This window comes from Lemur catta, chromosome 15 (genome assembly GCF_020740605.2).
Source record: "Lemur catta isolate mLemCat1 chromosome 15, mLemCat1.pri, whole genome shotgun sequence".
Lineage (NCBI taxonomy): Eukaryota > Metazoa > Chordata > Mammalia > Primates > Lemuridae > Lemur > Lemur catta.
Window position 1 is genome coordinate 38876049 of NC_059142.1, and position 66770 is coordinate 38942818.

The 66770-nt window shown below is 55.6% G+C and overlaps 6 protein-coding genes and 1 non-coding gene across 8 annotated transcripts; 1 reads left to right on the forward strand and 6 right to left on the reverse strand.

Moving 5' to 3' along the window:
• Positions 1-1557: 1557 nt before the first annotated feature.
• KRT32 (keratin 32) lies at positions 1558-8232 on the reverse strand. The gene is made up of 7 exons (XM_045526505.1): positions 7759-8232; positions 7001-7083; positions 6691-6847; positions 5190-5351; positions 4985-5110; positions 4041-4261; positions 1558-1977 (listed from the first exon to the last, which is right to left on the reverse strand). The coding sequence occupies exons 1-7, from the start codon at positions 8230-8232 to the stop codon at positions 1848-1850; spliced, it is 1353 nt and encodes a 450-aa protein (XP_045382461.1). The 3' UTR covers positions 1558-1847.
• A 598-nt stretch (positions 8233-8830) lies between these two features.
• On the forward strand, positions 8831-9021 carry LOC123621288. Its single transcript, XR_006729034.1, has one exon. It is a non-coding gene; the product is annotated as a U2 spliceosomal RNA (small nuclear RNA).
• Positions 9022-12504: 3483 nt separating this feature from the next.
• On the reverse strand, positions 12505-16595 carry KRT35 (keratin 35). The gene is made up of 7 exons (XM_045526506.1): positions 16069-16595; positions 15166-15248; positions 14815-14971; positions 14440-14601; positions 14019-14144; positions 13311-13531; positions 12505-12994 (listed from the first exon to the last, which is right to left on the reverse strand). The coding sequence occupies exons 1-7, from the start codon at positions 16537-16539 to the stop codon at positions 12847-12849; spliced, it is 1368 nt and encodes a 455-aa protein (XP_045382462.1). The 5' UTR covers positions 16540-16595; the 3' UTR covers positions 12505-12846.
• A 6249-nt stretch (positions 16596-22844) lies between these two features.
• On the reverse strand, positions 22845-26577 carry KRT36 (keratin 36). Its single transcript, XM_045526507.1, has 7 exons — positions 26076-26577; positions 25353-25435; positions 24946-25102; positions 24275-24436; positions 24049-24174; positions 23654-23874; positions 22845-23280 (listed from the first exon to the last, which is right to left on the reverse strand). The coding sequence occupies exons 1-7, from the start codon at positions 26529-26531 to the stop codon at positions 23085-23087; spliced, it is 1401 nt and encodes a 466-aa protein (XP_045382463.1). The 5' UTR covers positions 26532-26577; the 3' UTR covers positions 22845-23084.
• Positions 26578-35113: 8536 nt separating this feature from the next.
• On the reverse strand, positions 35114-39229 carry KRT13 (keratin 13). The gene is made up of 8 exons (XM_045526514.1): positions 38681-39229; positions 37557-37639; positions 37197-37353; positions 36850-37011; positions 36614-36739; positions 36302-36522; positions 35737-35762; positions 35114-35417 (listed from the first exon to the last, which is right to left on the reverse strand). The coding sequence occupies exons 1-8, from the start codon at positions 39164-39166 to the stop codon at positions 35359-35361; spliced, it is 1320 nt and encodes a 439-aa protein (XP_045382470.1). The 5' UTR covers positions 39167-39229; the 3' UTR covers positions 35114-35358.
• An 8043-nt stretch (positions 39230-47272) lies between these two features.
• On the reverse strand, positions 47273-54526 carry KRT15 (keratin 15). 2 transcript variants are annotated; one of them, XM_045526511.1, is made up of 9 exons: positions 54454-54526; positions 51172-51722; positions 50154-50236; positions 49876-50032; positions 49267-49428; positions 49052-49177; positions 48643-48863; positions 48113-48138; positions 47273-47654 (listed from the first exon to the last, which is right to left on the reverse strand). In XM_045526511.1, the coding sequence occupies exons 2-9, from the start codon at positions 51652-51654 to the stop codon at positions 47560-47562; spliced, it is 1353 nt and encodes a 450-aa protein (XP_045382467.1). In that variant the 5' UTR covers positions 51655-51722; positions 54454-54526; the 3' UTR covers positions 47273-47559. The 2 variants fall into 2 exon arrangements, with proteins under 2 accessions (XP_045382467.1, XP_045382469.1); XM_045526513.1 differs by lacking the exon at positions 54454-54526 and adding an exon at positions 54314-54329.
• Positions 54527-56067: 1541 nt separating this feature from the next.
• Positions 56068-60231, reverse strand: KRT19 (keratin 19). Its single transcript, XM_045526516.1, has 6 exons — positions 59663-60231; positions 57693-57775; positions 57299-57455; positions 56830-56991; positions 56594-56719; positions 56068-56450 (listed from the first exon to the last, which is right to left on the reverse strand). Exons 1-6 carry the CDS (start codon positions 60101-60103, stop codon positions 56196-56198), a joined length of 1224 nt encoding a protein of 407 aa, XP_045382472.1. The 5' UTR covers positions 60104-60231; the 3' UTR covers positions 56068-56195.
• Between the last annotated feature and the right edge of the window lie 6539 nt (positions 60232-66770).

Genomic DNA, 66770 nt, shown 5'->3' on the forward strand with positions numbered 1-66770 from the left:
GTTCCCATCTTCCTCCTCTTTACCTGCCACAGCCCATCCATTGCCAAGTCAGGTCCATCACCACGTCCCTCTGACTGATCTTTATTTGTCCATGCCCCCCGACGTGGTCTTAGCTGAGACCCTGTTAGCTTCTCCATTCCCCTCAGCCATCCTGTCTATGCTCCATGGTGAAACTTTCTAAACTAGGACTCCAATCATGTCATCCTTGGACTCAAACCTGCAGCACCCCCACCCACTGCCTTCAGGATAGAGACCAGGCTCTTTGTGGGGTACCCAAGGCTCCCCCATAGTCTGATGCCTTCCTGCCATTTGAGGTTTACTCCCACTGTCTCTCACAGGCAGTGAGAGAGAGGCCCTTGAGTTCTGCCAACCATGCCCCGGTCTCCTGCAGACCCACACGCTTACCTGCCTGGCCCATGCTCCCTGGACAGCCATTCCAACTTTCAAGGCCCATCTCAAATGCCACCAGCTACAAAAAGCCTTTGCAGATCTCCTCAAGCTAAAATTTTTCCCAATCTTTGTTAATACATACTCTTTCTGGGTAGGAATTAGACAGGGTAGGAGAATGGTTAAAATAATATCACTGTGCACCCAGACGTGGGTTTAAATCTTTGTCCTTGCATGTGACCTTGGACAACTTACTTAACCACTCTGTGCCTCAGTTTCCCATGTCTAGAATGGTTGCAATGCCTACCTTACAAGGGGTTCATGAAAACTGGGTAAGTTAATTTATGTAATATGCTCAACATAGTACATGGCACATTGTAAGTGCTAAATAAGTGGTAGCAATTGCCGTCGCTGTTATTGTTACTATTAATATTTATATTATATGGCCCTTATTGAGGAAGAAGTGGGGCCTCACTGGTCTTAGCTCCCCCTCTAATTATAAATGTCTGGATGGTGGTGACCACGTGCATATCTTGGTGTCTCGTGCACCCAGCTATAGTTTACAAACAGTGAGGACACTGAATATGAATTGGTTGAGCGTCTCTAGAGCCTGAAAGCCTCGATTTGAGTCCTGGGTCCACCACTTACTAGCTGTGTGACTTTGGGCAAGTTTCTTAACCTCTCTGGGCCTCAGTTTCCTCATTTATAAAGTGGATAAACCAATGTTTGTTTGTTTGTTTTTCATAGATTGTTGCAACGTGTCTGGGTGCTCTCCCCTGGGTTAGCCAACCTCTGATGCAGAACCTGCACCAAGTAAATGCTCAGTGAAGATTTTCTGAATGAATGAATGGTCCCATTGTACCGGCTGTAATGATATTTAGGGGTGGGTGTATTACAATATTACTCTCAGTTACAGTAGCTTGGTCTTGGTTTCTGGCATAATTATCTCCCTCTTCTCTTTACTCTTTTACCATAACACTTGGCTCTGGCCCCGTTGCTTGGTTTTAGCTGGTTTATGGCATATGGGCCTTTTTAGTGAACACCTCTCAAGCCTCTCTGGAAGCAGAAGGGGCATAAAAATAAGTATAGGACTTGGCCACATTCCTCCTGAGCCCAAGTGAGGAGAATTGGCTTGTGGATACAGCAGCATGAATGACAGAGACAGAGTTGTTTGCAGGGCCATTGCACGAGGTTTATTTGCCAGTTAATTGAGAACACATGCTCTTTGAGGCGGCACAGACGACCAGAAACATCACCAAAGAGAACAGTTTGCCCTTGGAAATGAAGAGGCAGTTTGGAAGCGACGAGGGCTAGGGCGCCCCTGTAGTGCCAGAACTGGCTGCGGATGCTCCGCCGCCTGGTCCTGCTCAGGGTTTCCTCGCTGGCCGGGGCTGGCCCTGCTCGGTTGGTGGCCACGGAACAGCTCCGGTCCCTCCAGGATCCACTGGCGCTGAGGGACTTCAGTAGCGGCCCGGGGTGCAAGGCGAGCAAGGAACGCAGACGGTGCGGGGCACGCAGACGGCGCGCGGCAGGCAGGGGGCGGGGGCGCAGGGGGCGCAGGAAGGAGTGGCGCAGGGGTTCGCGGGCAGCCTGCGGGAGAAAGCCCGGTGGGGCGGGGTTAGTAGAAGAGGCCGCCTCAGCCACAGGTCCTGCCAATTCCACCCGTCAGACAGCTCTCGAACCCTTCCACCCTGCGCCTTTTCCACCAGCCTCCCTGGTCTCAACCTCTGCCACCTGTCCCTGTGTCACCTCATGGCCTCCTAACTGATCTCCCCGGCCCTGCGAGGGCCCCTCCTAACCAAAGTCCACTTAGTGCCCAGAGTGATCATCTGCAGACACAAATCGAATCATGTCCCTCCCCTGCCTAAAACCTTCAGTGGCTCCCACTTGTGCTGCAGATGGAGAGCAGCTTCCTTAGTAGGACCTGCACCCACCTCTCACCCTGGCCTCACCTCCTGGCCCCTTGCCCTCTGAGCCCCAGGGACTCTGACCTTCTTCCAGCTCCTCCACGGACCACGCTGCTCCAGCCACAGGGCTATTTCCTACTTCTAGAACACTCTTCTCTCTCCACTCACATAATCAATTTCTTCTCTTCCTTAAGAGCTCAACTTGACTGTCACATCCTCCTTGAAGCCTCCCCTGATTTCTCCGTGCCATCCCCCTGTGGTACCCTGTACCTCGTTCCACAGTGATTAATAATGACTCTATTATGGTCTGTCTCCCCTACTAGGCAGTGACATCAGCAGCCCTCCCTGCATACGTGGCATAGGATAGAATTGGCACTTAATCAGAATGCGCTGAGTAAGATGAAATAATGAATGAAGGTAGGATGAGAACATGGTGAAAGGAAGGAGAATGATCTCAGAGACTGACAGGCATGGGCTCAAAACCAAACAACACACTGGACCTTGGATGGAGACCAAAGAGCTCAGAGACCCAAAAGGCAGCCTGAGGACCACATACAGCTTGAAATGTGTTTAATTTGCCTGGCACTATATTTTCTTTAATTTGTTGGAAATATTTTAAAATCAGAAGAATTGAGTAGTTTTTTAAAACTCCAGACTCCCAGCTTCCCTTGAACCATTGGAGGCTCCAGCGGTGCTGGAACCTGCACCTCACACAGCAGCTGTGGCCCCACGGGCACAGCCCTGCCTGCCTGGGACACGGCACCAGCTCCCTGCAGTTCCACAGTCTCCATGTAACCTTGTCACTCGTGCGTGTCCATGGCCTGGGCCTTGCAAACGTTTGACTTTGCAATACTTGCGCTAAAGGATAAGACTCTGAATGACAGAGAAAGCTAAACGTAGAATGAGAAACCACTGTAACAGTAATGAGTCCAGACGGCCACCTCCTGCTGATTCTACCTGCCCTGACTCAGATCCGCCCCTGCTCACCTGGACCATGGCCAGGCCTCCTGGGTGGTTTCCCAACCTGGTCCCCCTCCCTCTGCTCAGTTCTTCCTGCTGCTACCAGGGCCGTCTCCCCAAAGAGCAGCTTTGAGCTTTCATTGACTTGGCCAAGAAACATTTACTAAGGATCTACTACGTGCCAAGTGCAGGGAATAAAAACGTATTACATTGTCTCTGCATTCTAGATGTTTACCATCTAGCGGGAAAGACAGGCAGTTAAGGGAACTCTATTCTTTCCTCCTCAAAAAAGAAATAAGACCTCCAACTTGCCGATGCAATACAGCCCGCCCTCGCCATGTGATCTCTGGGGTTCTGCACGGATGGGCCCCAGCTGACCGTTCCTGTCCCGCTTCTACCGCAGCTCAGTCACATGACGCTACCCACTGTCCTCCCACTATGCCAAAAACTTCTCCCCGCATGGCGATCTCCAGTCGCCTGTCTGCCTATCTTCCTAAACCGTCGTCACCATCTATGTCAGCACCCTCCATAGCACCTGTCCCACCGCAGGCTCTCAGAGTTTGTCGACTGGGAATGGAGCAGAGTGGTCTCCAAAAGGCCAGGCTTGGGACAGCAGCACGAACACCACAGGCCTGACTTTCTCCCAAGCACACCAGCTTCCTAATGCCTTCCTATCACGCAGGGTTCTAAGCTGATGGGCCCTCAAGGGTAGATCCAGCTGCTTCCTACAGCCTTCCCCAACCCTCGCCCACATCTCTGCGTGGACCCACGGCTGGGCCTGCGTACTTGCAGTCCTCGCTCTCCAGCAGCCCCCGGTACGTGTTGATCTCGCACTCCAGCCGGGCCTTCACGTCCAGCAGCACCTTGTACTCCTGGTTCTGCCGCTCCAGGTCGCAGCGGATGTCGGCCAGCTGGGACTCCACGTTGCCGATCATGCCCTGCATCTGGGCCAGCTGGGAGCTGTAGCGGGCCTCCGTCTCCGCCAGCGTGTTTTCCAGAGAGCCCCTCTAAGGCAAAGGAGAGACACACCCATGAGGAGGGGGGCTGTCTTCCATGGCGTGGTTCAGAGCCAAGTCTCTCCTTGGTCTTGGGAATGAACTCGAGAGGGTTCTGAAGCCCAGAAAGGTCGAGTGACTTGTGCAAGGTTAAACAGCTGGTATCTGATGGAACCATGGTTTGAACCCAAACCATGTCCTAAATCTCATCCTAAATCCCCTCTTCCTTCTACAAACATTGTCTGGCTTTACACTTTGGATCTGAGCTTCCCCAGGGTCCTCCCTCTGGCATTGTTTAGAACCGTGGTTTGCAGCCCCAGCTGCCCATTAGGGTCACATGGGAGCCCTTAAAAAATACCCATGGCGAGGCCCCTCCTCCAGAGACTCCGGTTCAGTTGCTCCAGAGAAGAACCTTGACACCAGGACTTTAAACATCTCTACAGGTGATATTGAGAACCACAGGTCTGGAAGGGCAGGCTAAGCAGAGAACAAGCCTTCTTGGGCAGTCATGTTTGACAGCGTCTACCTAACCCACATCTGATTTGAAACATGCCCCTTTTCTCTCTGAGCTGGATCTTAGGAAAAAGCCCCCTGCAGGGAAGGTCAGCTGGGCAGGCATCCACGGTGGCTGAAGTCTGGGCCTCCTCTTCCTCCCCCTGGATGCCTGCCCCTGCGCTTGGTGCAGATCCAGAGGGCGAGGCGCCCGCCCACCAGTGCCCGCCCACCAGCGCTCACCAGGCTGTGCTGGGCCTGCAGCTCGATCTCCAGCGTGTTGACCGTCCGTCTCAGATCGATCATGTCCGACTGGTAGCTCTGAAGCTGCTCAGAGCTTGTGGCCACCTGCTGGTTAAGCTCCTCCATCTGCAGTGGGGGAAGAGAGAAGGCTGGGTGTCCTTTCCTGGGGACACTGAGGAGCCCAGCCCACCCGCGAGAGGCCCACCTGCGCGTTGAACCATTCCTCCACGTCCCTGCGGTTGGTCTCCACCATGGTCTCGTACTGACACCGCATGTCCTCCAGCACCCTGGTCAGGTCCACCGGGGGCGCAGCATCCACCTCGATGTTGAGGCGGTCCCCAAGCTGGCATCGGAGAGCACTGACTTCCTGAAAAGGCAAAAGAATCCCAGGCAAGTGTGAAAAAGAATCACAGGATCCCAGCTCTCCTCCCCGGGGAGACACGAAAGATGCGACACAAGATGCTAAAGATCGCAGCGTTAGAGGCCCCTTTGAGGATTGCAGTCCGCTCTGCAGCATCTCTACCGTCTTGCGGCTCCAGCTGGACACCCCCGTGCTGGGAAGCTCACGCCAGCACCGCACCCCCTGTCACTTTGGCAGAAGCCAAGAGCAGCCTCAGGCTTTGTTTGATCCATCTGGGCTAAAATGGGAAACCCACATCCCCAGTATCCCCAGTCACCCTCCGGACCCGTGTTCATCCCAGAAGGAGGGCAGCGGGAGCCTGGCTTGGCTAGTTCAAGGCCCGAGCTGGGGTGGGCGCCTCCCAGGCTTGGCTGCCAAAGACAGAAAGTTGTCACTGGGGCTGCCAGAGTGTGCGATAACTCCTCATTAGTGGCTTTTTGGTGCAGTTCCCAGTTCTCTGACTTAAGCGGGGTGAGTCAGGAGCCCTGGGGTGCTCAGTGAGTACGTGGTGACTAATTGTTACTTCACACTTAAGCCCAAGGAAAGCCAGCCAGGATTCGGAGGCACTTGTTCATTCAAATCCCAAGTCAAGAGGCTGAGAGTCAACCAGGGAAGGAGGGAAAAACCCCATGGCTCGGGTGGGCTTTGTGGCACACAGGTGCCCAGGATGGAGGCCTTTCCCTCCCAGGACCTGCAGGAGATGAGGAAAAGTCAGAAAGTAAAGGGTTTGCCTGTGGCTTCAGCTTAAGTATATTATATGCAAGCAGAAGAGAAGGCGTGGAAGGAGGATGAAGACAGAAAGAAGGAAACCTCTGCAGTTCGACTGTCCCTCGGGGAGACAGGGCCGCCCCTAGCGGTGTAGCCTGCAGAGATGGACAGGCCATTGGATGAAAGTTCTGGAATGTAACCCACCCGGCCCTGCTGCCCCCGCTCCACCTCCAGTATGTGTCTCTCATGAGAAAGCAAAAGCAGTGACCACGAGTGAGCCCCTGGCTGTCACACTAGTCCGGGAAGGGTAGAAGGGAAGGGAGCTACATTTCTGAACACCCACCAAGTGTGGTGTTTCTTATCCACAACCTGGATCATGTCTGTGATCCATATCGTATCCATGAAGTTCCACAATAGCCCTGCATATGTTTTCCCCGCTTGACAGAGGAAGAGGCTCAGGAAGCTTCCACAAAGGGGGCCAAGTCACAGAGACAGTATGTGGCAGGCTTGGGAATTTCACCCACGTCTGTCCAACCCCAAACCCACATCCTTCCCCCTGTGCTGGCCAGGGCCACCTCGGCGTGGCTTCTTCTCTCACCTGCTCGTGGTTCTTCTTGAGGCAGAGCAGCTCCTCCTTCAGGGACTCCACCTGGGCCTCCAGGTCGGCCTTGCACAGGGTCAGGTCGTCCAGGATCCTGCGCAGGCCGCTGATGTCGGCTTCCACCAGCTGCCGCATGGCCAGCTCCGCCTCATACCTGCACGAGGACAGGGCCGGCAGTCGAGGAGGGTCGCTGAACACAGAGCTCCGGGAAGGCCTTGGACGGCGCTTTGAAACCGATGGAAAGCTGCCCCAAGAGTGTGCAGGGACAGGGCCCTCCCCTCCCAGTCCCCTCCCTGGCCAAGCTCACTTGGTCCTGAAGTCGTCGGCAGCCAGCTTGGCATTATCGATGTGCACGACCATCCTGGCGTTCTCGGCCTTGGTGCACAGAACCTGTGGGCCCAGGCGCAGGGAAGGGGTTAGTCCAGGATGAAAAGAAGGAAAAGGGATCCAAGTGAGAAGAAGACAGCGGCAAGGCAGGGCTCAGGAGCCGGCACCACCCCTGCAGAAGCCCTTCTCCCCTGGAAGTCTGGGGGGTATTTAATGAACCGCTAGTCCTCGGAGAACTTGAGATATAAGCACCTGGGGCCTCATAAATCCAAATTCCCCACTTTGAATTCGCTTCCACACTAGTGGAAGCAAAGAATGTCTTATGTCTGATGTCATTCATGTCACAGTTAGAAGGGTCCTCGGCATTTACTGAAAACTCATCATGTACCGGGGCTGTCCCAAGCACTTTACCTGCATCTGATTGTATCCTCTTGACAAGCCCATTAGATAAGGACCATTATTATCCCCACTTTACAGATGAGGAAACTGAGGCCTGGGAAAGGAAGGGGACCTCCCAAAGGCATGCAATAAGGCAATGGTAGGCCAGAGGCTAGATGCCGGGGCTCTTCCCACCTTAAGGGATCTGGCTGAGTGTTCAAATTATGAGATAACCTTCTACCCTAAGGGGGTCTCTTTTCCCTGAATATAGCTTAATAAGCTAACGAGAGCCACATCTAAAACACCAGCTAGTCTGGGTGCTTTCCCGGGGAGTCCGTTCACCCCACTGCTCACCCTCACCTTCTGCTGAAGCTCCTCGATAGTCCTGAAATAAGACTGGTAGTCAGGACACAGGGTGACCACCTGGGACTGGCAGACCTCCTGGATCTTGCTCTCCAGGCTGGCGTTGTCCTGCTCCAGCTGGCGCACCTTCTCCAGGTAGCTGGCCAGGCGGTCGTTCAGGGACTGCATGATCTCCTTTTCGTTGCCATTGAAGGCCCCTTCGTAGTACCAGCCGCAGGTGCCCAGGGAGGTGGAGACGCCACTGGCTGGCCAGCAGCTGCTGGGCCGGCAGGAGCTGGTTAGGTAGGTCTTGGAGAGGCAGCTGGCCGGCCGAAAGGTGGTGGGCACACAGACGGAGGGCAGGCATGCCACGGGCTGGCAGACATAGCCCAGGCACAGCTCCGGCCGGCAGCTCACGCCGCTGGAGCAGGCAGAGGAAGGCTGGGGACAGCTCTTGACTGAGCTATTGGTGACACAGCAGGTGGAAGTCATGTTGGGAGGCCCTCTCTCCTCAGCTGCAGCTACCTGGATGTCTACAGACCTCTTCCTGCCTGGGCCGTTTTATACCCTTGGAGTGAGGGGCTCATACTGGAAAGCCATCGTGGGCTGGTGTCGACGTTAACAGCCCCAGAGGAAGCTGCTAATTAATTTGTAATTGGGTTTCCAATAAGGAGTTCCTCTCCTCATAAAAGAGGCCAAACTTGTCATTTGGCTAAAGCAGGACTCTGGGCTTCCTGTCATTGATCACCAGGGGAGAGCTTCCAGACACATCTTCAAAGCGTCAGCCCCAGCCCTGAGCCCTCATTACCAGGGCGGGGCTGCAGGCAACCACGGCCCATCTGTGCCCACTGCGCCCTGCCCGCTCTGGCCCTAAAGAAATCACAGGTCTGGGGGCAGCTGCTGCCGTAATGGGAGCATTCCCCATGGGAAGAGGCCTGGCCTCTTAATGAGGAAATGTGTGGGTGACAGAAGCTGATCATAAACCCAGGGAGAAAGGAAAAGCAACCTCAGAGGCTTCCTGACATACGTTGCCACCTACCAAGAGGAAGAAAATCATTATCAGGGAGGAGAGAATGAACTCAAGACACAGATCGCTTCTCGGCCTTTTGGCTAAGATCAAGTGTAGTATCTGTTCTTATCAGTTTCATATCTGATACGTCCTCTATCCGAGGACAACGTATTAAATGGATTTTTGGAACAGGGAGATGGAATAGGAGCTTGCTCCGTCCACTCCACGCATCGACCTGGTATTGCAGTACTTCCAGGAATGGTGCACTCTCCAAAAGAAAATTTGGAAGACAGACAGAAAGCCTAAGAATCAGGAATATCTTTCCAGCTGGACCTTCATCTCGGAAAAGCAGATCTATACCGTGAACATTTCCAGGAGGCAGATGCTCTGTCTTGACCTCCTCTGGATCCTCCACTGATTTTCGCTGCACCATGCACAGGGTTGCTGAGTGCTCCATTATTGTTTGTGGAACAGACGGACATAGAACAGGTTGGAACAGACTCCACTTTTACTCTCTGCAGTGGCAGATGGGGGGGCTCACTTCAGGACCTCAGAGCATGGAAGCCATGTGAATCCACTCCCTTGAGAAGGGACACTCTGCAGCCCTGAGATGAGCTAAGCCAGGAGATGGGGGCAGGTGTCCCCAGTTATAGAAGCCTTGGGCAGTGACCTAAGAAAGCAACGCTCAAGAGCAGTGGTTTTCAGTCCTGGCTGCAAACGCTGTGGCTCACACCCTTTGTGCGTAATGTGTGTGTATTATATAGACACTATTCACTAATCTTCTCAATATAATGTTGGCATATAAGTACTTATCTCATATTTCATATAATTCCCAGAAGTGTTGGTAAAGGAGCAGGAAATGGAAAATGCTGCCCAGCCCTTTCATTGCTTAAGAAAAGTCAGGATATAGATGCTGCCTGTGAATGGCCATGTGGCCTTGGGAAAGTCACTTTGCCTCCCTGGGCCTCAGTTTCCTCGTGCACATTGAAAGGGTTGGATGGAATAATCTTGCAACTTGATCCTCTGCAACAACTGTAGATTCTTGTACCTTTTCTGGATTGCCCGTTTAGGGAAGACAGCAGCTCAGATGGAAGGAGGGTGACGGCAATACCAGCGGCATGGAATGAGACTCTTTAGGCCACCCTCAAAATCATAGCCAGCGCTTACTGAATGTATAGACATGCCAGGTGTGGTGCTGGCTGCTTGACATTTTTGCCCATTTAATTCTCTCCCCCCAAAAACTATAAGATAACTACTATTGTATTAATAATAAGGTGTATCAGTGGTTTTCACAGTGTGTTTCCCAAACGAGCAGTATCAACATCTCTCAAGAACATGTTAGAAATACAACTTTTCAGACTCATCCCAGACCTGCTTGAGCAGAAACTCTGAGGGTGTTGCCCGGCAATCTGTGTTTAGCACATCCTCCACGTGACTTCGAGAACCTACAGGAGTGGAGGAGGATATAGGGTTCAGTTCCAGACCACCGCGATAAAGTGAATATTGCAATAAAGCAAATCACACAAAGTTTTTCGTTGCCTAGTGCATATAAAAGTGATGTGTACACCATACTGTAGTCTTTTAAGCGTGCAATAGCACTATGTCTAAAGAAACAATGACATACCTTAATTTAAAAATACTTTATTGCTAAAAAATGCTAACGATCATCTGAGTCTTCAACAAGTTGTAATCTTTTACTGGTGGAGGGTCTTGACTCAGTGTTGATGGCTGTTGACTGGTCAGGGTGGTGGTTGTTGAAGGTTGGGGTGGCCACAGCAATTTCCTAAATAAGAAAACACTGAAGTTTGCCACATCAATTGATTCTTCCTTTCACAAAAGATTTCTCTGTAGCACATGATGCCCTTTGATAGCCTTTTACCCATAGTAGAACTTCTTTCAAAATTGGAGTCAATCCTCTCAAACCCTGCTGCTGCTTTTTCAACTAAGTTTATGTAATATTTAAGTCCTTTGTTGTCATTTCAACAATGCTCACAGCATCTTCACCAGGAGTAGTTTCCAACTGAAGAAACCACTTTCTTTGCTTCCATAAGAAGCAACTCCTCATCCATTCAAGTTTTATCATGAGATTGCAGCAATTCAGTCACATCTTTAGACTCCACTTCTAATTCTAGCCCTCATACTGTTTCTATCATATCTGAAGTTACTTCCTCCACTGAAGTTTTGAACCTCTCAGAGTCATCCATAAGGATTGGAATCAACTTTTTCCAGACTCCTATTAATGTTGATATTTTGACCTCCTCCCATGAATCATGAATATTGTTAATGGCATCTACCATTTTAGATGCCATTCAAAGTATTTACTTTGAGCCATTCAGTAAATAGTTTTTCTATTTACTTTGCCCAGATCCATCAGCAGAATCACTGTCTGTGTCATCTATAGCCTTACAAAATTTATTTCTTAAATAATAAGGCTTGAAATCAAAATTCCTTCTTGATCCATGGGCTACAGAATGGATGTTGTGTTAGCAGACATGAAAACAATATTAATCTGCTTGTACGTCTCCATCAGAGCTCTTGGGTGACCAGGTGCATTGTCACTCAATGAGCAGTAATGTTTTGAAAGGAATCTTTTTTTCTGAGCAGTAGGTCTCAACACTAGGCTTAAAATATTCATTAAACCATGCTGTAAGCAGATGTGCTGTCATCCAGGCTTTTTTGTCCCATTTATAGAGCACAGGTACAGTAGATTTAGCATAATTCTTAAGGGCCCTAGGATATTTGGAATGGTAAGTGAGCACTGGCTTCAACTTTAAGTCCCCAGCTGCATTAGCCCCTAACAAGGGAGTCAGCCTGTCCTTTGAAGCTTTGAAGCCAGCCATTGACTTCTTTCTAGCTATGAAAGTCATAGATGGCATCTTTTTCTAACAGAAGGCTATTTCATCTGCATTGAAAATCTGTTGTTTAGTGTAGCCACCTTTATTGATGATCTTAGTTAAAACTTTGGGATAACTTGCTATAGCTTCTCCAACAGCATTTCCTGTTTCACTTTGCACTTTTATGTCAAGGAGATGTCTTCTTTTCTTAAACCTCGTGAACCAACCTCTGCCAGCTCCAAACATTTCTTCTGCAGCTTTCTCACCTCTCTTGAAGAGAGTTAGGGTCTTGCTCTGAATTCAGCTTTTGCTTAAGGGAATGTTGTTGCTGGTTTGATCTTCTATCCAGCCACTAAAACTTTCTCCATATTAGCAATAAGGTCATGTATTGCTTTGTTATCATTCCTGTATTCACTGGAGTAGCACTTTTAATTTCCTTAAGAACTTTTCCTTTGCATTAACAATTTGGCTACCTGTTTGGCACAAGAGGCCTAGCTCTCAGCATATCTTAGCTTTCACTGTGCTTTCCTCATTAAGCTTGATCATGTATAGCTTTTGATTTAAAGGGAGAGATGTGAGATTCCTTTCACTCAAATATTAATATTTAGAGGCCATTATAGGCTTATTAACTGGCCCAGTTTCAATATTGTGTCTCAGGGAATAGGGAAATCCAAGAAGAGGGAGAGAGACAGAGGAATAGCTGATCAGTGGAACAGTCGGGACAACATTTATCGATTAAGTTCACCATCTTTTACGGGCACTGTTCAACAATTACAATAGTAACATTAAAGATGTTGACCGTGTCATCCCAACGGTCACACTTGGCCAAGCATCCCCCATTCATCCACCCAAGAGTCACCCTCTGAACTCAGCAGAGACAAAAACCAGTAACACCAGAACAGGTTAAGGGAAGGGTCAGGAGCCAGAGCAAACGCGTTTTATTGTTCCACAAACAGGAGCCTTTATTGCATTTCAGAACCCACTGGAACAGCACCCAGAAGGAATACCTGGCCCAGGAGGCAGCCTGAACACAGAGACCCTGGCACCCATTGAAATGATGAGGAGTGGAGGCCTTCGGGGCAGCCAGCCTTAGTGACGGGCTCTGGGAAACGTAAGGTGTGTGTGCAGTGAGCTCTCCCAGGGCCAGACTCCGGGCCTGGGCTCTGTGCCAAGAGAGGGGATTAGGCTGTAAGGGTTAGGGTTGAGTAGAGGCCAGGTCCGCATCCTGGAGATGATGGCCATGGCCTTCTGGGTCAGCCATTCTCAGAACCGGCCCCCAGGGCAGGGCACACAGATAGGGCGGGGGCTGCAGGTTGTGCGGACTGCGCTGGGACCACAGGAGGCCACAGGAAGACAGGGGAGGCACGACTTGGAGGGCGAGCTGTCAGGGGCACACGGGTTACAGGGGAGCCTAGGAGAAAAAAAGAGGCAGATTGCTATGGTTTTCCAGTTGCTGTTTTCAACAACTCAGAGCAGATCCCAGAATATGCAAACAGGAAGTCACCTTAAAAGTCACCCAGTTCTGTCCCTTGTTTTACCAAAGGCGAAACAGAGACCCAGAGAGGAAAGGGGACTTGCTGGAGTTACGTGATGAGTTTGTAACAAGACCAGAACTAAAACCCAGGGCTCCTGACTCCAAATGCTGGGCTCTTCCTAGGCACCCTGCTGTCTGTCCCCAGAACTCTGTAGATTGCGTTCAGAAGGAGAGAACACGCCATGATACTCACTTGCTGTCCTCACTCTCCAGCAGCCCCCGGTAGGTGTTGATCTCGCACTCCAGCCGGGCCCGGACATCCAGCAGCACCTGGTACTCCTGGTTCTGCCGCTCCAGGTCAGCCCGGATCTCGGCCAGCTGGGGCTCCACACTGGTGATCAGGCCCTGCACCTGGGACAGCTGGGCACCGTAGCGGGCCTCGGTCTCCGCCAGGGTGGATTCCAAAGCGTCTCTCTGTGAGGGCACGGGTGATGTAGGAGGAAATAGGTTAGAGGTCAGAGAAGGAGCAAGGAAGATCCATCTGGCTCTCAGTGAGGCCTCAAAATCCAGGAAGGGAAGCTCAGAGAATCACTTCGAGCTAGGATGAGCCACAATCAGACATCTCATTTGAGATGAGCCAATTAGCCCCTGTAGCTTCCCCAATCTAGAGGTGTCTCCCTATTAATGTCATCTCTGAGTAACTGATAATTACTCAGAAGACACATCTGCTTACACATATACAGGAGCTACTGTCAAGGCATGCCAGTTGCTGCAGGCCTCTTGTCTTTCACCGCTGGAGCATCTGTGATTGGGGCTGGGCCCTCATTCCCTCTTCTCTGCCCTAATGCTCAAGAACTTGAACCCTGGAGCCTGCCTGCGCGGTCAGAGCACGGAATCTGGGGGCTCGTGTGCTTCTAGACTTAGTCCGGCAGAAGCTGCCCCACCCCACCTCCAGGCTCACCATGCTGTGCTGGGCCTGCAGCTCGATCTCCAGGGCGTTGACCGTGCGTCTCAGCTCGACGATCTCCGCCTGGCAGGACTGCAGCTGCTCCGAGCTCGACACCACCTGCTTGCTCAGCTCCTCGGTCTGAAACACACACACACAGGACCTGCTCAGGAGCACTAGGGACTCAGACTCAGAAATCCACAGAGGCCAGTGAGAACCCTGAGCTCAGAAGGACCTTCCAGGTCACCCAGTCCAACCCACTCATTTCACACCAGAGGACATTGTTGCTTCGAGGACAGCCACCTGCCCAAGGTTGCACTGCAAAGTTGAAACAAGACTGGGACTCAAACCCAGGTTTCTCAGTTCAGAGCCCCAGGGTCACTTCCGTGTGACCCACAGTGTTGCACTGTTGCTCCGACTGTTTCCAGGTGCCTACCTGGGTGTCAAACCAGTCTTCAGCATCCCGGCGGTTATTCTCCACCAGGGTCTCGTACTGGCACCTCATCTCATCCAGGACTCGGTTCAGGTCAACAGGGGGGGCAGCGTCCACCTCGACGTTGAGCCGGTCACCAAGCTGGCAGCGCAGTGAGTTCACTTCCTGTGATACAGACCAGGGTCAGCACTCACTTTCCCAGCTGCTGCCTCTTCCTCCTCACCTCCTCCCTGTGCTCACCTCCTCCCTGTGCTCACCTGCTCCCCATGCTCACCTCCTCCCCCTGCTCACCTTCTCCCTGTGCTCACCTCCTCCCCGTGCTCACCTGCTCCCCATGCTCACCTGCTCCCCCAGGTACACCTGCTCCCCCAGGCTCACCTCCTCGTGGTTCTTTTTGAGGCAGAGCAGCTCCTCCTTCAGGGACTCCACCTGGGCCTCCAGGTCAGACTTGCACAGGGTCAGGTCATCCAGGATCCTGCGCAGGCCATTGATGTCCGACTCCACCAGCTGCCGCAGGGACACCTCCATCTCATACCTGCAGGCACAGAACGGGGCACTTACATCTGCATTTGCTTTTTGTGTCTAAGTCAGCTCTGTGCCCAGAGTGGCCAGGTGCTGTGAGTCCTGCCTTCACGCCTCAGTCACAGAGTGCACGAGTCACAGAGTACAGCCAAAACCCAGTGTCCAGTTCTACCAGCCCCCAACCATAGGGCAAGCAAGACCACTCACTTGGTCCTGAAGTCATCTGCGGCCAGCTTGGCATTGTCAATCTGCACCACCAGCCTGGCATTCTCTGCCTTGCTGCATAGGGTCTGGGGACACAACGAAGTGATTTCAGTGCAAGAAAGGACATCTGCTGGTTGGAGCTCCCCAAAGCTGGCAGGAGCTGCCTCTGGAGGGAGGGAGTTGCCTACCCTGGACACCCAGGGCTGCAGGAGGGCTTGTGGGCATACCGTAGGGATCAACTATGGAACCTCCAGAGTCCCTGCCAATGCAGTGCGTCTGTGACCTGAGACCCAGGGTCAGAGAGAAAGGCACGGACATGCAGCAAGAACAGCTCGGTGTGGCAAAATGAGGCTTCTTCCTGCCTTCCTGTCTCCCTGTTTCATAAGCCTACTATGGGCTCCGGGCGTGTCATTGCCAGCAGTATCCTCTGTGATTCTCTGGTCTTTAAAGTTCCCTATGAAGAACCAGCTGTGACTTTCAGGGGAGTCGGTTGGGCAGGGAGGAAACTTCTCTGACAGGTGTTTTTTTTCCTAAGTTACTCAGGGAAACCTGATCTACACCAAATACATCAAATCCAAATCCCCTCACCTTAAAAAAATGGGGAAATCAAAGCTCAGAGAGGTGGGCAAGGAATGGTACCAAAGGTCACACAACCAGTTAGTTCATAGAGCCTATGTTCAAGCTCTGGCTCCACTAACCGCCATCTGGGTCAATTAACCAGCCTGAGCCTCAGTGTTCTCATCTGTACAATGGGCTGATGATCCCTTCTTCATAAGGTTTTTGGGAGGAACAAATGAGGCCACAGATGTGAACATGGTTTGTGACCTCCAAAGTGTCCCATGGGAGCAGAACTGCCAATGCTGGTGAGCCCAAGGTCCTGAGCAGCCAAAGCTCTGAACCTCTTACCTTCTTCTGGAGCTCCTCGATGGTCCGGAAGTAGGACTGGTAGTCAGGGCACATGTAGGGGACATGCTTGTCACACCACTCCCGGATGCGGCTCTCCAGGCTGGCGTTCTCCTGCTCCAGCTGGCGCACCTTCTCCAGGTAGCTGGCCAGGCGGTCGTTCAGGGACTGCATGGTCTCCTTCTCGTGGCCGGTGAGGAGGCCCTCCCCAAACCAGCCCCCACCCACGCTGTAGCTGGTGGCGAAGCCTCCGACGGGGAGGCAGAGCGCAGGGAGGCAGCTGGCGTCCCTGAAGCTGCTTCGGCCCAGCCCGGCCGAGCACGCAGAGAAACTTCGGGACCCACGGGAGAGACTCGGGAGCTGGCAAGAGCTGCTGGAGTACATCGTGGGCACGCGAGAGCAGGCCCCACCGGCCCTGCCTGGGCTCTTGAGAGACCCAGAAGAGAAGCCGGCCTTGAGGCATTTGGAAGCCATCAGCTCAGCAGCCCAGACACAACGAATGGATCTCCACGGCGAGACACCCCCGAAAGCAGAGAAGCAGCTCCATGCTCCAGTTTATATCTCTGCCCCAGTGGGCGTTGGTCGGCCTTTACAAACTGTTTTCTCCTCATTAAAGTTAATACCACTTTCTACCAAAACCCTTCATTAACCTGTTATTTAGCTTCCCGTGAACATTTCCCGGCCTCGTAAAACAGCAGCCCCATTGGACTGGTAGCTCTGTCGAGACCTCCGGCACCCACGTCGCCGGGAAGACCAAGTCTCCCTCAGTTCTTCAAAGCGGCCTGTCATCTGGCCCAGACCTCGGCCCCCTCGTTAAACAGGCCTGAGAGTCCAGTCTTGACTTTCCCCAGCTTTCTCTCCTTTTATGGGCCCAAGGGAGCAGAGCAGGCCTCTGGGCTGGCTCCCGGGAGATGGAAAAGTGAGGCTGGTGGGCGCAGGAAGGCAGGGGTCTTTTCTGGTTTTAGTTCTGAAAGTCCCATATGCCAGGGAACCCTCAGTCCTGGGCAGGATGGGACAGCTGGTCACCCTAGATAGAGCAGAGCCTCGATGGACGCATCCCTCCTCCCTCCCTTGCCAGGAAATCTGTTCTGGCTGTGTAGCCTCAGCTCTGGCCACCGTGAATAGAGGTCAGTTAATTGGGCACCTGCCCATGATGACGCCTAGAGCCAAGGGCGGGAGGGCAGGTCTGCCCCAGCACTTGCCCATGGGGAAGCCCTTCCTTCTGGTTGCCTGAATGGGGCGTGGGGGATCTTGATCCACAGACCTTCTCTGGAGGCACAAGGAGCCTGACCCTCACGGTTTCATCCCTGCTGCAGGAGTTGGCTGAGCTGATGCCTGGAGAGCCCGACACGGCATCTCACAAATCCCACCTGCCAAGCAAGGGAGGCCGGGAAGAGGGGCTGGGGGCTGGGGGCTGGGCAGGAGGGAGGGCGGAGCTGGGGCTGGGGCCGCATCAAGTGGAACCTGTGCTACTTACCATGTGTCCTGCCCTGTGGCATGGGGTCCTGCTCACTCTTTTAGTGACACCGATTATCTACCCGTAAAGAGAACAACCGTGAGCAGAGCACCAGCAGGGACCCAGTCACAGCGCTGAGCAGTCCCCACGTGTGGGCTCACTTACTCCGCAGAACTGCTCTGCGAGCCTGAGCTAATTACCCGCACCTTGAAGCTGGAGAAATCAAGACTCAGAGATGACAGGAGCTCGCCAGAGGGCCGCTGGCTGGTAACTGGCAGAACCAAGGTGCCACCCTCACCTGGCCCGCTCCACTAGCCCCACCCCTGCTTCTACCCTTGCTCCACAATCCCTTCCTGTGCTGCTGGGTATGACTGGGGTCTCTGGGAGACGGAAAGAGAACCGGGGTGGGCTCCACAGGGGCACGGCCAACGCCCTCTGGCGTCCCAGGAGAAGCAGCACAGCGTCGTGGTTACATGTGAATTTGTGGGTCCAAATCCCAGCCCCACCAGAAGCCAACTGTGTACCTTAACCTCTCTGGCTGTCTCTCTCTGTTTCCTCTTCTGTAAAATGAAAAGGTAATAATAGTACCTACTCGCCTGGGTTGCTGTAAGGATTAAAGGGGCCTGAAGCATCGAGGACAGCACCTGCCCATGGCGAGTGCCCATGACAGCAGCTGCTGTGATTGCCGGTCCCAGGGCAAGTGGAATCTTGTTTAACTGAGACTGGGGATGCTACGCAGCTGTCACGAGGGCGTGTGGACAGGCTCTGAGCACACAGGCCACCATCCCCCGGGCCAGGTGCATATGTTTGGGGCCCTCAGATATAGAGCTGCCCTGAGTCACTGTGCCCTTCCCATACCTGGGGGCCTGGGGTGACTGGCACCTGCCCACACAATCCCAGGATTCTGTTGGTGGCTGCCTCAGCCTCTCCTCCCTGAAAATCCATGCCCCAGTGCAAAGGATGCAGCTGAGCTGAGAGCCCGCTGAGCCTCTCTGTATTTCCTACCCATGTGGGTACAGGGCTCTGCCCAGCCCTGCTGGGTCACCTCTTGGAGACACCTCTGGGGTCAGCAAGGGCCACCCTGGAGCCACGGGCCCACAGCAGCCCCTGCAAGAGGCCTGGGAAGCCCCAGCTGTTTGTATAGCCCCAGGGGCCACATGGGTTCCCAGGAGGGGGATTGGAGGGCTGTTCAGCTTTGCTCTCTCCACGCAGCCCTGTTAATAACGAGGTTGACAGTACCAACACCATTCTCGGAGCGCTCATTACCCACTAGGCCCCACGCGGAGCTCTCTCCGTGCATTCTCTCATTCAGTCCTCACACAACCCCAGGACACTGCCTCCCCAACAGCCCCACTTAATAGATGAGTAAACTGAGGCTTGGAACATTTCAGGAGCCTTCCTGAGGTTGCAGCAGACTAGCATTTGTACTACGGTTCAAGGTGCACTGCCTTCTTTAAGCCCCCCCCCACACACCCTGCAAAACACATGTGGATAGAAAGGTACTGACTCCCACTGGAGGACCCAAAGGTCAGGGTGGAGAACGGCTCAGCCAAGTCCACAGCTGAAGCCCAGGACTTCCGGCTCCAACCCTCACGCCTGCCCCACCGCCTGGGGGACCGGTCCCGGCCAGGCCTCCTCCCTGCAGCCTGGGCCCTGCTCCAGCCCTGCCGTGCCCTCCCAACTCAATGAGCCTGGCAGTGACTGCAGTGGATCCACTGGCCCCGCATTAACAGATGCCCCCAATGGTCTCGTATTCCAGCCCTGTCTGCCCAGGTCGACTGTACGCTTGGGGGCTTGACCATGAGGACCGACCTCATACTTTTCTTGAAGTCTCTGTAGCGTCAGGCACAGTGCCGGCCTTCTGATATCTCTGGATGAATGAATGAAGGATTTGCCCGTGGTGAATGATGTTCAGTAAGGAAACAAAGAAACGATTTTAAGAGGAAGGCAGCAAAGAAAGAGAGGAGAAGATGAATGGAAAGAAAGAAAGAGTGAGTGTGGGTGGGGGAGAAACACTGACAAAGTCGGTCTTACTGATCCTACTCTTAGAGATGAGGAACGTGAGGCCCGGCGATGGACGAGGGCAGGCGTCTCGGCACAGGTGAGCACCTGCCCAGACTAGGCAGCCCCTTTGGCAGGGGACGAGGTGTTTTCTGGACCCTAAGCCATTCTGCCCAAGGGAGACAGATCCTATAAGCCAATTCAGGGCTAAAGGTGTGGCTCAGAAATTCTTGATAAGATTTTTAGATAACTTTATAAAGCATGTAAGTAATGTTTTGAAAGCTATGAAGTATACATTCAATTGCTGTGGTATATTTCCATTCTTTTTTTAGCATTCCTTTGAAAAGAATGAAATAATTACCTAGAACCCCATATCAGCAACAGCTATCGTTATTTAGAGAGTATCATAATAACTTTCTTTTCTTTTTTTTTTTTTTTTTTTATTGAGACAGAGTCTCACTCTGTCGCCCAGGTTAGAGTGCCGTGGCGTCAGCCTAGCTCACAGCAACCTCAAATTCCTGGGCTCAAGATCCTTCTGCCTCAGCCTCCTGAGTAGCTGGGACTACAGGCATGTACCACTATGCCCGGCTAATTTTTTCTATATATTTTTAGCTGTCCAGATAATTTCTTTCTATCTTTTAGTAAAGACAGGATCTCGCTCTTGCTCAGGCTGGTCTCAAACTCCTGACCTCAAGTGATCCTCCCGCCTCAGCCTCCCAGAGTGCTAGGATTACAGGCGTGAGCCACCATACCAGGCCTGTAATAACTTTCTTTACAGCATCTTAGCACTGTGCTCATATGGGGTCCTTACTGTCCCCAGAACATACCACAGATACCCTTAGCCATGCCCCAAAATACCCTTTGCCCTCCTTTGTCCCTTTTCTGCCCATCCTTGCAGGTTTCCATCAAATCCGAATCTGCCCTACAGCTTTCCTGGTCACCTCAGCTCCTGATCTCTCCCCCTCCTCAGAACCCAAAACCCTGCCCCACACCCGCTCTCGCCATCCCCGGTGCTGTTGCTGGGCGTGTGGGGGTGGAGGAGTGTCTCCGCCGCTGGACACCGGCCCCTTGGGAACTGTGCCTGTCCTGTTATCCAAGCTTTGTTCCAGCCACCCCTGCTTTTGCTTCCGCCACCCCTGCCTCTCCCTCTGTGAGCCCTGGCATCAGGACTGCATCTGCTACCTATGTGGTGTTCAGCCCATTATCTCTTAACTGACTAATTGATGTGTGAGTATGTGTGAACGAGAAAGACAGCTAGATATCATATCTGGGAAGTACAAAAAGATCAGACCACCTTGACATAAAGTGTCATGTTCACTCTGGGGCAATTTTATAAAATGTAATGTTTTATATCATCTCTTTCTTGATATCAATGAACTAGGAGTGCAAAGACCTGAGAAGGTGTCCTAAGTCTGCCACTTGCTGTGTGAGTTTGCACGGTCGGTTCCTACTCGGCGACAGTGCTGCATCCTGGTTTGCACGTGGGTCAGTGACTTCAACTGCAACTCAGCTAAGGGTGTGAGAGGTTGAGGGTAGAAGGGGCCCTTAACTAACGCAGGTGCTCTGGACAATCATTAACAGCCAGGCAAAGATGCATAAATAAAGTGCCCACGACCACACAGGGCTGTTTTTGCGCATGAGATGAGGCTGCTGAGTGTCTTCTGTAGACTGTAGAGTGAACATAAAAAGGGAACGTGTTGTACAGTGGGAGACATCACCATCACAGCCCCATGTGGTCCCTCTGCTCTAATGCAGTGACAAGGCTGCTTCCCGATCAGAAGGCTCGGTCCATTCCCTGAGCCCTGGCTGTTTCCACGCAGCGATGCGATGCTCTCTGCACACCCAGACACCCAGCTCTCGTCTCCTGGACCTCAGGCCAGAGCCAGGAGTGCAGAGCTCAGATCCCAGAGGAGAAGTGGAGCAAAGAGGGGGACGTGGCAGGGCAGGGTGACAACCATGTAGACTGGCCCTCCTCCCAAAGCCGAGCAGGTCCTCTGAGAACAAGGCCTTGAGCTCACTCTCCAGCTCCGAGAACACTGCCAACAGCACAGCCCACCCCACCCCAGCATCCCGCTGGGTCCAAAGCAAAGAGCTTGGCCCACCCAGTGACATTTCCCATTCCCCACTCCGAGCCCAGGGACTCTTCATTTCTATTAACACCAACACTGATAGCTACCACTTTTTGGATGCTGTCCATACATTGTCCCATTGGAGCCTCCCTGTGTCCCCATTTCACAGATGAACCTGCTTGGACCAGAGAGGTCACATGACCTGGACGGGGCACGCACCACCAAGCAATGGCATTCCGTGGGGCACGCTCCCATTCTGCCCGAGCACACCTTCTCCTGAGGTCTGAGATGTGTGCGCTGCACCTCTGGCTGGTCCAGCTGGTGGTTGAAGGGATTCATGTTCAGCACCTGGTGACATAGATCAGGGCCAAGTCTCTCTCTTAATGAGGGTCTCGGCCTCAGTAAGAGCCAAAGGGGGGCAAGGTGGGGACTGCGTGCTGGGAAGAGCCACAGTGGGGGTCAGAGCAGCTGAGTAACGGCCAAGGCTCTGCCACTCACCACTCTGAGGCTGGCGCAAATCACTGCCCTCTCTGGGCCCGTGTCAACTGACGACTGAGGCAGGGGGACAGAGCCGCCAGCGTGGGCCCTCAGACTTCTCCCAGGCCACGCTTCTCTGATCAGAGGGGTGGCTGGGGCCTGGCACGCTCAGGCCACCCAAGCAGGCCTGTGTGACTCAGCCAATGGAATTCGGGGCTCTCTGGACTCTGCTCCACAGTGTGTCTGTGTCCCCCACCCCCAGGTGTCTGTGGCACCCTTCACTTCAGCCCTATGTCCCTGGCTGGGGACGTGGATTCGCTGGCCTCTATTTTCATCTTCCTGGCTCCCCTGCCTGCTGTGGTTGACTCAGGCTGGCTGCCCAGAGCTCAGCCCTCCCTGGACAGTCCCCCTCTCCTGAACTTTCCCCAGGGTCAGGCAGCAGTTTGACAGGCGCTGGGCAAGGGAGAAGGAGCTGAAAGGAAAAGAGAGGTAACCACCCGACCCACCAGGCAGGGCTACCGAAGAGGACAGCGCCCACCAGCAGGGCTGAGCTGGGAGCCACGGCCAGCACCCATCCAGATTGGGACAGTGCCTGTCCTCGCTGGCCAGGGCTGAAGCATCCCCGTTCTTAACCATTCTGAGTCACCCTGCCACTTCTACCACTCAGACCCCGAGAAGACAGACCTGAAACCAAAACCCTCAACTTTACTGCAACCCCTGATCAAACACCTTCACGAACTAACCACATGACAATCAACAGAAGCAGCCAGGGTTGCGTTTGCTATGCCGAGAGGACACACTTTATTGGGTAAATTTCCAGGAAACCTGGTTTTGCATGGCGTAAAAGCATAGTTAAGTTCAGAAACACAATACAAGAAGTATTTTGGTAGAAAAACCTGCTAAGCGGGAGGGTAGGAGGGCCCCTCTAGGGAAGGGTGTGGTCGTGTATCAGCCAGGAACCACAGGGGTGTCCTCCTCCCCGTGGCACAGGCCCTGCCCTGGTGGCCGGCAGGTGCTCACAGCGGCCGGGGCTGCAGGTGCTCCCTGGAGGAGACGACCTTCCCGTCCCTGATCTCCTCCGTGATGGTGCGGATCTGAGTGCTGACCTGGGGAGCCGGAGCGCAGGGAATGGCCGGAGCGCAGGGCGCAGAGGGGACATAAGGGACTCTAACGGCAGGCTTGCACTCCATGGCACTGGGGTGGGCAGGAAGCCTGTGGAAATGAAACCATGCAGGGTGCGCTTGGCATCGGGGTGCTGGACTAAGATTCGTGATAAACAGATTTAGGGGATCAATGAGACGGGCGGCCTCAGACCTTTTCTGTGCCTTTGAACTCCCCAAAGGTGGGAGGATCGGGCTGCAGGAATGAAGACCAGAAACTAACAATCAAAAAAGGTGGTTGGAGAAGTGTTGTGTGTGTTGGGTTGGCTCGTACCCCTGCACGTTACCAGAGCCCAGGGCCAGAAGGAATCTTGAGGGGCTTTGGCTCGACCGTCTCCATCCGTGCGAAAACCACTTCTGGGACTGGCACCCTCCAGGCAGCGTCCCTCCCCCGGCCTGGCTCTCAGGGCCCGGGGGCCACTCACTTGCAGTCCTCGCCCTCCAGCAGGCGGCGGTACGTGTTGATCTCGCACTCCAGCCGGGCCTTGACGTCCAGCAGCACCTGGTACTCCTGGTTCTGCCGCTCCAGGTCAGCCCGGATCTCGGCCAGCTGGGCCTCCACGTTGCTGATCAGGCCCTGCATCTGGGCCAGCTGGGAGCCGTAGCGGGCCTCCGTCTCCGCCAGCGTGTTTTCCAGGGAATTCCGCTGCAATGAGAAAGAGGAAAAGCTGCCAATGGGAAGGAATCGCACCCCAGGAACATCAGCCCTGAGTGTCCGTGTATGGCCTGTAATCACGCCCCGTGACAGCCCGCACGCTGAGGCCGGTGGGGCGGGGCCTGCCCCGAGCTGTGGCCAGCCACCAAGGCAGAGGCCACTCACCAGGCTGTGCTGGGCCTGCAGCTCGATCTCCAGGGCATTGACCGTGCGTCGCAGCTCGATGATCTCCGTCTGGCAGCACTGCAGCTGCTCCGAGCTCGACACCACCTGCTGGTTCAGCTCCTCAGTCTGAAACACAAGGGGGCACAGAGCATGGTCAGACCAGGGCAGCTATGTAAAGGGTCACCCCACCCCAGGAGCTTGTGGTCCCGGGCCGCCCCAGCCCCACCTGGGTGTTGAACCAGGCCTCCACGTCTCTGCGGTTGTTCTCCACCAGGGCCTCGTACTGGCATCTCATCTCATCCAGGACCTTGTTGAGATCCACAGGTGGGGCGGCGTCTACCTCCACATTCAGTCGGTCCCCAAGTTGGCAACGCAGTGCACTGACTTCCTGCAGAGAAGAGGCAAGATGGCATGAGGTTATGGAATGGATGCCGGATTGGGGATTCAACCGACCTGGATGCAAACCTTCCTCCCTCCATTGCCAGCTGTGTAACATTAGACAGAACATTTAACCTCTCTGAGCCTCGGTTTCCTCATAGACAAATACCTACCTCCACCTGGGGATCTGGGAGAGGCAAGTGAAATGACACAAGCACCAGGCAAATAGAATTGCTGTGACCTGGCACTATAGCCCAGATGGAGATTTAGTGTCATGGGCAGGTGTATGAGCTCTGTGTGACCTTAGGCAAGTGACAACCTCTTTGTGCCTCAGTTTTTTCATCTGTGAAATGGAGCGAGTAATAGTTTATACCTCCTGGGGTTATTGTAAGGATGAAACAAAACAAGAATGACATGCAAAGGGCTTTATGTAATTCCTGGCACACAGGAAACCCAGGGCCAGCAGTGGCTCCCTAAGCTGGATGGGAATCGTCGGGAGGTCACGTGCACCAGCCTCACCTCCTCGTGGTTCGTCTTCAGGCACATCAGCTCCTCCTTCAGGGACTCCACCTGGGTCTCCAGGTCGGCCTTGCACAGGGTCAGCTCGTCCAGGATTCTGCGCAGGCCGTTGATGTCGGCCTCCACCAGCTGCCGCAGAGACAGCTCGGTCTCGTACCTGCACACACAGAGCAAGGGAAGCTGCCCACAGGCAGGGCCCCTGGACTACTGTCCAGCTCCAGGGCTGACTCAGGGTCAGGAACATGGTGGACCTTGCCCTTGACCTGAGAGGGATCCAGAGCCTCTCCAGAGCCTATTTTCCCATTTACAGCTCTGTCTGGCCTCATTCCCACCTCCCCAGCTCCCAAAGGCAGGGGACAGAGGCAAGGGAGCGGCCCAGCAAACCTCCCCTGATCAGGCCCACTCACTTGGTTCGGAAGTCGTCGGCCGCCAGCTTGGCGTTATCAATCTGCAGGACCAGCCTGGCGTTCTCAGCCTTGGTCAGCAGGATCTGGGGAACAAGGGGCTTCCCATGAGCTGGAGAAGGCTGGGCAGTGTGGGGGCCATGCTCCTAGGTACCACCAGCACCTTCAGCCCGGACCCCAGGTGTGGTGGGAGCATCGACCTCAGGATGGTCATTGCAAGGATGTCAGTGGTCATGGTCCTGGCTCGTGTAGTCCCAGAGAGGCACAGCAGGATAGACCAAGGTGAGGCAGACCTGGATTCAGGGTCTGCATCTAACATTCAGGCTGTGTGATCTTGGGCAAGTTGCTGAACCTCTCAAAAGTCAACTTCCACATCTGCTAAATGGGTCCAGTAATACTCATCTCTCCAAGGTGAGGAATAAGTCAGCCAGTGGATGGGAAAGTGCCAGGCACAGTGCTGTATCCACTAGGGGCTTGGGACACGTCCCTTCCCTCTCTACAGCTGAGACAGCGAGGGGAGGGGAGGAATGGCTGGCAACAAGGTACAGGCAAGAGTCCAGCAGAAAAGCCTGCATCCCCCAGGAAATCAAAGCCCTAGAGAGAAAAGCTTGCCCTGCCAGGAGGATTCCCTAAAAGCTACAGTCCCATCTGGGAAGGCCTTGGAATGAGAAGGACCCCTCGCAGGAGTTGGGCTGCTCAGCTGGAGAGGGGCCAGGTCCCCACTACCTTCTGCTGGAAGTCCTCGATGGTCTTGAAGTAGGACTGGTAGTCGGGGCAGACGTATGGCATCTGAGACTCGTACCACTCCCGGATGCGGCACTCCAGGTCCGCGTTGTCCCGCTCCAGCTGACGCACCTTTTCCAGGTAGTTGGCCAGGCGGTCGTTCAGGAACTGCATGGTCTCCTTCTCATTGCTGTTGAAGGAGCCCTCAGAGAACCAGCCCCCACTCCCAAAAAAGCCAGAGGGGTGGCACCCAGAGGACAGGTAGGAGCCAGGTAAGCAGCTCCCGAGGCCAGAGAGGCCCAGCCTAGCAGAAGAGACAGACCCCGCAGCACCTCCAAAACTGGGGACCCTGCAGGAGCCCACAGAGCGGATGGAGGACACCCGAGAGATGCCACCTGCCGTCCCACAGAGGCCCTTGACAGACCCAGCGGAGGTCGGGGTGCAGATCTGGGTGGCCATGATGCTAGCAGAGGGAGGTCGCAGCTTAGCAAGGAGCTCGGGTTCTGGACTCTCGAGGCCTCTCTGGAGCATTTATATACCCTCTCCACGGGGTGTTGGCGCGTTACACACCTGTTACTCTTGGGAAAGCCTAGTCCTAGCCCAGAAAGCTAATCTCATTAGAATGTGACTTTTGCTACCCATCCAGAATTCCTTGCCTTGTAAAAAAAAAAAAAAAATTGCTGAATTTGGTTTGCTAAGTCAGGACTCTCAGCTTTTGTCATTTCCTAGCAGAATATGAATTTTATTGCCTCTTCCAAGAGTCTTCGCACCAGATCCCATAAATCGGGAGTGGCCTTGCAGATGACATTTGATTCCTCCCTTCCCTGCCTACCTTTCCCTGAGGAGCCCAGTCTGTCCACTGTCACCTCCATCCACTGCACCACCCCTCACAGCTGCTGGCCTGTGCCCGGCCACCCGCGTGGTGAAAGGGAACGAAGAGAACTCAAAGTCATGGAGCACCTGCTATATCCAAGGCACATAGTGGTTTCATTTACACCCTGTAACGATCCTGGGGGGGAGGCTGATGCGATCTTCATTTTACCCATGTGGAAACCGGGGCTTAGAATGTTTCAGAAACTTGCTCAAGGTGAACAGGAAGTGAGTAGCAGAGCTCAGATCTGAAGCCAGGGCTCTCAGACACCAAATCCTATGCCCCTGTCCCCACCACTTACCCACACAGCTGAGGTCAAGCCTGGGTACCCAGACTTTAGGGACAGGTAAGAGAATTCGGTTCAAGTCCTGGCTCTGCTGATAATGTGCCCTGTGATGGTGAGCATGTCACTTCCTCCCTGCGATCCTCAGCGTCCTCCTCGCAACAGTAGAGATGTCACCCTGCCCTGCCTGCTTCCCACCAATATGACAAGGACCAAACAAGAACGAACAATTTCAAAAGTATTTTGAAGCCACTGGGTACTGCAGAAGTTCCGGTTAGGCTCAGGGGACAGTCTTTGATGATGGTTTATGGCTGTGGGTCACAGGCAGTGGCCCCCAAATGGGGCAGTGAGGGTGAGGCCTGCCTGCCCACCTCATGGTGGCCATGGGGTGAGGGGGGTGCCCTGTCACCAACCCCTCAAACAGTCGATGGCCGTATCGTCCTGGAGGGTCTCCTGCCACTATGGAATCTGCGTCCTTGGCTCCATGGGTGGGGCCGGGGGCAGTCCCCTTTGAGGGCCTCAGCTTGTTGAACCCGTGAGAGTAGAATCAGGACCCCAGGGCAGCCCGTTCTGACCCTCCTGGTCCCAGAGCAGGTCACAGGGATGGCCAATGGCAGAGTCTTTGAACAAGAAGGAATAAGAAGAACAAAGCTAAATATCACCAGATAGTTACACAAGTCGAGAGAGGAGAACCAGAGAATTAAAGACCAAAAATAAACCTGGTCCTTCTGCCTGGAAACGGGGGCTTTGCCAAGGCTTGGGCAGCCTGCTCTGGCTGCTCCCACATGGACTTGCTTTGCAAGGCTGGCATTTATGGAAGCGTTTATATGCTTCTAAAGTTGTAATTTGCCAACCTCTTAAAACTCTTTATAAGCTTCTCTCTGAAATTATTCAAGGATTGGCAGTGGTGAACACGCCTCGCCCAGTGCAGTGGGCACCTCGGCAAGATGCCTGAGAGCAGCTGGTGACGGTTTCCCTGGGGGCCCGCTGGGTGTGAACGCAGGGCCTTCGCCCTCCAGAGCAGCCTCTGCCCCAGCAACGGTTTCCCCACGGCCTCTCCACCTCCCCTGCTCTCCCGGCAGGGCCCAGGGTTGGACTGTCACAGGGTTTCCCCGATCTCAGCACTGTCGACACCATGGCCGGGTCATTCTCTGTTGTTTGGGGCTCTCCTGTGCTTTGCAAAATGTCTGACAGCATCCCTGGACTCTACCACCCAGTGCCAGTGGCAAACCCCTGCCCCAGCTGTGACAACCAAAAATTTCTACAGATATTCCCAAATGTCCCAGGGTGCCAAAGAACCAGTCCCAGTTGAGAACCACTGGCCTGTCAGGACAGAGACAATGTCTCTGACCCAATCTCTCCCCACTTTGTTTTCTATGACAACTAATACAGAGTCGGGCTGTCTCTGTTGGGCCCACGCAGGCACATCCTCAACACACCTGTGCCTCAACTTACCTCATTTGGGACATGGAGTACTTGCTCTGCAACATGGGTCCACTTTTTCCTTGTAACAAAAAATTTGTTCAAGTGAAAAAACACTTGGGACCCCCCGGCCCCTCCCCTGGAAAGCATGGTTCTATATATTCTGTGTCAAATAACCACATCTATAGCTGGTGACGAAGCTGTTGCCCGCTTAGGTTGGATTCTAGTATAGACATGCTGTAACAGGTACACAAAGCTGAAGAAGGCATTGCAGAAGGTAAAAGAACTTACAATTAAGACATTTCTAACGACCAATGTAATTTTTCCAAAGAGTCCAGGAAAGGTCTTGCTCATTCAGTTTTGATGGTGGAAGACTGAGGGCCATTCGCAGACCTGGTAAGGGTAGGGTTGCCAAATTTAGCAAGTAAAAATACATGTGATATTTGGGACACACTTGTACTAAAAGGAAATTATTTGTTGTTTATCTGTGGTTCCGATTTAACTGGGCATCCTGTGTGTTGCCTGGCAGCCCTCGATAAGGAAGCACGGCTGGATGAGAGCCTTGGGCAAACAAGATGCAGCCGTTCCTCCCCTCCTCCCCTGGTGGCCTGTCACCATGGTTGGCTCTTCTTGGGGACAGACATATCGGACTTCCCTTGGAACATGGTGCCTTTCTGTCTCCTGACTCCCTGCTCTCGGTGGCGGCCATTTTTGCCCTTCCAGGCCCAGAGAGCAGGACTTGGAGGTACATGGGCTAAGCTGTCCTGCCTCCCATCCTGGCCACCTCAGTGACATTCCACCCTGATTGTAGTTGCCTTCCATAGGGTGACTCAGACCTTCCTGGACAAGATTTTGCAAGTCTTTCTCTGCTCCATTTCCAACCCCTCAGCCCCAGCCCATGCCCCAAGCCTCCATCTGCCCCCTGCTGTCACTCAGCCTCACCAGGCTAAGGACAACGTTCACACACATGCAGTGACCAAGGAGGTCTTGCCCCCACTCCCTGGCTGCCCCTCCACAGTAGTGGCCCTGGCCCCGAGCAGCGGCTCCTTACAGAGACTCTGGGGCCCTACGAGGCTCGCAGGCCTGGATTTCCAGCGTGCTGCTCCGGGCCTGTCCTCAATGCCCATTAGGCCTCCACCTTACTCGCCTTGAAACCCCCACTTTACAAGGCCCAGAGTTTCTCTAGAAATCTCATCTCTCCCAAAATACAAAAGCATTTTCTCTACCCCAGGGTGTGGTTCCGGCAATTGCTCAGGGCTTCAGGATTCTGCTCCAAACTGCTCATGCCGCAGTGGATACCCAGAGAGCCACCCTGACCCAGTCTTAAGGCATACCTGACAGGATACACAGAGAAGTCCAAGCCCGGCCCTCCGCATCTCAGGGCCCACTGCCTCCTCGCCGGGGCCAGCTCTCCCTGCACAGCCACGCCGACCGCCAGCTCCCATCTAGAAGAGTCCACAGACAGCCTCCTGTTCAGATCCACTGAGGCCCTACCTCCCCACCCAGCTTGTATGGCCCAGAGCATTCCAGAGTGTCGTTTCTCTCCCTGGTGTGCTTGGAGAAGCTGTGGTTCGTGGAGATGCACAGCCAGGCCCACTGAGAGAAAAGAGCCGGTACTTCAGTGTCCCGTGTCCCCTGATTCAAGTATCATTTAACTGAACCACAAAGTGAATTTCCCAAACGCCCTGTTTGATCGGACTCAGCATCTGCATTTACAGGGATGGCGTGCCGTCCGCCTGACTCTCTTCCCACGGACAACAGCATGTCTGAAACTGGAGCGCGGGCTCCAGGCTGTCATTAGCCATGCTCGACCCTGTGGGTTTCACTTTCAAACTGGTCTGAGATCCTAGGATGAAAGAAGCCACAGAATCCTTATGACGTTCATAAAAATGGACCAAAAGAGTGAATAAACACCAGCTCTGTGCCGACTTCCCCAAATACCCACCCCCCGCAGGTACCTGCGGGAGTCTCGGCAGCGCCCACCCATCCACCTGTTCCCTCCCAAGCTCTGCGGGAGGGTGGAGGGGATGAGTGTGCCCAGCTCTTGCAGGGCCCCCCAGAGGAGCTGCTCAAAGGGACACAACCCACACACTCTGCTCCACTGCAGCCACCAGCAGCCCCAGGGGCAACATCCAGAAGAGGGCAGGTCCCCAGGCAGCGTCTGACATGCACTGACCCAGTCGGGGAGGAAGGAAGGACCCCAGCAGCTGAGTAAGAGAAGCTGGAACAGTCCACGCTCAGACCCCAGAGACTCACAGACCTGCTGGGACTTTGCTTCCCAATCTTCCCCCAGGCTTCCCTCGGCCAGTACAGTGACAGTCCCCTTGCTAGGAAGGCCTGGACACCCTCAGCTCATACTCTGGGCCTTCTGTGGGTCCTCAGAGGAGGAGCAGAGCAGAGGGGCAGCAGGCACCAAAGGGGCCTCAGGCCTGGAACTCTGCCCCCAGCCACGCCCTGCTGGGCAAATGCCCAGCTGCCCAACGCGATGCAGGGGACCGGACAGGGCCTGATGCTGGGGCCAGGCCTGGGCAGGACTCGGTATGGGGCCCTCTCCACGCCCCTACCCCCCGGACCCAGTGTCCCAGCAGGTGGCCAGAGAAGCACAGACCTGCTTTCTGGAGTGAGCCTGCCCCCTGCAGGGCCCGGGCAGGACAGACACCCCATCGAGGAGGGCAGAAGGGCACTGGCCCATTCACCCAGGCGGAGCCTGGCAGAGAGGGAGGGGCCTGCTGCTCAGGGCGAGGACCAGGGTGGCAGGAGCAGCCAGGACTGGCACAGCAGCACAGCATCTCGCCACCTGCGTGGAGCACCTGCTGTGTGCCAGGCCCCTCCCTCCAGAAACTGACCGGCTCTGAGGCGCCAGGACAGCACAAGATCGTCTCATGGTTGATTCCTCTGTCCCCTGGGCACAGGTGGCCGTGAGAAAAGCCTGATTTCTTCCCCAGACTCCTGGAGCTGAACGCTTGACCCTTGACCAAGGGCCAGCTGCAGTGTTGGAAAGCATGTTGGAACCAGTGATCCCAGCTCTCCCACGAGGTGGATCATTTAACCAACCTGGGCCTCAGTCTTTCCACATGTAAAATGGGCACAACGGTGCCAACTCATGGGATTGTAAAGAAGAAATGAAATAAAGGATGAAAGGAGCTTTGTCAAGCAGGAAGTGCTGGATGCACCACTACATTCCCTTTCCTACTGTCCCTTTATTCCAGAGTCTCTTGCACTAACACACACTCATTCACAGACAGTCGTGGGCATGGAGATGAGCCAGATGCCATAGGGACAGGGCTGTTCCCTCACTCAGAAGCAGCGACGCGAGCCTGGGGCAGGCATGGCACCCAGGCCACCCCCGTGGAGGAGCAGCATTTATACATCTGCCCCCTCCTCGAGTGGCCGCCCCACGCAGATGATTAAGATAAAGCCGAGTCCTGGACAGCAAGGGGGTCCCCACCCCCTGCCTCTCCCACCCCCCAGGCCACAGAGCTGGGGCCACCACCTCCTTCTGCCAGCTCAGGGAGGCTCCAGGGAGCTTTGGCAGGAACGCCTGCTCTTGGCCTGCCCTCCAGCTTCCCCAAGACTCCTGACGGGGCCAGAGGCCCTCAGGTGTGGCCCAGCGGCTTGGCGCCCTCCCCAGGGCCTGGGTTAAGGGCTCCCAGGCCAGATCCCCGCTGGGCCAAGGGTGCAGCTCCTTTCAGGGCTCCACGTGGGTGACTACCCTCACCCCCCACTGAGCTCCCCAAGATCCAGCCCAGGGCTATTTAGGGGCAGCCCTCTCCTTCCATGAGCTGGTGTTGGGGAGAAGGCATGGGGTCTGGACCCCAGGGTACCTGGACCAGCCAGGGCAGCTCAGGCTGAGGACACAGGCCCCACTCTCAGTCCGGGGCAGGGGCTCCTTTTCCTCGTTCCCGCAACACGACGTGCCCTCTTACCTCGCTCACTCCCCATGGCTGTATCTGCCCCTCCCCGACTCCTCCATTTAGTACGTGGATTGGGCCCCTGTAACATCCTAGGTATGAGGATGAGGATGACTATGAAACCATCCCTGCCCTGAAGGAACTCACAGGTCATGACCAGAGGTATCATTTACGGAGCACGTGCTACATGCCAGGGAGTGTTCTGAGCACTTGACTTTTATTAACCCACAAGGGAGGCAGCACTTAGCGGATGAGGAAGGGAGGCTCAGGAAGGCTAAGTCACTTGCCCAGGGTGCAAACAGAGTAGATGGCAGAGCCAGGATGCAAACCAGGTCACGGTGGCTCCAGAGCCTGCACTGTGCACCTGGCGCTCGGGTAATTGCTGGGACGGCTGAAGCACGGGACCCTGCTGGGAGCAGGAGGAAGATCGGAGAAGGGTGAGACCTGAGCTGAGCTCTGGAGATTATAATAATTTACCGTGGTGGTGTCTCCTCCATGGACTCCCTGAAGACACAGGCTGCCTTTTATTCGTCTCCTTTTCCCCCAGGATTCCATACAGCACCTGGTACACTGTGGGCACTCAGCAAGTAGCTGCTGAATAAATAGGTTAACACAAAAGGTTAAGAGGTGTCGGGAGTGGGAGCAGGTCCTGTTTCTCTGTGATGCCTTAGCTCCCGGCACCATTCTGGGCATGTGAACTTGAACTGAGCCCCACCTCGCTCTGTAGTGGGGGTGGGCGGGGCCTGGGGGGATCTGGAATGGGTGCAGGGTGGACACCTTCCTTCTGGCTTGGCGAGCTGGGCTGGGCATGTCTGAGTGACCCCCATGTGAATAAGCCAACCACACATAGCCCACAAACGGGTGTGGGCAGGGAAAGAGAAGAAGGTAGACAGTGAATGAGGACAGTAAACCACACAGGGGGCTGCAGACAGGAGGGCAGGGGAATGAGAAGGGTGGCAGATGAGGAGGGAGATGGGCAGGGTGCCAGAGCTCTACCTACCCTCTGGCCTCAAAGACGATGACAAAAATCAAATGGCACCTGACAGGCATTTCCCCAGTTCATTCATTCATCTCAGCCTTTAATCCCCTGCGCTCCAGCCGGATCCCAGGCCCAAGAGGGGAAAGACACCGCCCTGCCCCCTTGGACCACACCGTCAATGCCGGGGAAGGTGGGCACACATATGTGAGCACCTAACTGTGCCCGATGCCAGCCAGGTGCTGCAGAGGAGGAGGTGTTCATCCCGGTCTGAACTTCGAATAAAAGTTAGTCTCCGATACAATAAACACAAGGGTATGGAGAGAAAGGGGAGGAGGAAGGTCAGATCAGACTGGGGTCACTCGTTGAACCAGGGCCCCAGGGTGCCCAGTCACGTGGCTGGCTGCCTCCCGGAGAGCAGTTTGGGATGGCAGGACCTTGGGGTGGGCTGGGGAGGCCAGTGCAGGAGCCAGAGCTGGAGTTCCCAGCAGTCGCCCCTGCTGGAGTGCGGAGCTTGAGGGCAGGGAGGGAGGCCAAGGAGGGGGCTGTGGCCACACACCCAGAGTTAGGACCAGGGAGGACATTACAGCTAAAGCAACATCCGCAGGAAGGACTCGTGCAAGGGGTGAGGGGGAGACGAGGCCAGAATGATTCCAGGGCTCCTGGCTCCGGTTTCCAGGTCCTCGAGGATGAGCACAAGGAAGGAGCTGATCTGGGAGAAGGACTGGAACTCCTCTGCACGTGGGGATTGGAGGAGGTGGGGTCCGGTGCACAGTCAGGCTCGGGGCTCTGAAGCTGAGTGGGACCCCACTGGAGATTCAGGTTTAGGAGTCACCTGAACAGACAGGTAATTGTAACCCCGGTCATGTCCAGGACGGTCCAAGGGGACCATGAAGAGGAAAGGGAGGAGAGGGCCTATGCCAAAGTCCAGGGCATGTTGACATAGGACGTCAGCAGGGAAAGAGGAGGCTGCACGTCAGAGCTGAGGCTTCCTGAGGGGCAGGGGACCGTGCAGAGAGAAGGAGGAGGGGGACAGCAAGCCATGGAGCCTGCCAATGAGCGTTTGGAGTGGCAGGACTTTGGGGTGGGCTGAGAAGACAGCAGGACAGGATGCCTCAGGCCAGAATGGAGCCATCAGCCTGCAGGCAGCAGGGAGGCAGCAGGTTGGGGCTGGGCCTCCTCCTCCCCAAGTCACCCCTTGACTGCCCCTTGCAGCCTCTGTACCTTTCCCCACATTTCCCACCACGTGACTCACCTACAATCCCCCTGCTGCCTTTGTCACTAGACGTCACGCAGCACTGCTGAGCAGGCTCATGTGTCCCTGCACTGTCCTGGTGTGTGTTCCCTCAGTCCATGTTTGCTGGGCACCATCATGTAAGAGCTACCTGTGTCCTCTGTGTTTGTCATTGTTGCACCCATGTGCCTGGTGTCCTTCTTAGATACGCAGCTCCCAGGCCTGTCCTTGTCTGGGTTAGCAGCTCAGCCCGACTGTGCCCACCTCACCCCCGGCCCTAAATCAGGGCCTTAGCAGGGGCCACCCTCAGAAACCAGGCCAGAACCAAAAATACGTTTGCAAAAAGGCAGGAAACTTTATTGAGTTATCTTTTCTTTTTAGTAGAGAAGTTGAGAAACCAAAGAGTAACCAGGTGGGGGAGGGAAGAGAGGGGCAGGGAGGGTCCACCCAGGGGGAGCATCAGGACGGCCCTAGGAGCAGAGGGCCTGAGCCCCCCATCCTTCAGCCCCTCTCTTCTGCAGGGAACATCAGCTCTCTCCTCTGGGTGCTGCAGACAGAGGGAGGGGGTGCCAGGCAGATTTAAGACCTACTAACGTCGGCCGTCGGAGGTGCGGCGAGCTGAGCCGTTAGCAGCAACGCTGACGCTTCCTGGGAAACAGATGCTCAGGCTGGAGAAGACCCACCTCAGGCCAGGTCAGGGCCCCCAGGAGGGCTCACAAACTCCTAATTAGTCGGGTGCTGTGTTGATGGGGACTCTATTGTCCCCAAAGGTGGCTCTCTCGAAGACAGCCCAGTGGCTCCATGAAGCAGGGCCATCTACTTAGGAAAACAGATGAGCCAAGGACCACCTGCCCCGCAGCTCCCTCCCTCCCTCCCCCTGGGAGCCCAGCACCGCCTGCCTCCTGCCCCCCCCCCACCCCAAGGAGCAGTGAGCCCAGCCCCGCCTCCCCGTGGGCTGTTTCCTTACCTCCTGCAGAGGTGAAACCGGCTATCCTGGGAGAGAGGAGAGAAGCAACTGTGAGCAGAGGCTAAGCCAGGACAGGAGCCCCTGCGTTGGACTCTCACTGAGCTGTGCCCCAGTTCAAGGGCAGCAGCATCAACTACCCGCCAGGCCTGTCTGTCTGTCTGCCTGTCTCTCTGTCTGAGAGGCCTCAAGAGGAGAGATGATTGGCGCATTTGCCAGAAGCTCTGTCCTCCCTCTGGTTCACTCAGCCCCTCCCCCGAGCCCACAAGGAAGGCCCGGTCTCTGCAAATGGCTGGAAGGCAGTTAAACCACCACAGTCATAGCTTTGTTTGACTGAGCCGAATCCACGCTCATTTTTTTCCAATATTAGTTGGTCCCTCCACAGTCCCTATTCCTGCCTGTCTGCTTCAGAGGCCTGAAACAGAAAGCTTTTAAATGTCCCCACAGCCTGATTCAAGAGATCACCTTCAGGCTCAGACAGGGGACCGTCCCCTCTCTGACACCGGCGGGCTGACCTCTGAGGCCCTGCCTGCTCTACGTTCCGCAGAGGGAGGCTGGAGGGACCTACTTGGCGTCCTGGCCCTCGAGCAGGCTGCGGTAGGTGGCGATCTCCTGCTCCAGCCGCGTCTTGATGTCCAGCAGCACCTTGTACTCCTGGTTCTGCTGCTCCATCTCGCAGCGCAGCTCGCTCAGCTGGGCCTCGATGCTGCTGATGAGCCCCTGGATCTGCTGCAGCTGCAGGGCGTAGCGGCACTCCGTCTCCGCCACCGAGTTCTCCAGCCCGGCTTTCTGGTGGGGCGAGAGAGAAGACGTTACAGGGGAGCCAGGCCGGAGGGAGACCTGGAGGAGGTGGCCGCCGGGCAGGAGGCCGCAGGTGTACCGTGCTCAGCTGGGACTGCAGCTCGATCTCCAGGCCCTGCAGCGTGCGCCTGAGCTCCGTGATCTCTGTCTTGCTGGTCTGGATCATGGCGGTGCTGGAAGTGACCTCCTTGTTCAGCTCTGCGCTCTGGAATTCAAGCAGGAAGGAGGTGACGGAAGAGCTCGGCTAGAAGAGACTGACCAAGAGGCCGTGTCTGCCTGGCACCATCTGGCTACGTGGGGTGAGAGGGCCGGTACCTTGCTCTGGAACCACTCCTCCGCGTCCCGGCGGTTCCTCTCCGCCATGGCCTCGTACTGCTCCCTCATCTCCGCCAGCACGCGGGTCAGGTCGATGCCTGGGGTGGCGTCCATCTCCACGTTGACCTGGCCGACCACCTGGTTGCTGAACTCCTTCATCTCCTGTGGGGGGGAAAGGAAGCTGCATGAAGCTCCTTGTCCTCCCCATCTTGGCTCTGAAAGCTGGTGGAGTGTTCTGGAAAGCACTCCCAGGTCCCGCAGTGGAGGGCTCAGCCTAGCTGTAGCAGAGAGACCCCCTTTCTCCCTGGAGATGCCTCGGCCCATGGCAGGCCCACGATGCCCCTCACCTCCTCGTGGTTCTTCTTCATGTAGGCCAGCTCCTCATTCAGACTCTCGATCTGCATCTCCAGGTCGGTCTTGGACAGGGTCAGCTCGTCCAGCACCCGGCGCAGGCCGTTGATGTCGGCCTCCACGCTCTGGCGCAGGGTCAGCTCGTTCTCATACCTGAAATAGGTAAAAAAGGAAAAAAAAAAGTTTTTTGCAAAAGCAAGACATGGGTGACATTAGACACTCCCCGTACCTCTGCACGGGACTCTGCTACTCCTCCAAGACCTTCACTCTCAGGATGCTCCAATTCCATTGACCAGAGGAGCATTTGCCTAAGCTAAGAGCCTACTGGGAAGGGAGAATGAGGGAAACAAACTCACTTGAGCCTGAAGTCATCCGCAGCCAACCTGGCGTTGTCGATCTCCAGGATGACCCGGTTGTTGTCAATGGTGGCGGCCAGGATCTACAATATACAGAAGAAGATGACCTCTTGCAGGGTCCACACGCCTGGGGAGGAGGACTGAGAAAACACGGCAGGACTGGTTCTTGTGAGAGCCTGCCCCCTCCCTGTCCTGCAAGCTGGGACAAGGCTCTTCCCTCTTCTACGCAGTGTGAGTGGGGCTGCCCAGCCTGTCCCATCGCCCCAGCATTCTATGTGTGGCCCTGACAGGGAAGATCCAGGATGTGACTTTCAGGGGAATGATAGCCGAGAACATCTTGGGTTAGTCATGTCTCGGCAGCATCAGGCCAGCAACCTCTGGGGGCTCCTGTCTTGAGAGCCTCCCCCTGGAAGTCAGAAGGGACTCGGCTTGGCTGCACATTCCGTGACAATGTCACTGGAACAGGCCTCCCAGCTGAGCATAGGGGAAATCCAACAGCTATTCCCACCCATCCAAATCTCTCGTCCCAACTTTTATATCCCAAAGCACTTGAAACCCACCCCACAGGGCTGGGACTCAGCCCCAGCTGGTGGATTTCTGTTCCAACAGGCTGGTATGCAGCGTGAGGGGCAGGCCTCGGTGGAAAGGAACCAGACTCTGGGCCACCCGAGCCTCTGCCTCCCTCCCTCTGCCACTGCCAATTAGGAATTACAGTTTCAATGGGTGCCCTACAAAATAAACAGTTATTCCCAGAACAATGAATGAACATGTCTCCCTTTCTCTGTTGATTTTAGTCATGCTTCATTGTAAAACTGTCATGTTTCCAAATAACTCAGTGGGCTAGGATTATAGAGATCGAGTCACTAATAACATAACTGTTTGGAAAGCAGTAAAACTTTTTGACATGATTAATAACAATGAAAGTAAATAGTGGGACAACATGCATCTGAGAAGCTGTGGCATGAGAAAGCCCACGAGCAGAGACTCTGCAGTAAAAGATTAGAATTTTCCCCTGCAAGAAGCGTGTGAATTCCATCCACATCTGCTCCCTGTGACGCTGCATTTCCTGGCCTCCGTGGCTGTGCCCTGCCCTGAGGACCCCTGCTTGGCTTCCAAGGGCTCACCTTGTCCCGGAGCTCTTCGATGGTCTTGTAGTAGTGGCTGTAGTCGCGCTCGGGGCTGCTCGGGGCCTGCTTCTGGTACCAGTCTCGGATCTTCACCTCCAGCTCGGTGTTGGCCTCCTCCAGGGCGCGCACCTTGTCCAGGTAGGAGGCCAGGCGCTCGTTGAGGTTCTGCATGGTGATCTTCTCATTGCCGGAGAGGAGACCGCCATCGCCACCACCGAAACCCCCACCGAAGCCACCACCGAAACCCCCACCGAAGCTACCACCGAAACCCCCACCAATGCCAGCTCCAAAGCCTCCACCAAAGCCGCTACCAGCCCCTCCACCAAAGCCACAGCTCACGCCACCCCCGTATCCCCCAGCTGAGCCACCAGAGACAAACCGGCTTGAACATGAAGAGACGCTGCGGCCTCCCCCCAGCTGGCAGGAGCCACCCCCGAAACCACCTCCATAGCTGGCGGAGGAACTCTGCAGGCGAACGCTCATGGCGAGAGAGGGTTGAGATCAGGTGCAGAGAGAAGCTTGGCTTGGCCTGGGCCGAGGACGGTGGCTCTTCCCTGGAGTGGCTGCCTTTTATACACCTCCGTGGGGGCTGGACGTCTTCTCCCCTCCCTTCCCCACCCTCTGACTTGCTGCCAACTGCACTTCTGATTCCCACAGCCCAGTTACCGCTGCTCTCCAGGGTGGGTTGTGCCTTTTGGGGGTGGCTTTTTTTCTAATCCTCAACAAGAGATGATTCAGAGGGGACAGCGTTCTGCCCGCAATTGCCCTTTTGACAGCTGCATTCTGTTCTCCCTGTCTGCTTAAGGAGCTCACCCTGCAGGCTCTCAGCCCCACCCAGTATTAGGATGGGGACCGATCTGCGAAGGTCTGCCAAGGAGCCTCCACCAAGGGAAGGGTGGCTGCAAAGTGGCCCTGTGCTTTGCAAGGTCACCGCAGCCCTTGATCTCCCTTTTTTCTCTCCCTAAAACTGCTGGCGATGTTCTGGATCCTTCCTAGCTCTTCATCCACTCCAGCACTCCCAAATGACTCTGGTGACAAACTGCATGGTCTTGTAGAACAAACTACCTTGAAAGTGTTTTGCCCAAGAAAGAAACAGCCCCAAGACTATCAGAAAAAGTCACAGTGACAGGGACCTTAGGGGGTCTTCGGGACACTCAAGCACAGCTGGGGAAACTGAGGCATAGAAAGAGGAAGCAACCTTGCACATTATAATAGCCAGTATTCTTAGGGCTCTTACCGTAGGCAGGCTCTGGGCTAAGTCCTTCACACTCCCTGTCCCATTTAATCTTTGCAACAGCCCCATGCGGTGGGTCCTACTATTGTCTCTATTCCACACATGAGGAAAATGAGCCTTAGGACTGAAACCCAAATCTGGCTCTGTCTGACACTAAGGCTCATTTTAAGTATATTTTTCACACTGTAAAATGTATACATCATGTGTCCAGCTTGGTGTCTCTTGACCCATGCATGGCCTGGGTAACCACCACCCAGTGCATTTCCAACACTCCATAAAGCTCCTTGTGCCTTTCCCAGCCAATTACTGACATCCCACACGCCTGACATAACCACTGCCAGCCTCTGTCACCATAGCCCAGCTCCAAGGTTCTCAGCCAGGGGCTACTTTGCTCCCCAGGGGACATTTGACAATGTCTAAAGACATTTTGGTTGTCCAGGGACGGGGCTAAACACCCTACAATGCACAGGACAGTCCCCACAACAAAGAATCATCAGGCCCAAAATGTCAGGAGCGTCAAGGTTGAGGTGCCCTAGATCAGTGTGACCCGTGGTTTCGTCACTCCGTCATACTAATCGCCGTAGCCGCACAGCCGCGTCCAGAAGGAAGGTCTTGCAATAACCCGCACGGGGCCTCTTCTAGTGCCCCAGTCGTGTGAGGGCTGTCTCGGCATGTGGGTGTTTGACTCAGAGGACACATGGAAGGATGTGTCCCAGAGCCAGGGGCCAGGGTCCCTTGGGATGTGGCTGAGAAACTCAAGGACTGTGTAGTGACCCTGCCAGAGGAGGCCTCACCATTTGGGCTGGAAGCAAAGGCCTTGAGGTGGCCTCTCAGAGCCCGGGGTAGAAGGAGAAGTTTCCAGGGCTGAGACTGGAGGACCCTGGCCTGGGGCTCCCAGCTCCCACTCACTGAGGGGGCCGGGCTTGTTGTGGATGGCCTCTCAGGAGCTGCTTTCTGGCCCATAGCAGCCACAAGGGTCTGGGTGGTACCAGGCCAGGGGCTGGGGTGGCACAGACACGAGGTTTTCCTGGAGCCCCCTTCGCTGATTCAGCAAGACCAGAAATGAGAGACCTGAGTCAGGGCTTTCTTGCCCTTTGTTTTCTGGGGTAGGGAAGCGGCCCGTGTCTCACCCAGCCAGCACCTGCACCAGGGAGAGAGCCGGGGCGTCTGCCGGTGCTCCACACCCCCCCAACCCCACCGCAGGGCCGGGGATTCAGGCTGACCTCTGACCCTGCCCAGCCCTCCTGCCCGAGGTGATGGCTCAGCTCTCTCTCTCTGAAAAGGGGTGATTCAGCCCAAAGCAGGAGTGCTCGGGCTCTAGTAGAGGATCAAAACTGACAGCAAGGTGATTAATGGAACCTGCCAGGCCTGGGGTGACAATGCCCCAGTCCTCCCGGGGCTGACGAGCAGGTTCAGGCCAATGCCTCTTAGAGTAACAATGCCACAGATCCTCCAAAGCCCTGGCAGGACAAACATGGGTGGCCCATGGCATGCCTCCCCTCGAGGGGTCAGGGCACGGCTCTGCCCCTCCGCACGGGGCCTCGTGGTGCCTTGACACAGGAAAGTCTTCCTCCAACACGCGGGGAACCGCAGGGCCCACAGGACTAGGGGACACATGCCAGGCCCTCCTGGAGGAAGTGGGGCAGGGACCCAGCTCCCCTCTCCCCTCCCCGGTCCTAGTGGAGACAGGACAGAGCTAGAGCCAAGGTGCTGCTAGCTTGGCTGAGGCTTTCTGCTTTGCTTTTTGCCAAAATAACACGAAATGACTGCGATCCCTCCCCAGTAACGTTTCAAGAGAACAGAGGGAAACCTGCAAACCAGGCAGTGCTTAACACATCGTCCTTGAGTCTCGCAACCACAGGAGGGGGTTTTATTAGCCCCATTTTATATATGAGGCAGCTGAGGTTCAGGGAGGGCAAGTCACTTGCCCGAGGACACCATGAAGTCAAGATTTAAATCCGGTCTCTGGCTCTCTCTACCCCGACGATGTCTTGGCAGCCTTGCCGTGAACTCAGACGTATGATCTCTGAATGTTCCTAAAACCCTTGGAATTTCCTTGAGTAACAGGGATGCTAGGAGCATCTTTTGTTCTAACCCTTGTTCTTTGAGCCCAGTTTCTGACACAGAACTTTCACTCTCTTGGAATCTCCTGGTGATTGGAGCAACTCCTGTTCTAATGAGGTGATGCTTGGTGGGGTCCTGGTGGGGGGCTGGTCACCGGAAATACTGGCAGCCACAGCCCCTCCTCCAGGAAGGGGAGAGGGGCTGGGCGTTGAGTTAATAATTGATTAACATGCTTATGCGCTGAAGCCTCCATACAAGTCCCTGAACTAGGGTGTTCCAAGAGCCTTGTGTTGATGAACAAGAGCGCACACACATCCCAGGAGGGTGGTGCACCCCAACACCACCGGGACAGAAGCCCCTACACTCAGGACACTTCTTGGCCTGTGTATCTCTTCATCTGGCTGTTCATTTGCATCCTTTAAAACACCCTTTGTAATAAATCGGTAACAATAAATACCCTGCTCTCCTGGGATCTGTGAGCTGCTCTGTCAAATTGTCAAACCCAAGAAGGGAATCATGGGAGCCCGTGATTTGTAGCCAAGTCAGAAGCTGCAAGTCACCTGGGGACCTGCTACTTGTGAAAGGCATCTCAAGCAAGGGGCATCTCAGTCTTGCGGGACTCAGCCCTTCATCCGTGGGGTCTGTGCTAACTCCACGTGGGGTCAGAAGTGAATTGACTTGTAGGATACACAGTTGGTGCCGGAGACTTGCGTGGTGCAGGGTCACAGAAATGGTCTGTGTTGAGTATGAGTACAGGTAAGAAGGAAAAGCAATTTCTTTCTCTGATATTCACATCCTATACATGTTAAGAGATAATAAAGATAACACTAGCTGACATTTACTGAAGACGATGTGAAACACTCTGCATGCATGAGCTCAGGTGGTCCTCAAAACAACTCTACTATTTTTATCACACTCTTTTTTCAGGTGAGGAAACTGAGGCCCAGGGAGGTTAAATACATTGCCCAAACCAGAAAGTGCGATTGTGTCCATGGCGAACCCCTTTCAGGCCAGTGTGAGCACCACCCTGTGCAAGCAAGGATACCCTCTGGCCTCTCCCTTTCTCAGCCCAACCTATCACGCCAGGCGGGGCCAGCGGATGGTCCTGCTAGGCCTGTGCAGCCGATGCCATGACAGGGCAGCCTGTCTGCCATCTGTCCCCGGTCTGAGCTCCAAGGCTCAGGGGCCTGTGGAAGTGCTTGCTCAGCACAAAACTGTTGCAGGGACTTTCCCATCCAACCACCATCACATATGTGGAAACTGAGGCCCAGAATGCTGAGGCCCAGGACGGTGGGAACAAGAAAAAACTGCATGGATTTCCAGCTCTGCCGCCAGTTCACTGTGGGCCTGACATTGCCGTGGTTTCTAAGTTTCCTTCAGCAAGCTGCCTTCCCGAGTCTCTGGTTCATCTGCAGAGCTCAGGCCTAAACCGTGTCCCCCAGATCATAACTGAGAATCCCTTGCTTGAATCAGACACCGCCCTCTCTCCCTCTCTCTCAGGACTCCAAGGGCCCAGAGCCCAGGACGGCCGACTCACCACCCAAAGGGTCTCGAGGCTCCCCCACAGGGGACGGGCCTCTCCTGAAAGGTGGCCTGTCCCCAGTCACCCTGGGCCCTCTGGGCAGCTCCCCACTCCTCGGAGATGCCTGCTTGGCATTACTCAGAAGTCCTTGCAGACGTGCCTCAATGCCTCAGGCCCTTGCCTTTCTGTAGCACCCAACTTTCTAAAGTCCCTTTGATACCACCCAGACTTCCCAGAAACTCAGCTAAGTCAGCAAAGGCTTTGGACAAGGTAAACCAGAGTTTCAACCCTCCATCTGCAATCGACTAGCTGTGTGACCCCAGGAAAGTCACTCAACCTCTCAGTGTCTCCGTGGCCACTACTGGAGAATGGGCATGAGGTGAGTTAGTATTTGAGGCTTCTCAAATACCTGAGCTGTGGGAGGCGCTGGGCAGGCGGAAGGTTGCTATGGCCTCCCTCTTACAAATGAGGAAATGCAAGTCACGCATGGTGAGTGACCTGTCCGAGACTTCGTCCCAGCCTCCACCCGGCACTGACACGTTTCTTTGCTCACAGCAAGTGCACAAATGGCAGTTGGTGGCATTCGTATTTTATTTCTCTCACCCCATCTTAGGTTCCCTGAGGATAGGACCTTTGTCAAATATGTCTCCAGATACTGCTCCTGGCATAGGAAAGCCCTTGATAAATGCCTGAGAAGCTGTTTCGGGGACACTTTGCCTTTAGGTGGGAAGGAAGGGCAAACGAGAGTGGGGTCACCCCAGCTCCAAATCTCGTTTTCTCCTGTGCTGCCTGCTGTCACCAGGTGGGCACACTCCCCGGATACTGATGAACATCCAAAGCCATGTCCAGGCAGGAGAAAGCAAAGGAGAAGCAAGTTCGTACATTAATTTTACAAATACATATTCAGCGCCCACGCTGAGGGTTCAGCGGTGAATACAGTGAACACAGTCCCTGCTGTCACAGCTCTTACAGTCCGGGCTCCCCGCCCGAGGTCCCGAATACAGAGCGTCTCATAGAGACCTTAGCGATCTTCTCATCCAGCCAGACTCCCAATTTACAGATGGGGAAACTGAGACCCAGAGAGAGGCAGAGACCAGCCTCAGTCCTCAGGGAGACAGTGGCAGGCATATCCTGCGCCTGCTCCGGGAAGCCCAGCCTGAGCAGAGGACACACCCAAGGTCCTAATCTCTACTCCCAAAGCCACCCTCTCTCTGTGGGGAGATGGGAGGGGACATCACCTGCTGCCTCCTTCCCCGATTGGCTGAAAACCAAGCCTGAGCTCAGCCCAGGGCAGTGGGAAGGTGCACCACCTCTGTCCATGGACTACTTAAGGGCTTAGCGGGGTGTAAGCCATCCCTGGGTGCGGGTGTCTCACTCCAGGGTCAGGCTGGGGACAGGACTTGGCAAGTTCCAAGGATTTCTCTGACAGCCCCTCGTGGAATCCCAGGAGAGCAGAAACAGGCACTCCAGGGAGATAGAAACAGATTGCCCTCCTACCCCGCAACTCAGGGTCTGGCCCCGAGAGAAAGCACATGGGATGTGGCCCACAGGCTGAGTGCCACCTTGCCTCGCTTCTCCTTTTACAGAGATTGTTATTTTTGGAAACTAAAAGCTGAGGAAACCCTTTGCTGGCTGCTTGGAAGGCCTGAGGCCTCTCGACAGAGGCCCAAAGTCCAGCAAGGCAGAAGCAGAAGCCAGGGACGCCAGCTACACCTGCCAGGGGCCGAAGGGGGCTTGGGAATGAGCCTGGCGTGTTCACAGGGGGACAAGGCAGCTGACGGTGGGAGCTTCAGTGTGACCTTAAACCACAGCATGAGAGACCAAGGTTAGAGGTGAGGACAATCTTTCTGACTAGTAGCCGTATGACATTTCTAGAGGCTGCCCACAGAGGGTAAGACACAGGCTTTACTGCACACCCTCTTAAGAACAGTGTCTCAGCTTCTGTCACCTCGTGATGTCAGGGAAAAGCAAGGGCCTGGGATCAGAGAGACCAGTCCCATTCCCCGGCTTGTGAGTTCATTCAAGTTACTTCCCCGGGCCTCAGTTTCCTCTTCTGAAACCAACTGCACAGAGCTGTGGGGAGTTAAGGAGACGCAGCCATGGACGGCCCTGCCCTGGGCCTAGCATATTGCAGACGCTCAGCAAATCCCATCTCCTTCCTCCAGCCCCAGGGAAGCCCAGCCTCCGTGTGTTGCCAGGATTCTTGATTAAATCTCCCCCAGGGAGAGCAGGCACCACCTTCTCTCCAACCCAGGCTGGTGGGGAAGGGACTGTGCCCAGCAAGGCACACGAGGACCCTCTTGGAGGGCTTGGCTCTTCCCTCAAAAGATCAGATTGTCCAAAGAACAGAGACACCTCCAGCCTACCCTTCCCAGTGGGACTAAGAAACCGGTTCTCCCTCGCTGCCCCAATCCTCACCCCAGGGCCTGAGCCAGCCCAGCCTCTGCACCCCACCCAGAATTCGCTTCCTCTACCTTATTTCCTCCCTCTGTTCAGGGCAATAAACCCCAGAGCTCAGAGAAACCAGCCGCAGACCAGAGGCAACAAACCAGGTGTGCGTGGATGCCGCTGCTCTAACAGGCCTGGGGTGGGGATGCCGGGGGCGGAAAGCAGGGGTGGGCTTTGGATCGCGGAGGGCCAGAGTGGTGGCATTGCTTTGGACTTAAGCTTGGGGAAATCAGAGAAGGTGGCTTCAGGGGGATGGGGGCCAGCTTTGCAGGGGATAGAGGTGGAAGTCGGGAGTGCCCAGCTGGAAAGGAGGGAAAGTCGAGAAGCACACGTGGTGAGCGCTGGGAGCAAGGAGGGTCCTGGCAACAGGCTGTGAAGGGGCCTGGGGTCCCAGCAAGCTCTAGTCTTGGAGTCCCCAGGCCCAGACCTGCTGGGTACTACCCATCCACGGGGCCCAGGCAAGTCATTCCTCGCTCTGACTTCAGCGTCCTCATCTCCAAAATGGGAGTAATAAATCCTGACCGCCTACAGTGGTGAGGATTAAGTGAGACATATGGTGAGTGTGCCTGACGCCATGTCGAACCAATCCAATCAGTGCAATGGGTCACTTAGTAAACAATCATTAGATACATCGAGTGCTGTGCTGGGTGCACCAACTGCTCTGGGGAATCCCCCACTCCCACTTCCCCAGTCACCCCTGGGGACAGCCAGAAGAGCAAGTCACCTGAGCAGCACTGGGTGTGTTTCAGGCCCCGGCACCCTGGGCACCCCAAAGAATGAATTATGGCCATGCAGGGAAGAGGCCAAAGTGGAAGGACATGTCAGCACGTGGACCCTGGGCCCCCTCAGGGGTCAGAGGCCAACCTGGACCCCATCAAGCAAAACAAGACATGCTACCAAGAGATATTTGCAAAAACAAGGCAATTCCTTTTTTTTTTTTTTTTTTTTTTTGAGGCAAAGAAAAGTGAAGTTTATCACTTTGCTGGAAAAAGAGGAGGATGGAGACTTCTGTCTGAAAAATGCCATCGTCCTAATAATAAGCAGAACTACAGAGTTTTTAAAGAGTGGGTTCTCGGCGTCAGGCAATTGCTGTTCAACTACAATTGATGATCCTGATCATCCCATCTTTGCTATCCCACCTCTGCTGAAGACAGTCCCATGACCTCCACCCAGGACCTCCCTCCCCAGGTCCTGGCTGAGCCATCTCCTGTAGCACAAACAACAAAGACTCACCCTGCCTCTCGCAACCACTGACCTGAGGTAGGGATGCAGGTTTTAGCACTCAAAAAGGAATGGAGGGATGTTTCAAAGAAACAGGAAATATTTTTGAGGAAAGGCAATTTTTTATTGCATGAACAGACACTGCACAAATGAACTGGTTACACAATTCAGCTGCTTCTGCTGGGGAGGGGTAGAGGGGAGGAAGGGCGAGCATGCAAAGCCCCCACCGAGAAGGGGGAGGGACCGGAGGGACCCTCTTCAGCTGGTCTCTCCCTCAAGACAGGAACTGGAGTCTCCTTGTCCAGCCCCTCTGGCCCCGCCTCCACTCAGCCTGGGGAGGGTGGGGGTGGCAGGGGACGTTTCCCCTGCACTGGGCACTTAGATTTCTCACTGGTGGGAAGAAAACTTCTTTCCATCCACAGACTCCTCTATTTTGATGTGCAAATTGCCACTGCTGCTGCCACCGCCACTTCCCAGAGCAGCTGTGGAGAAAAGGGGCAAGCTATAGAGTGGGGGAACCAGGACCTTGGCTGGGCTCTGGGAGAACTGGACAGCATCCCTGAGAATGGCCACTGCTCGGTCCTTCAAGAGCTGCCAGGAGGTCTCGTGTCGAATTACTCATCAAAGAGATGGGCAGTGGCCATGGCAGACATGCCCGGCAGGGAGCGACAACAGGGAGTAGCCGTGGGCATCTTACCAGAAGTGCATGAGAGACATGCCCTGCACAAAGCCTGCTCAGCCCGGAAGTGTCTCAATAAATCTCCAATCCCAACCCCACCTGGGGCCAGTAGAGGGTCCCACTGAGGAAGGGGTATCGACTGGAATGGGAGTGTCCCTGCCTCACTCGGAAGATTGGTCTCTTTCTCCTTCCCCATCTCCAAGGGGAAGCTTCAACAGCTCCCCACCACCACCCCACACCAGGAAAGTGAAGCCGTCCTACCTGCTGGGATGCCAATGCCAGCCATCCTGAAAGAGAGGGGGAAGCAGATGTTAGCAAAGGGCAAAAGCTCAGGTCTCCCTAGGAGCTCGTGTGGACAGTGAAGCAGCCCCTCCTGCCCACTCCAACACCACCCCCCACACACCCTAACCCTAATCCAACACTCTGGAAGCTGTGACACCCTGATACCCTGACACCCACCCAGGCCTGCTCCCCCCGAGTAGACAGATTCAGATCTACAAGAACACACCATCTACTCCATGCAGAGACTGGAACGAGCATTAGATCTTAAAGGCTACTGGCCCAACCCCGACCATTTACAGAAGCAAAGCAGGACCAGACAGGTGAAGTGACCTGCCCAAGGCAATAGCCAAAGACGAGAGCACAGAGTCCAGACCCTCACTGCTTGCTCGGTGCTCTTTTTATCATCCCTTGAAGCCACTTGGGGACACCGTGCAATCCCCTTAGGCTGACCCTGTGCCCCAGCCACACCCAGACTGTCCTCATCCCTCCCCCTGTGCCCATGCGCCTACTTGGCATCCTGGCCCTCCAGCAGGCTGCGGTAGGTGGCGATCTCCTGCTCCAGCCGCGTCTTGATGTCCAGCAGCACCTTGTACTCCTGGTTCTGAGCCTCCATCTCACATCGCAGCTCGCTCAGCTGGGCCTCGAGGCCGCTGATGAGCCCCTGGATCTGCTGCAGCTGCGTGGCATAGCGGCACTCCGTCTCCGCCAGCGAGTTCTCCAGCCCCGATTTCTGGTGGGACGACAGATCCACAGACACATCGGGCTGGAGAGGAACCCGCCGAGGCCATAGGGACGGGGGGATTGAATGGAGTTCAGGGAACCACCCCTAAGGGGGCTTGAGAACTCCAAGGCGTAACCAGCCGCGGAAGGTGGGAGTATCTGTCATCCGTGGGGCTGGGGCGGGGGCGGGGGCCGTACCATGCTGAGCTGGGACTGCAGCTCGATCTCCAGCCCCTGCAGGGTGCGTCTCAGGTCTGTGATCTCCGTCTTGCTGCTCTGGATCATTTCCGTGTTGGAGGCCACCTCCTTGTTCAGCTCCTCGGTCTGCAGGTCCCACACAAGAGTAATGAGCCGGGGCCTCCTCAGAGACCCAGGGCGTGGGGCGGGCGGGGTGGGCGGGAGGTCAGGACAACCTTGCTGAAGAACCAGGCCTCAGCTTCCCGGCGGTTCTTCTCCGCCATGGCCTCGTACTGCTCCCTCATCTCCGCCAGCGCTCGGGTCAGGTCCACGCCTGGCGCTGCGTCCATCTCCACGTTGACCTGGCCGGCCAGCTGGCTGCTGAACTCCTTCATCTCCTGCAGGGCGGGAGGAACTGTTTGGAGATGGAGGGCAGAAGAGAGCCCAGAGTGGGGCCCCGCGTGCGAATCCTGGCTCTGTCCCTAATTCAACTGTGACTTTGGCAGCCACCCCAGCCAAGCTGTGTTCCCCATTTCACATGGAAAGCTCTGATCACATGGGTGCCTCAGCTCCAGACCTCTCCTCTGCTCCAGGTCCTACCAAGGGAGGACCCGAGACAGCAGGGCCCTGGCGTGAGCTTGCCAAGCCAATGAGGAAGGCAGCGGTTCACACTGACCACCTGGCCTGGCCGTGGGTCTTGCCTCTAGAGGACAGTGTCCTTTCCTCTCCACAGGGACCCCTGTTTTGTGGCGGTGCATTTCTGAACTACTAGCCCCTAGTCAGCCATGAGGAGGCACCAGCAGCCCCGTGACCTCCCACCAGCCCCGGTGCCTGCCCGCCCTCACCTCCTCGTGGTTCTTCCTCATGTAGGCCAGCTCCTCGTTCAGGCTCTCGATCTGCATCTCCAGGTCGGTCCTTGCCAGGGTCAGCTCGTCCAGCACGCGGCGCAGGCCGTTGATGTCGGCCTCCACGCTCTGGCGCAGGGCCAGCTCGTTCTCATACCTGGGAAGAAAGAGGGAGTCCAAAGCGAAGGGGGTGAGGGGCCTGGGCTGCCTGAGCCCAGGGAGAGGACAGCCAGGGGAAGGGGGCAGCACAGGAAGGGGAGAGGGAGGTGGGCACGCACTTGAGCCTGAAGTCGTCCGCAGCCAGCCTGGCGTTGTCAATCTCCAGGATGACGCGGGAGTTGTCGATGGTGGCCGCCAGGATCTGCAGGAGACTGGGAGTTGGTGCCAGGAAGACTCCTCCCTCTGCCCCGCCACTCTCTGCTCTGCACCCAAGGCCGGCCCCCAACCCACAGTCTCCCCTCTGACACTGCCCGTAGGGCCCCGAGGGCAGGCAGAGCCCAGCCTCACCTGGCGTGCCCATTACTTGGTCTGCCCCTGTGCCACCATCCCTGGGACACCTGAGGGGTTGCCCTCCCTGTCTCCAGGGCATGAAGGGCCAAGGAGGCAGCACTGGCTGGAATCTCCTGTGGGGACTGGCTGCCCCAGCGTGGGGCGGGGCACATTCGGCTGTGACAATAGCCCCCTCGGGGATGCTCCACCAGCCGCCTACTCCAGACTACGTAGCCACTGCTTTCTGCACACCTCGGACACAGCTGTGGATCTACAGAACGTTCCAGCCAGTGGGGACCTGGAGGGCGGCTAAAAAGGCATTTTACAGATGAGGAACCCAGTCCCGGGGAGGGAAAGGGTGAGTGAGTGGGGGGCAGAACCTGTAATGAGCGCACAGGCCTCCTAAGTACCGACAGTGCTTCTGGCACTAAAGACACCCTCACAGGGAAAGGCAAGAGGTCCTGGCATGTCGGGCTCTTGCCAGAGAGATAAAGGAGCACTTTACACAGAGCCCTGCAGGGTGCACAGGGTGAGGAGGGCGAGTGGCTCTTTGCATGTGCCCCACCTGTGCCCCGTTGGTCCTAAGATTCCCAACACCCCTCCCTCCCCAGCACTGCCAAGTTGAGCAGATGTGCGCTACAGCTGCACCCGGAAAGCAGGTGCATTCCAAGTTTGCCGAGGTTACACACCAGACAGTCATTGCCTGGGCAGGAAAGGATTTCCTCGAGTCAGCAGTAGCACTGCCATTAGAGATGTGCGCAGGGCGCCAGCCACCTGCTCCCCTGTCTCCGATGTCAGAGGACTTACCTTGTCCCGGAGCTCTTCCATGGTCTTGAAGTAGTGGCTGTAGTCGCGCTCGGGGCTGCTCGGGGCCTGCTTCTGGTACCAGTCGCGGATCTTCACCTCCAGCTCCGTGTTGGCCTCCTCCAGGGCGCGCACCTTGTCCAGGTAGGAGGCCAGGCGGTCGTTGAGGTTCTGCATGGTGACCTTCTCATTGCCAGAGAGGAGACCGCCATCGCCACCACCAAAACCCCCACCAACACCACCCCCGAAGCCTCCACCAAAACCACTACCAGCCCCTCCACCAAAGCCACAGCTCATGCCACTCCCATACCCCCCTCCTGACCCTGAAGAGACAAACCTAGCAGAAGAAGCTGAGATACTGCGGCTTCCACCTCCCCCGTAGAGGCTCCCGCCACCAAAGCCGCCTCCCGCAGCCCGGAAGGAACCCCCTCTGTTAGAGCCCCCACCAAAGGTGGAGGAAGAAGTTTGCAGAAATGTGGTGGTCATGGCCAGGTAGCCGGTGTCTGAGTTCTCAGCAAGCACGAGAGATGCTGGCAGGCAGGCGCCGGGCTGGGCTGAAACAGAGCGCAGCGCCTGTCACCCCCTCGCTGGGGCTCCTTATATACCCCCCACAGGGGCCTGTGGGACCTTGTCTCCTCCCACAAAGCGAAGCCAACTCCTCTACCTTCCTGACAAACACAGCTGCCTGCACACCTCGAGGTGGCTCCTGTGAAATTTTTCTTCTCTTTTTTTTTTAATGCAACAAAAGAGATGATTCAGAATTAACAGTGTTTTGCCCCGGGCCATAGTTTTAACACTTGGATTACAGGTTCAGCTCTCCACTCCAGGAGAAAAGAGGGAGCAGGGAGCAAACTCTAGCACGGCCACCAAAGCCTCTGCCTGAACAGTTAGAACAGCCCCCGACAGCCGTGCCCTCAGCCGGACCTCCCCCTGCGCCCAGTCTGGGAGCCTTGCCCCACGGGCTCGATTACTGCTTCGTGTCTCCAGTTCAAAGACCCTGTGTGTGAGCCTGCAGGGCTTGGAATGCAGGTCCCACAGGGACAGGCTGGGGACAGGAGAGGGAGTCTTGAGTCAAGTTCCAGCTAAGGTGACCAGAGGTGCCAGCATCTGTCCCTTCCCTGGTGCCGCAGCTGGCCTCTCCTCTCACCTCTGCTCCACCCTACCACCAAAGCCCCCTCCTGTTTCTCTAGCCCGTGGCCCTGGCACCCTCACAAAAGCCCAGCAGGCTCAGCGCTGACAAGGGGCTGATTGATGATCCTGCCACCTGCCAACTGCACATGTCGCTGAACCCTTGCTTGCTCCTGGGACACGTCGGGGCAAACCTCTGCCGATAAGGCTGGGGCAGGTTCCAGGCAGCCCCTTCCTTCTCCAGGGAGAGACAAGTCGCTGCTTAGCAGGGCCAGATTAACCCCTCGTTTGTCCTGTCAAGTGCCACACGGCTGGGGAGGGGCTGACCCAGAAGGCTCTGCGGGCCGAGCGTTGCGGGAAGGGAGGAGACGGGAGGCCTGGCGGCCAGGCTGGAAAACACCAGAGACCTTGAAGTCCAAGGCACCACTTCACACAGAAGGTACCGAGGCCAGAGAGGGGAGTCGCACACTCAGAAGAGCCGTTTCCTCTACCCCTAGCTCAGGGGCCCCACTCCCCAGGGACATCTGATACCTGCGGGCAGTGACACTTAGAGGCCTGGCCCGGCCCTCTGGACCTGCCTCCAGGGCTTACAGAAAGCCCAGGGGTGGAGAGTCAGGAGGAAGCTTCCTGGTTGTGGCACAGTGAAGTGGACAGGACTCTGGGCTCCCTCAGGCCTGGGTTCAAACCCTGGCTCTGTCAATTATGCTGTGAGATCTTAGACATTTTACTTTTTAAGTCTGTTCCTTGCAGCCAGGGGCACTCTCAGCTCTCAGCTCCAGGGAAGCCCTGAGGCCAGAGAGCCCCCATCTTCTGAGGGGCCAGATGAGAGGCCACACGTCCAGCACCTGGGCCTCCTGAGAGCCCTCACCAGGAGGACTCTGTCCTTGGCGTCACACCATGCCCTGTGAGCCTGACATGCTCCTGGGCTTCGCAGCCCTGCTGTTCTGTCGCCAGCTCCCGTGGGACAATGCGGCTTCTTCTCACACTCGCTGGAATAACAATCATCCTTTACTTCCCCAGCACACTTCGCTACCTACGAAGCACTTTTGCACCCATCGCCTCCTCTAATCCTCACGACACAGAGGGTGACCCCCACCCAAGTTTCAGAAGGAATGAAACGGGGACTCAGAGAGGTGAGGCGATTTGTACAAGGTGGCACAGCTGCTAAGGGGCATCACCAGGACTCAACTGGGTCCTTGGACCCCCCCCAACAAAACAGGGGACAGGAAAAGAGGGTCCCTCCTTCAGACCCCAGATTCCTGCATCTGCGCTCGGGTGGTAGGAGGGGAAGCACAGGCCTTGGTTGGGGTTGTCCCCCCACAGTGAGGCCTCACAGCGAGCCGGGCGTCCAAGCGCTGGGCGCAGACAGTGTGGTATTGTCTCACCGGTGGGAGGATATTGTCTTTTCCTCCGAAAGAAAAATAATCAAACTCAGATCAGCCAGAGCTCATTAAGCCTCTGCAGACATTATGGCCCCAGCAATTAACAAGGAACAATTACTCGCCAGCCACAGGTAAGGACGGCTGGACCCCAGCCAGCCTCCCTTCTGCACCCTGACCCGCCTCCAGCAGCCCCTCGAGGTGGCGTTCCCCGTGCTCACAGGCCCGGATGCCCCCTCGCTGCCCCCATCACAACTGCCTGGTTTCAGTCCAAACAGCTACTGTGAGCTCAGATCTGGGCGGCCCCAGGGGCTCCTCATTAGCACCGGGTGGGACCCAGCTGCGCCCAGGCTGCAGCCCCAGGCCCTGCCCCAGTTTCCGACCTTCGCCCACTGCAGCCAGACAGGCCGTCTCTGGAGCGAGCCTCCCTCCTTGGGAGGGGGCAGTCCAGCCCAGCGGAAAGAGCCTGGGCTGGATGCCACCTCTGGGTGTGACTCAGCCCCTCTGAGCCCGGTTCCTGATTTAAAATGGGGCCATTAACAGGGACCCCAGTGAGCATTTGAGGGCACATGGGGAGGGAGGTCTCCATAAACCCGAGAGCCCCACACACACCTCCCTGTTCCCCAAGGAGATACCACCTGCGGCCTGGAGATGTCCCTTCGAATCCCTCCTTTCCCCTCCATTAGGTGTGCAGCTTTGGGGACTGACACTTCCTCTCTCTCAGCCTCAGTCTACCAGTCAGGACACACGGAAACAACTCCAGCCCCGCCTGACTCACGGAGACAGAGTGAGATGACCGTGAGATGACCGACGGGAAATGCTTTCCAGACTGCAGTGGCCCTGATGACCAGCAGTGACAGGAAGATCTCACTCCCCTCTCTCCTATCCCAGGTCTCCGGGGACACAGCTCCCACACTGAGGCAGAAGAGTGTCCCGCCCCGGCCCCTCCCCCACCATGCACACACAAAGGCCGGTTTCATTCCTGACACCCAGGCCAAGATCGGGTCACCTGCCCCGCCTGTGGGCCCAGACCCAGCCCGCAGCCACATTCCAGGGGCCTCCGAGGCAGGGGGAGCATTCAGCTGTGACAAGGGAAGCTTTCTTGGCCAGGGACAGGTATCTCTGGGCAGCCCCAGCCTGGGGGCACAGCCAGGCCTCTGCCTCGGGCTCCAAGGCTCCCTGAGAATTTGGTGGGGGCCAGGGTGGGGGCCGGGGGCCTCCATCCAGGGCTGCAGCAGGGAGAGGGAAGAGCTGGGCTCTGGGGTCACGTGTTCATAACCAGCAGGCAAGCTAACCAACCTGAGACCCACGGGAAAATAGAGGAAATAGCGCCTCCCTGAGGGTGACAGTGGCTGTGACAGGGTCAGGGGCCTCCTTAGCAGGGTGCTGGGCACGGATGCTGACCCTCACCGGGCCAGCCTGCTGTCACGGAGCTGTGGGGCACACCTTGAATTGGCCTCAGTTCTCAGTAGCCGAGCTGTGAACCACAGGAGCAAGGCCATGCCCCCGCCAGGAAGCTGAGACTTTATTCATTTCCTGGCCCAGGGTAGGCCCCAGGCGAGCCAGGCTGGGGGTCCGTGTGGGAGGTCTGGGTCACAACTGGGTCTCATTCCGGGCTCTGGGCCCAGGTATGGGCTGGTGGGCGTAAGAGGCTTAGGGAGGGCTGCCCCAGTATGGACGAATGTGTTAGTGCATGCACACACACACACCCTCGCCAGCCTTGCTCCAAGTAGAATGCCTGACCCCAAAACCCCACTTTCAGTTAGGTGGAGAAACGTGTCAGAAGAAACTGCCCCTGGGGATCCCAGTCCTGAGCCATCATATGGAACACAGCTGGAATGCCAGCAAGATGTGTATCAACTCTAAGAGGCCATCTGGATTAGGCAATTTAGATTCTAGTCTTGGCTCTGCCATGTAGTTGCTGTGCAGCCTTGGACAAGTTACTTAACCTCTCTGAGCCTATTTCCTGATCTATAAGATGTAGCTCATACTATCTCTTAGAGTTGTTTTGATCAATGGCACATTGTAGGTGTTCAGTGAACATTAATTTCACACAGACACTCCAACAACCATGGGAGTAAAGTGGAAAGAAAACTAAATCTGGAAACAAAAACCACAGTTTCAAATTTCACTTTTGCCATGTGTAGGAGCAGTTACACATAAAACAAACCACTTTACCTCTCTGAGCCTTAGTTTACCTCTCTGTAAAATGGAAGCAATGCTTATCTCACAAGGTTGTTATAAAAGGAACAGGAATTGCCATTCCAGTCCAAGTATCTGAGTGCCCTCGGTTCCCTCTCCTAGAACAGGGTGGACTTTGGTTCAAATAAAACCTAAACACGGGCTGGGCCTGACCCATCTCTCCATGGGCTGAATGAACAAACAAACCATCCTTCGTCCCCCGGGGCCATAAAATTTTATTGGCAGGTCAGGGGAAGAGCCAGGGGTAAGCGTCCCTCCCTACCCATGCCTCCTACCCAGGGAATCCCTCTGCAGGTGGGTGGAAGCCCAGGGGCCTGCTTAGATGACCTTGGAGGTGGGCAGGTCGTTGTAGTGGGCCTCTTGGCCCTCAAGCAGGCTGCGGTAGGTGGCAATCTCCTGCTCCAGCCGCGACTTGATGTCCATGAGCCGCTGGTAGTCCTGGTTCTGCCGCTCGCTGTCGGCACGCACGTCAGCCAGCTGGGCTTCGATAGCGCTGATCAGCCCCTGGATCTGCGCCAGCTGGGCTCCGTAGCGGGCCTCTGTCTCTGCCACAGTGCCTTCCAGGGCGGCTTTCTGAGGGTAGGGAGAGGCGAGGTGACTCAGCGGAGCCTGGTACCTGGACAGGGCATGGGCACAGCCACCAGCCAGCCTCCCCAAGGCTGCAAGGGCACAAGGGTGCAACCCATGGGGCAGGGGAGGGGCTGGGGGGCACATACCATGCTGAGCTGGGACTGCAGCTCAATCTCAAGACCCTGCAGGGTACGCCGCAGGTCAGTGACCTCAGACTTGCTAATCTGGAGCTGCTCCTTGTTGCTGGTGACCTCCTTGTTCAGTACGTCGATCTGGGATGAGAGAGGAGGAGGGAATGAGCACTGGGGCAGACCTTTGCGTAGGGAGGATCCAACCCTCTCTCCGTGCCACCGCCCAAGAGTGCCTGATTCCCGCTGCGTACCTGGCTCATGTACCAGGTTTCCACATCCTTCCGGTTCTGTTCAGCCAAGACGTCATATTGGCTTCGCATGTCACTCAGGATCTTGGCAAGATCGATGCCCGGAGCAGAATCCACTTCCACATTGACCTGACCACCCACCTGGCCCCTCAGGACGCTGATTTCCTGGAAAGACACAGCAGAGATGGGCATGTCAGGGCCCAGAGCCTCCTGAGCCTGGACCAGGTCACGCTCCCACCACCACCCCAGGCCAAACGGGGTGGGTTTGCAGGTGCAGACCTAGGAGCCAGCACTGGGGGATGGACTGGGTCGCCACTGTCCCATGCTGGAATCCTGGGAGCCATGATCCACACCCCAGGCCATGCTGAGGGTGCAACAAGTGTGACCACGGTCAGAGGATATAGATTAAAAGAGTGTCTTCAGCCCTAGGAAACTGAGAAAGGACGGAAGGAAAGCCCAGCTTGAAACCCACCTCCTCGTGGTTCTTCTTCAGGTAGGCCAGCTCCTCCTTCAAGTTCTCGATCTGCGCCTCCAGGTCAGTCCTGGACAGGGTCAGGTCATCCAGCACCCGGCGCAGGCCGTTGATGTCGGCCTCCACGCTCAGACGCAGGGCCTGCTCCGTCTCAAACCTTTCAGAGGAAATAGCTGCAGTCAGGCCAGAGTTTCCTCTGCACCCCTGAAGACTTCCCCATCTCCCCAGAGCTCAGAGTCCATGGTGGTGGGGGGTGGGTTGCTTCAGTTGCTTCAGGCCAGCTGGGGTAGGTGAGGACAGAATCCAGTCCACCCCCTACACTGAGCACTGCAAAGGCCTGGGATTTCCGCCCTCCCCCACCCTGGCTTGTGCAGCCCTCAGGGCAGACCCTCACTTGGTTCGGAAGTCATCTGCAGCCAGACGGGCATTGTCGATCTGCAGGACAATCCTGGAGTTCTCAATGGTGGCACCAAGAATCTGGAAGGCAGAGGCAGGAGTTTGGCACCAGTTCAGCATACAGACACTACCCACCCACTTTCTTTCCAGAAGAGAGACGAGAGCAAACGAATATGCCCCCGCTCCCTGGAGACCAAAGCCCCAGCCACCCATCTGCTGCCCATGGGCCTGCTCTCTGGGAGGCCTTGGAATCCAGCCATGCCCAGGAGGAAACACTGGGGCCAGGGACGCAGGGGCATGGGCGGAGGAGGGCAGGAAATCTCTGAGACCTGTGCCCAGTGAAACTCTAAATGGCCTGAGGGGATCTACAGACCAGATGCAGGGAAGTGTGGGGGAACGAAGAGAAGCACAGAGAAAGGCTGACCCGCGGCTGCTCTACACCCCCACTCAAAGCACATTCTGCCTTCAGAAAAGAGAATCCCATTTACTGAGTATCTATTATGTGCCAGGCACTTTGTACCTATTCTTTTACGGCCTCTGGAACCTCACTGCCGGGCGAGTGGGTACTCCTATTTCACAGCAGTGGAAACTCAAGTTCAGGACGCCTCGGCCAAGTCCACCCCAACCTGAGGTCTCTCTGACCTGAGGGGCGTACTCACGTCACCCAGCTCACCGCTGATTCAGGAACTTGGGGTCAGTGTTTTCCAAAGAGCAGGTCTTAACTCATTACTCGGGGCACCAGATGGTGATTTGAAACAGAACAGAATATAAAATATCCAAGGGCATCGCCCACAGTAGGGCAAGAATTGTTTCAAGAAACTTTTCTCTCTGTTTTATACCAGTGTGTGCACACAGGCGAGAAAAAGAGAGAGATGGAGAGAATGTGTGAGGGTCCCTAGTAAAATGTATTTCTCATTACAGGTCAGGATTTAAGAAGCGTGCAAAGCACCGTTCCAGTTGGCTGTTGACATCTCCAGCTCTCCCTGTGCCTGTGGGTCCGGTCTACGCCCCCAGCACCCAGCACCCGGCACCCCGCACCATGTCAGGCACACGTTGGACAGTGGATAATGTTTTGGGGGGCTGCGTGTTGGGAGACCCAGCGTGTGGGGCTGTTACATGTCCCACTGGTTTCTGATCCATTTCTTCAGGACCAAGCTCTTCCCTGGAGGCCCCTCAGAGCCTCCCTAAGAGTGTGTGGCTCAGACCCCCCAGGGTCTCCAGTCCCTGACCCTGCACCCACAGGGAGCTGCGCTCTACCTGGTCCTCCCCAGCAGAGGGCTGTGCAAGTGTCCCTCCTCTACCCAGCCCAGCGGTCACAGCCCCCCTCTCCCATTCTTCCTAGAACGCCGCTTAAGTCCTGGGTGGGCTCCTGAGTGGCCCCCTGGGCGGGAGAAGAGTGGCAGGAGGCCAAAGCCTGAGCGTGATGGAAGCCAGACCAGCCCGGCCAGAGGGAAGGAATGCAGGGGGCCCCACGCTGGGATCGCAGGGGCCAGGTCCGGCGCGGGGTGGACCGGATCCTCCCAGGCCAAACTCCTGCGTCTCCCTGCTGCGGCCGCGGCCCCTGGCCGAGACCGCTGGACACTCCACAGCCGCGTCCCATCTCCTCCCACTCTTCGTCCCCCTTTTCTCCAGCCCTTCCTTCTTCCCCGCCCCCCAACCCCGCCCCATCCCCGCACCTCTAGAGGCCCCGCCCACTTACCTGTCCCACCCCGTTCCCCTCCCCCTCCCCCCCACCGCCGCCGCCACTTCTCGCCCCACGGTCCCGCCCCTCGTCTCTGCCCCGTTTCTCTCTGCCCCACCCTGCGGGCCCTCCCCCGTCCTAACGGGCTGGCTTCCGCCCCCGCCAAGGGGTGACCCGAGCGCCACCGCCCCGGCCCCGACCTCGCCCGGCACACCGGGAAGGTTCCCGCGGCCCCCGCCCCGCCCCGCCGCGGCAGGTGCACTTCCTGCGGCCGGGCAGCCGCCCACCTTTTCCCGCAGGTCCTCGATGGTCTTGAAGTAGTGGCTGTAGTCGCGGGAGGGCCCGGGCCCCTGCTTCTGGTACCAGTCGCGGATCTTCACCTCCAGCTCGCCGTTGGCCGTCTCCAGGGCGCGCACCTTGTCCAGGTAGGAGGCCAGGCGGTCGTTGAGGTTCTGCATGGTGGCCTTCTCGTTGCCCGCCAACAGCACGTCGGACCCGCCCCGGGCACCGGCAAAGCCGCCGCCGTAGCCCCCGCCATAGCCCGAGGAGGACGAAGACACGAAACGGGCCGAGGACACGGACACGCCGCGGCCGCCGGATCCCCCGTGGATGCTGGGCGCGCGGAAGGCGCCCCCCGCCCCAAAGCGCACGGAGCCGCTGCCCAGGCCCCCGCCCAGGCCCCCGAAGGACGAGGTGGCCGACGACTGGCGATAGCTGTATGAAGTCATGGCAAAGAGGAGAACAGAGTGACACAGGCCAGAAGAGCTGCGATCTCAGGAGGAGTGGCGAGGCCGTCACCTGGCGCCTTTTATGCCCGGGGCGGAGGGGGGAAGGGAGGAATGGTGTCAGGGGCGGGTATCTGAGCCCCGAGGAATTCGCTGGTTCCTGAGTGCAAATATGGGCACTCTCCCCATTGGTCAATTCCTGGAGGCTCTGCCCCCAACTGTCCCCTCCCAGAGACCAGAGGCCCCTGCCCGTCCAGCGCTGCCCCACTGCAGCCCACTCAGAAGCTCCTACTCGCACTCCCCTGTGCTCCCTCTCTGGGACGCTCATTCTGGATCTTCGCCCCACCATACACATACTTAGACACCCCGGTCCCTGGGAGCCACATCCTGACCCTCGCCCTTTGAAAGCAGCCAGAGTTTTACACACAGAATTGCAGTCGGAGATTACACTCTACACATCCACTAAGTGACTACTGGCTCAGAGCACCTTCTCTGGAGTCATGTTAGGAGCCCCTTTCTTGTGATCATAATGAACACCCTCCCCCAGGTGCATTCACCAGATTCCTACCCTCCCTTGGAAATTACAACCTTCCAGAACCCACTCCCTTGGGGGACCACCCACACCCTAACTCCTCTATAGTCCCCTCTGACAAAGGCACAGTTTCCGGAGGAGGGTGCTCTGAGCTGTCAGAGACAAAGCTGCCCCACCCTGCAGTGGCCATATAATGCCCCAGGTGACAATAGGCTCTGGGGAACAGCTGCAGGGAGTGGTTCTGGCAGCTGGATTGGCACCTTTACAACCCCCAGCTCAAGCCTGACCCAGACCCTGGAATTCTCAAAGCCCATCCCCCACCAGGATAATCGCCTCCCTTCCAGCCCCAACTGTAGGCATTTGTCTAGCAGCTTTAATGTTCCCATGATAAGGAAGCTGAGCCCGGGGAGGCGAGTAACTTGCCCAAGAGGTATTTAGCCTCTCCCACCCAAAGGCAAAAATAGGATGGGATCCTGTCCTCCTGAGCATCTGGAAGGAGGGTGTCAGGATGCCAAATCCGTGTGCCCAACAGAGTCCCCATCCTAGCATGAGGGTGAGTGAGTGGACAAACTAGGGAGAGCCACACGAAGGAGCCTGTGCGCAAAGGGAAGGGTTTTGATAACAGAGGCAGAGCCCTCTGCGTGCAGCCCTGGCTATTCCCCCAGTTCAACAATTCCACCCACCTCTTTTGATGTCTTTGGAGGGCCAGGCCCCCCACAAAACACTGCAGGACATTGCAGCAACCTCACCCCGATTCCTCTCCCTAGTGACCCCACCTGTCCCCAGAGTTGTCCCCAGGGCTCCTTCTCGTCCTTGTGGCAGAGCAGCCACCCAGGCTCAGGACAGAGGCCCTGTGCCCTCCTGAGAGGGTGTTACAGAGATGGGAAAGTCACTCCCCATCTCGAGGCCTCAGTTTCTCCCGGTGAAACGAAAGGAGCCCCAGCTCAGCCCTCTCTCCGCATATTATCCCCTGGGTCCCTTGTGACCAATGAAGATTTTGTCCCTGGCCTCTAAAACCTAAATCCCAGCAGACTATCTTCAAGCCACCAACTTCTCCTGGAAGGGAGGCAGGAAACCCCACACACACCCCTGAACCCCCAGGAGCAGCCATCAGCCGCTCAGGAAGGCCACCCTGGGGCTGTTGAAACTAGTGGCTCAGTCGCAGGAAAACTGAAGGTCTTTGGGGAGCCCTAAGGGGGAAGGAAGGGGACCTAAGGCCGGCTGTAAAAGCAGGGTGCGGCTGGACCTCACAAAGGTTGTAGCTGCCAGGATGGGTCTGATATGAGTCACTCTGCTTATCTGGCCCTGAGAAGGCCTGATCCTTGTTGCGGGTGGGGGGAGATTGGCCAGATAGTTGCCATGCACACGGAGCACCAGCAGGCATCTCTGGTTTTCTGTGCTGATAGATAGGAGGGTCTGGAGAGGGACTTCGTAATAGGAAACAGAATAGGACCAACAGTTCTACCCCTAAGATAAGGTGTTCTGAGCTCCCTAACCTTCAGAGAAGCTTAAAGTTCCAGCCCCCTACCCCAGGGCCATAACCGTGGACTGTAGGTAGCACAGTTGACAGATCTCACTGGGGCCTCACAGCAGCGGGGTGGAGAGGGTAATCTGACCCCATTTTACAGAGGAGGACGCAGAGGCTCCGTGAGAGGCAGTGACTTCGGGGTGGTCCATAACCAGGAGTATCAGCTTCCAGCGTCTCTCCCCTCACCCCATGGGATCCTGAGTGTGACAGAGGCTCTGCTGTCCCTTCCAAGGAAGTCTCAGTCCCAAAACAACTCCTTTGGGTCCCTTCCCCAAAATGCTCATCATGCCAACTCCAAGGGCAGTCAACTCCAGACTGAACTGTAGGCTGGGGCCGGGGAGAACACCTGCTCCCTCTCTCTGGCCAGAAACAGTGCCTAGCCATGAGCTACCTGGCTTAGGGCACTTCTCTGACACGCCAGGAACTCGGGGGAACAGCCTGGACAGGCTGCCCTCCCTGGAGATGGAACTGAGGAGTCAAACTGTTGCTCCCATTCAAGAAACAGGCACCATGATGGGGGGGTGGTATCTAGGCAGCCCCTGGCTTCCAGAGGGCAGTGCCTGATCGGAAATGTCCAGAGTCCCCCAACTTGATTTACAGACCCCTTGCACCGTGCGATCCGTGTGGGAAAAGAGATCCCTGTCAAATAAGGTCAGAGACTCTGGGTTCTCTGACCCCATTTTGGAGTTTCACAGTGCACAGTACCAGGAGCCCTGAAATCCTCAGTCCCCCACTGAAAAGTAGAGACAACGATGATGATGATGGTACCTATTTCATAGGGTTCTTTCGAGGAATAAATGTGATGGAGCTTGTAAAAGTTTTATCACAGTGCCTGGCAAATAGCACTCAAACAACATCCTTATTATTTTATTATGTAATGTTATTGTTATATAATATACTGTTATTATGATTATAAGTATTATTATTTTAGCTTTGTTTAGCCAACATTTCCCCAATGTACTGGACCATGGGATCTTTTGTGTGGTAATAACTATTAATAAGCCACAAATTACAGAAAAAGCCAATCTGGTCCTAGGGTGCTCAGAGAGGTGAAGTGATTTGCCTGAGGTCACAAGAGTGATTCCACTGACTTAACTAAGGCAGAGCTGGGATCAGTTTCCAAGTCTTGACTCTGAGGCTGAGGCTCTCTCTTCATCTATTGGATATATGCTAGAAGCTTCTTACACTTGAGCAAGTGCAGATGGTTCCCATAGGGGAGAGGTTAAAGGTCAGGGAGTTTCCAACATCCCTGAGGAGATGGGATAGTGGTTTGGGACCACTGGAAAGGAGGTGAGGGTGAGAGTCCCAGTCCTTGGGTAGAATAGAATGATGTGATAATGACAATGACAATGATAATGATGACAAAGGTGGTACAGTACATGGTCATGGCCAAGATCTACTGTGACAGCCAGTATGCTACACACTTTATATATATTATTTCAATGAATCATGTCAGTTAAGTATTGTTCTCCCCATTTTATAGTCGAGAATACTGAGGCTCACAAAAGTTAATACCTTGACCAAGGTCACACAAATAAGTAATCAACCTAGGATTCATGCTAAAATCTTTAACTCCATGAAGTCCCAGCCACTAATGCTGTCGTCCCCCTACCTCCACCCACAGGATAGGGCTCAAGGTGCCTTCCTCTATTGGCCCAGAGAGAGAGTCACCAAGTTGGGGAAAACATAGTGTCACCTGCCAAGGTCCTAACTTGTCCTTCCTGCTCCAGTACACCATGATTTGGTCAGTCAGCAGGCCATTCAAATAAGTTTCCTCAAAGTTGAGCCTAGCAGAGGGGACAGACTCGTGCCTATGTTCATAAGCTAGAGGGGAGAAAGGTGAAAGTGTGCAGACTTCGTGAGCTTGTCCATCGTGTAATTAGCAACCCCTTCCCTGGACACTGTCCCTCTCCTCAGGGGCCATCAGCACCAGGTGCTCTGTCGCCCACTGCCACATTCAGTGGCCAGGCATCAAGCCTCTTCGTCTTTGCCAGGCACGTGGCCAGGGGCTGGGACCCAGAAGTGAATACAAAGTTTTCCTGCCTCTAAAAGGCCGGCAGTCTGGAAGGGGGAGTCTAGGGATGTATTCGTTTTGATGAAATGTAGTAAATTGAATACCCACATTAATTTTCACTCCTTCCTAAAACCCTGCTAAGATGACAGTTAAGAAATATTTAAAAAGAATAAAAGAAGAGACAACAGAAGATGGGAAATGTCAATAAAAACTTTAGAGCTCAAAAATGATAACATAGCAGATGAAAGCGGAATCCTAGGGTTTGGGGGAACAGGAAGGGGACAAGAGAGGGGAGGGCTGAAAGCCCATGAAAAACAAGCAAATTCTCAACACATACTTCAGGGAAGCTCCAGAATTGGGAGGGGGGGCACCAGGGAACTTGAGAGGAGAAGTGGGAGACAGGACGGTGAACAGGGCTGGCTGGAAGTTTCCATGAACATCACCAGGCCACCGTCCCAGATCGCCTACCCAGCCAAGGCATCTGGGACCACCTCTCCCCAGTCCAGGAGGAGGCAGGAGATTTACTTTTCCCTGTTAGATTGGCCAAATCACAAAGTCTGACAATGTCAAGTGTAGGGAAAGCTTTGGACAAGTGAACCGCCTCCAACATGTTCGTGGGAGGTGAGTTGTAGCGGCCACTTTGCAGGGTGATTTGGCAGTGTCACCTTTAAAAAAATTCACGCACCCTATGAGCCATGGGTCCCCCTCACCCCAGAACTCCCCGGCCCATGTGTTCAGGAAGACATATAAAAGGTTCTTTGAAGCATTGCTTGTAATAGTGGAAAGACAGAAACAACCCCTGGGGCGGGGGCGGGGAGGTCAGTAAATTGTGCGACATCCCTGCTGTGGACTAGAGGCAGAAATTAAGCAGAATCAGTAATGGCAATGAATGGTGACAAGGAAAACCCTAAAGAAACATTTGTTGGGTATAGTAAATGCAGTGAGAGCAACACATTTAATATGATAACTTCCTGTTGACACACACTTAAAAGATGACTTATTTCTGTAGGTCCGTGTGAACACGTACATAAGCACACAGATGAGGAAGGAAACGCACCAGCTGATGAGGGAGGTTTCCTCTGGGGAGAAGTGATTGGTGGCCAGCCGCCCAAGGGAACCTGACCTTGCTCTCTATGGTTTTCATTTCTGCAAGAACATATTTATGTGTTACTTCTTAATTAAAAATAAGTAGTTTCTTAAGAAATGCTATATGATGGGCATTTAGAACCAGCCAAATTTAATGTATTAATAGTAAATACCCTCTTGCCCTCCCTACATGCGCGGCTGGCATCGCTGATTCTGCCACCCCCACACTCTGGCCTTGAGCCGGGAAGGGAGAGAGGGGGTTTTGGAGGGCGGAGAAGCAGATGTGGGGAGAACAGAGACCCCAGAAAAGGTTTCTGTGCTGCCGCCCTCACCCCTGGGTCCTTTGAGCTAGTTTTACTTTATGAAGCAAGAGCATGAAAGGGACGAGAAGAACTTGGAAAGAGTCTGAGGACAAGGAGGGCTGCTTTGGGCCCGATGACTTAGGCCCGGGAGAGCCCCACCCCACTCTAGGTCCCCAAGAATCAGAAGTTTGGGGAGCATCTGGAGCTGGCCCCACCAGCTATTCTCACAAGGGGCAGTGAGGCTGTCCCAGGTGGTGCACGGGGACCCCGGGGGCTGGAGCTGGTGCCAGAGCACTACGTGCAGGCCAGCAGGTGCCTTGTTGGCACGTGGGACACATTCCTTTTGGGGGACTTTCTGAAATCACTGAAGGATCTTTCGGGGTGGTGGAGTGGGCAGCCACACTGTGGGCCGTCTGCTGGAACTATTGAGCCAGTAGGCATTTAGGCCGAGGACCAATCGACGCGATCAAGTATGTAGCTGCTGGGAATTAGGTCTGCTCATTTCTGCCTGCAGCGTAGAGAATTGTTTCATCACAGAGAACACGACCCTTGAGCAAGACCGACAGGTAGGTGTTTCTCAGGCGGGGTTTCTCATCAGGGTAAACCGAATAGGTGCCTGGAAGAGCCGAGTCACTGGGGGCCAGCTTGGGGGCCCAATGGCAGTCCAGTGTGACTGGGACACGGGGCTGGGACGAGGTCGGCAGGGCTGTCAGCTCAGCTGAGGGGCTGGACTTGCTCCTGCAGACAACGGAGTCATTGTACTCACGACGTGCCGTGGCCAGCCTGGGTTCTGCATGGCCAATGGGCTGGTGGGACGAGGGAAGCAGGCGTGACCAGGGGTATGGAGGCCAGTTACGGCCTGTTGAAATAGCCCATGTTAGAGATCAGGGGGTCTGAACCTCGTCACAGTGGCGGGACGGAGAGTACAGGACAGAGACAAGAAATACGGATGTGACCCGATGACAAACTGGAGAGATGAAGGAAAGGGAAGATGCATACAGCACTGCCACGTGCCACGTCCTGCGGAGCCTGCGATGAGCAGGACTCTGCCGCTGTCACCTGCCAATCCCCCCCATGCATTCTCTTGGGGAGCCCTGCTCGTCCTCAAACTGGGCAGAATCCGCTCCACTGGCTCCAAGAGCCGGGCAGCAGGACGGGGCAGAGCTGGCCGTGCTGTGAGCAGCCTTGCTGGGGCCAGGGGGCTGGTG

What these genes read in the sequence shown, in the direction of transcription:
- KRT32 (XM_045526505.1), bottom strand. Translation starts at nt 8,232, where the DNA reads ATGACTTCCACCTGCTGTGTCACCAATAGCTCAGTCAAGAGCTGTCCC. An exon ending in TGCAGGCCCAGCACAGCCTG is followed by an intron (nt 4,262 to 4,984) that starts GTGAGCGCTGGT and finishes CCTTTGCCTTAG; the next exon opens with AGGGGCTCTCTGGAAAACAC. An exon ending in CTGGAGAGCGAGGACTGCAA is followed by an intron (nt 1,978 to 4,040) that starts GTACGCAGGCCC and finishes TTTCTCCCGCAG; the next exon opens with GCTGCCCGCGAACCCCTGCG.
- KRT35 (XM_045526506.1), bottom strand. Translation starts at nt 16,539, where the DNA reads ATGGCTTCCAAATGCCTCAAGGCCGGCTTCTCTTCTGGGTCTCTCAAG. An exon ending in TCAAAAAGAACCACGAGGAG is followed by an intron (nt 14,602 to 14,814) that starts GTGAGCCTGGGG and finishes TCTGTATCACAG; the next exon opens with GAAGTGAACTCACTGCGCTG. An exon ending in TGCAGGCCCAGCACAGCATG is followed by an intron (nt 13,532 to 14,018) that starts GTGAGCCTGGAG and finishes GTGCCCTCACAG; the next exon opens with AGAGACGCTTTGGAATCCAC.
- KRT36 (XM_045526507.1), bottom strand. Translation starts at nt 26,531, where the DNA reads ATGGCCACCCAGATCTGCACCCCGACCTCCGCTGGGTCTGTCAAGGGC. An exon ending in AGGCCTGGTTCAACACCCAG is followed by an intron (nt 24,175 to 24,274) that starts GTGGGGCTGGGG and finishes CTTGTGTTTCAG; the next exon opens with ACTGAGGAGCTGAACCAGCA. An exon ending in TGCAGGCCCAGCACAGCCTG is followed by an intron (nt 23,875 to 24,048) that starts GTGAGTGGCCTC and finishes TTCTCATTGCAG; the next exon opens with CGGAATTCCCTGGAAAACAC.
- KRT13 (XM_045526514.1), bottom strand. Translation starts at nt 39,166, where the DNA reads ATGAGCGTTCGCCTGCAGAGTTCCTCCGCCAGCTATGGAGGTGGTTTC. An exon ending in GCGGATGACTTCAGGCTCAA is followed by an intron (nt 37,354 to 37,556) that starts GTGAGTTTGTTT and finishes TACCTATTTCAG; the next exon opens with GTATGAGAACGAGCTGACCC. An exon ending in AGGAGTGGTTCCAGAGCAAG is followed by an intron (nt 36,740 to 36,849) that starts GTACCGGCCCTC and finishes CTTGAATTCCAG; the next exon opens with AGCGCAGAGCTGAACAAGGA.
- KRT15 (XM_045526511.1), bottom strand. Translation starts at nt 51,654, where the DNA reads ATGACCACCACATTTCTGCAAACTTCTTCCTCCACCTTTGGTGGGGGC. An exon ending in TGCAGTCCCAGCTCAGCATG is followed by an intron (nt 48,864 to 49,051) that starts GTACGGCCCCCG and finishes TCGTCCCACCAG; the next exon opens with AAATCGGGGCTGGAGAACTC. An exon ending in TGGCATTGGCATCCCAGCAG is followed by an intron (nt 47,655 to 48,112) that starts GTAGGACGGCTT and finishes TTTTCTCCACAG; the next exon opens with CTGCTCTGGGAAGTGGCGGT.
- KRT19 (XM_045526516.1), bottom strand. Translation starts at nt 60,103, where the DNA reads ATGACTTCATACAGCTATCGCCAGTCGTCGGCCACCTCGTCCTTCGGG. An exon ending in TCGAGGACCTGCGGGAAAAG is followed by an intron (nt 57,776 to 59,662) that starts GTGGGCGGCTGC and finishes TCTGCCTTCCAG; the next exon opens with ATTCTTGGTGCCACCATTGA. An exon ending in TGCAGTCCCAGCTCAGCATG is followed by an intron (nt 56,451 to 56,593) that starts GTATGTGCCCCC and finishes CCCTACCCTCAG; the next exon opens with AAAGCCGCCCTGGAAGGCAC.